The sequence below is a fragment of the Telopea speciosissima genome, chromosome 1, assembly GCF_018873765.1.
Source record: "Telopea speciosissima isolate NSW1024214 ecotype Mountain lineage chromosome 1, Tspe_v1, whole genome shotgun sequence".
Classification (NCBI taxonomy): domain Eukaryota; kingdom Viridiplantae; phylum Streptophyta; class Magnoliopsida; order Proteales; family Proteaceae; genus Telopea; species Telopea speciosissima.
In genome coordinates this window covers 21,849,221-21,921,309 of record NC_057916.1, presented here as the reverse complement: position 1 = coordinate 21,921,309, position 72,089 = coordinate 21,849,221, and the positions used below count along the sequence as shown (strand labels likewise).

General features: G+C 39.0%; 2 protein-coding genes and 1 pseudogene across 3 annotated transcripts in view; all 3 read right to left on the bottom strand.

The window, feature by feature from the left end:
• LOC122648744 (transcription factor DIVARICATA-like) overlaps positions 1-2,138 on the bottom strand; it is a 2,197-nt gene extending 59 nt beyond the window's left edge. The window contains exons 1-2 of one of the 2 annotated variants that reach the window (XM_043841964.1): positions 1,253-2,138; positions 1-645 (exon numbers count right to left, since the gene is read on the bottom strand). The exon at positions 1-645 is cut by the window's left edge and continues 59 nt beyond it. In XM_043841964.1, coding sequence (XP_043697899.1) covers positions 156-645; positions 1,253-1,677 — 915 coding nt within the window. In that variant the 5' untranslated portion in view covers positions 1,678-2,138 and the 3' untranslated portion in view covers positions 1-155. Of the gene's footprint in view, positions 650-1,252 lie in introns of both variants that reach the window. The other variant, XM_043841965.1, reaches the window with a different exon arrangement.
• A 19,979-nt stretch (positions 2,139-22,117) lies between these two features.
• On the bottom strand, positions 22,118-39,654 carry LOC122668264 (triosephosphate isomerase, cytosolic-like). Its single transcript, XM_043864880.1, has 6 exons — positions 39,634-39,654; positions 39,029-39,161; positions 29,212-29,306; positions 27,766-27,844; positions 22,596-22,678; positions 22,118-22,375 (listed from the first exon to the last, which is right to left on the bottom strand). The coding sequence occupies exons 1-6, from the start codon at positions 39,652-39,654 to the stop codon at positions 22,259-22,261; spliced, it is 528 nt and encodes a 175-aa protein (XP_043720815.1). The 3' UTR covers positions 22,118-22,258.
• A 16,631-nt stretch (positions 39,655-56,285) lies between these two features.
• On the bottom strand, positions 56,286-57,968 carry LOC122648711 (annotated as a pseudogene).
• Positions 57,969-72,089: the final 14,121 nt, after the last annotated feature.

Sequence of the window (72,089 nt, the reverse complement as noted above, 5' to 3'; positions counted from 1 at the left end):
GATGCACAATAGAAATCCTATTTACTGAAGATCACTTACTATGAACTACTACTTTGAGTCCCAATATTCACATAAAACCACAAGAGAAACATAGAACACTCCTAAACCAAATGACATTTGACACTTCCTTTAAGAACACCAAAAACAATTCTTCCCTATCCATGAGGCTGGAGTCGTGAGGACTGCATCTGAAACACCATGTTGTGAGATCCACTAAGAGACTCTCTGTGTAGATTTTGCCCCTGTAGCTTAAGCCCATAAGGTGTCATCCCATAAGGAGTATGCATGAACATGTTACCATGCGTTGGGTTGAAAACCATGCCTCCTGCTCCATTGCTGGGTTGGTTCCAATCAAATAGTGTTTTGGGGGTGGTGCTAGCCACATTGTGCTGTTGAGGACGCACACTAGTCTGATCTGTGGATGAATGTCTGCTTTCTGGTGAAGGTGGTCTAGTGTCTGTGATATTAACAGTTGTGATGTCATGTATACTGGATCTTCTCTTATCTTTCCCTCCTGAAACCTGTCTTATAAAGTACTTCTGAGCATGGCTAGCCACTTGAGTTGGGGTCCTTGAGACTACAAAATTCCGGGAAATATTTCTCCAGTCCCCTTTGCCATACTTTTTCAGACCCATGAGGAACAACCTGTGTGACCCAATAATCATGTCACCGAGAGCTTTAAAAACTAGAGAATTACCAAAAAGAAGACACTAGAAGACAACCATTTTAACCACAGAATAACAAACCCCCCTCCCCCTACCTCCCCAAAGAAAGTGCTACCCACTTGGAATGTAAGTGGGCAAATTTTCTCCAACTCCAACAAGCTCAAGTTCTAGTCCAAGAATTTGAAGATGAGGCCAAAAGAAAGAAATTGGTTAACCCTATGAGATTTCACCTCTGGGACAGAACAGCAAATCACTAATTAGTGTTAGGTTGTATCTCTGTTACAGAAAATAAACTTGCCTAACATTGACAGATTTTGACCCTTGCGCAGGACAGAATCACTCAACCACAAAGAGGGCCAAGGGATGCAAAGAATAATCCAACATTAAAAAGTTTTGAGCTTGGGCAAAGAAGGACAAAAATCAGTTTGAACTGGGACTAAAAACTCTATAGAGTAGAACAGAGTAGTCATCTAACACTAAGTGGACTGAGTTCTTGTCCAACCATCTAAAATGTTAATTTCAGCATTAACAGGTTAGAAAAATTCAGAAGATAAATTGAATTCTTAGAGGAAGATGAAAGAGATTACCTATGCTCTTCTTCTGTCCATGGGACTCCCTTCTTCCTTTCCTGATCAGGACGACCTGAAGAAGACCTTCTCCCACCAGGACCATAGTCTTGTTTTAACCCATTAAAACCACTATCATTCACCCACTCCAATGTGAAAGAAGAGGTACGATAACCAGGAATCGGTATCCGACCAGCTTCAATCTCGCAGACATCCTCTTCCAATTCCCTGTACTGCTTCACCACGTCCCCCACAGTCTTCCCTGGGATCATCTCAGCAACTTTATACCATCGATCAGGGGTGTCCTTATCATATACTGCGAGGGCATTCTCAAACATCTTGTTCTCTTCGTGGGTCCATCCGGTGCTCTTGCTCTCTTGAATAAACCAATTTGAGTTTGTAAAATAGGACTGTGGAGAAAAAATTTCCATCCCCCACTTCATCATTTCTAACTACAGAGCATAGCGATGGGAATAAACCAACTTCGCAATTTGTGGGCAACTCTCTCTCTCTCTCTAGCTCTTTCTACTTTGTTCCTCTCTTCTTCAACCTCCCGTGCATTCAAACAGGGGAAGCCATGTATTATGCCAAAGTTGTTGATACAACAGAAGAACAGAGAGAACAGGGGACAGAGAACCCCGAGAGAAAATGCAGAGGGGTGGAGATTTTAAGAGGAGACGAGAGGCATTAAATCAATAGGCATTTGCAGGGAATCCGAATACCTTTTCACATAAGCATAACCTGAAGAATCTAAAAAAGACCCACTTCCCAAATTCGTTAAAAATCTTAAATGTCAAACTAAAAATTAATTAAACCTGTAGGAAAAAAAAAGGATTTTTCTGCTCAAGGATAAACCCAAATAATGCTTCTCAGATCTACAGTCACTCAAACTGAAAAAGAAGGAATTTTGAAAAAGGGATAAAATGAAAGAGAAACAGGGATTCAAGAAGATATTTGAGCAGCAACAGCAGAGGAAGAGAAGGAGAAAGATAGAAATTCTTATTTATGACTTCTACTATCAGCTCCCCAACCAATCTAAATCTAAATAAAAAGGGCAGACGAATAATAAAAAAAAAAAAAAAAAAAAAAGGAGAAGAAATTTAAAAAAAACCCAGATATCAAAAATCGCAAGGGCAAATCCGAAAAGCCAAATAAACTTATAAAAAAAAACCCAATTACAATATTTGTAGAAAACAGAGAGAATCTGACGAATCCCAAGCAGACGTAAATAAAAAAGAAAGAAAAGCGTGAAAGATCAGTTCTTCTTTTTTTCCTTCTCTTCCTTGAGACTCGAGCATCAAAGAAAAAGGAAAGCAAACAATCAACCGCGAAGAAATGAATCAAAATTTTACAGAACTGCTTTCACTCCCAAATGGAGAGCCAGAGACAGAGATAGAAAGAGAGAGCAGAGAAAGAGACCAACACAACACACCAGAGAAAGGGTGAGAGAGAGAATATAGAAATGGGCTGGTCAACGATGTCGAGTTGTGATTGGTGGGTATGGTGTCTACGAGCACTTGCAGAGCTCAAAAGGAAAGCTTCCCTCTTTTTTATATTTAAAAAAAAAAATGGGGTTATATTGTTGCTGAGCCCAACACAAACACAGAGAGAGGTGAGGTTGTGTGTGGGTGCTGCAAGGAGCACGTGCGTAAACGACGCCAATTTCGTTTGTACGGAATCTCCACCGTCGGTTTTCTGACAAATGAGATCGTCTTTTTCTAGTATTGCACTCCGCGTAGCAGGGGGTTGCTATCCTGAACAGGATCATGAAATGTACGGTTCCTCATACTGAACTATTCTACCTTTGTGATACACACCATCTTTTCTCATTTCTATCAAACGGCTGATGAGGCCAATGATGGTCTTCTCTTGGGAATCGGGATAGCTCATCAAATAAAAAAATCATTAAAACCCTCCTCTATCGAATTTAATTTTTTTTTATAAATTATTTGAAAATTTGTCAATGGTGATGAGGATATGACGATGTAGGTGTGAAGCCATGAACCGTCATAGACATGTTTCAAGTGATCCTAATCTGATGGGTGAATCACCAAATTCAAATCGGAATCAATGGCACCCAATTCCCCCCCCCCCCCCCCCCATTCTTGCCGATTCTATGAAGTATGTTTGAATGGGTCTGATTTCATGTTTGAACTTTAAACTTCATTTTTCATTATTGTTTTATGGGAGAGAGGGTTCTCTCCACCCACTACATAAGTACATAATATTGTTTGGGCAAGAGAACGCTATCTGTCGGACCTACACCAGCACTAGAGGGGAATAAGAGCATTTGCAAGAGCATAAGATTGAATGAGATTTTTTAGTCCATTGGGGGTTGAACGATAATTTTGTGTAATCTTGTGTCTAGGTAAAGGAACCAGGCGATCGGATCTCAAATTGCATGACTAATAAGTCTTACATGTTGGTTCGCTTCGCTGCTCCTCTGGAGAAACAGCATCGGGAGCTTGATCGGTGGTTCAAGTATCCTCAGCGACACCTAGTCCACATTTAATTGCTTTCCAAGAAGTTGAGCCTGTTGGTACCATATTTGACCCCCTTGTGGGTCCCCTCTTGCCTCCTTGTGGGGCCATGATGGCCTTTCGGCCCTTGAATTGCACCCCCAAAAAAAAAAAAAAAAAAAGGGTCATGTACCCATGATTCAAAATTTCCTTGCCAAACAACATGAAAAAGATTTTTATTCGTTTATTTTACAATAAAGAGAAAAAACTTCAAAAAAAAAATGTGAGGAATAGTGTAAACCTTAGGCTTGAGAGAGCCTTTTTCCTTTGTCTTAGTTTTTAAGTTATTCAAATAAGGGCACAGATGACCCCCCCCCCCATCACATGAAGTCAAAAAGGCCAACCCCTTATTTATGCCTCGAAGTGAGCTCCCGCACTCTCACATGCACAATTTGCACAATCTGCATGAAAATTATCCTCATAAAATAATAACAAAAGATTTTATGCACGATCGTGAATGATGCACTATTTCGATCCCCCCCCCCCCCCTATTTTACAAATTATCGAGCATGAACATTTCCCCCTAAATTATCAATGAAAATTAATTCTTCTAATAGTAGTTGAAATGACTTACAAATTGTCATTTGACTGAGCATGAAAATTTTCCTCTAAAATAATTAAAATATCAATGAATCTTTCTCTAAATTTCTCAAGTAAAAGATCATATATTTTGAGAAAAGAAAGAAAAAACACTCACTAGTTCTGTGGTTCTTAAGCTTAAACACAGAACCACCTCCTTACCAAATCGAAAAAAACACACACACACAGAATCGTCTATATTTACCATTCAACTCTCATTAGCTCGTGTGCTTGTCCAAACACTTTGATTAACCGTTATTTTCTTTCACTCTTACTAAATTATTGATTCAAAATTTTGAATCTGAATCTTTTTTAATGAAGGCATTGCCTAATGACCATTCATCGATTGGACTGGTTGGGCACACACTAGGACATGTGCCAGCCAACCTAATCGTTGGATCCCTTATTAGGCACTCATTGGACGATCTCTTGATCAGAGAGGATCCAGATCCTCAAAATTTTCAGGTTTAGACTTCAGACCGATTTGACAGGTTACGATCTAATTTTTAATCCAAAATAGATTTCGCATGCTTTGAACCATGATCATACTTTACTCAAAAATAAAAATAAAAATAAAAAACCATGATCATAGTAGGACCAATGGGGTCTCACAGTTCATAAATTGTTTGATTGATGGAGACATAGGGATGGATATGAGAGAGCTCCTCTCTCCTCTCCAAAATGAATTATATATATCAGAGACTGGGGAAAGAAAAAGAACAAAAAAAATGAAAAATAGGGGTTGGGACTTGAGAACCGACAACCTTACGTGGGCCCCATGGAAGAGATTCTTCCTTTCCTAATAATAATAAAGAGTTAAAAGACAAAAGATGAGGTGATGGATGGATCCTGACCATCTGATTGATTGACCATTCATTATTCAAAATTTTTTATTTTTATTTTTTTTAATTTGTTAATGTTCTGGACTTTGTTTGCTATTTGGAGTTTGGACAACCGACCAAAGCCCATAAATAAACAAAACCCCCAGCAGCCCAAACTTCGCGAGAGATTGAAAAATACGTTTTGAATGAAAAAAGTTTAAGTGGTAGGGCCCATTAGAGGGATGGGTCATCCACTCATCCAAACCCAAGTGGACCCCCGACCGAGAGTGATATTTGGTATCATCTTTAGCTGGAAGTGTCACAACTCACAAGTCACAAGGGCATCTAAGTGTCGTGTGGGCCAGAGGCTAGTGGGTTGGCGTTTGATAAAGTTGTACAATATAATTACCCAATTTTTTTTTGTTTTTTGTTATAATATTGTGAGAAGAGGATCGTGATTGGGACTCCATTCACTTTGGGATATTTTAGGAAGAGAAAATACAAAAAATAGGGGTAATTGTGACTATTCATCAAATAGGGGAATTTTATTCGGTTTCCTTGGTACTCCATTTCTCTTAATACTTTTTAGATAAATTTAGGGAGAATGTTTTTTGTGCCGCAACGCAGCCTGTGCCCAGGCACATGGGCAGTCTGTGTAGGGTGATCATTGCGCCCACCCCCATGTGCCTAGGCGTAGGCTGCGCTGCAGCACTAAGAACAGCATCACAATTATTATTTTTACAAAGGTCTAGTATTTTTTTCAAATATTACATGACTATTTTACCATGAAGATATATGATGTGTCCATTATGATGATCGGCACCTTTGCAGCCTGGGGTTGTGTGGCCATTGTGTTGCACGCAAGTCCTAGGTTGCCACCTCAGCACATATGCCCATCCAATGGTTCGACATTGAGCTCTTTTCAAATTTGAATTTTGAGCGACATTTTGAGGAACTCGATGCCCAACCACTGGAAGGGCATCTGTGCTGAGGTGACGACTTGAGAGTTTTGCGTAGCACGATGGCAGCAGAGGATGCAAATCCCCATTATGATCGTTGAATAAAGAGAACAAGTTCTAGATTAATCATATGTCAAATTCAAAGCCTAATTTAATCAAGGGAAAAAGAACATTGTCGGGTCATGTGGATCATGTGTCTAGACTCTAGATACATGAGGAGCATGCGAAATTACCACCCTACATCCGTGAAATAAAAAATCTCATTAATGTTGATATCCATGTGCATGCTCTTATTGGTCTCGTGCTAGTACAAGGGCCACATGACTAAGCGACAATCTCTTGCCCTTTAATCAAATACTTCTTGTATTGGCATGAGTTTTCATGTATATCTATGCATGTGTATTGAACTGTGTAAAAGCAAATGATTTAGATTAACAGTAGGTAAAACTGATTGTTTATATATTATTGGGACAAATGTTTTCTCTGAGGGAATGTATAGATGTATCATGTACACCCAGACACATGGGGCAAAATAACCACTCTATCTCCCAAAAAAAGTGATAATAATCATCCTGTTGATACCATCGTGCACATTCCCATTGGCCCCGTGCAGGCAGGCACAGGGACCATGCATCCCCACATTGAACTCTTGCCATACTAATGTGACATGGATACTTACAACGGTTTTTTCAAAGCTGTGAAGATAAACAAACGCCCTTTCTATTGAGATGACATCTTTACCCTTTATTCTTTATCCTTTATCCTTTATGGTCAAAATTGTTGTTTCATTGACCCCCCTTGGTGCTTGGTGAAATATAACTCTTTCTCCTTTGTATTAAAGTCTCCTCCTTCTTCACTAGCAAAAAACAAAAAAAAAAACAAAAAACTCGTGCTTTAATTTATAAAATCCACTTCAAAGTCCAAACTGCCCTAGCTCGACACCTGTTTAAGGCTTACCTTGGTAATCTAGCCCCTTCTGCCCTCTCCAGTTACTTTTCAGAAAAGAAGGGGACAGAAAATACTCTATATTGTTTTGACGGTTTCGATAGTTTTGAATTTTAAGACCGGAGCTATCAACCACTCAGCCATCTCTCCAAGACAATCTCTATTTTATTTTTATTCTTCCGAATAGAACATGGCGTATGAATGAATACCATCATTATCTCTAGAAACATCCGCCGTATGAATCTATATTTTCATCTATCTGTTTATATAGAATAAATAACTACAGAATCCAGCATACCCGTTTGTGAAATAAATAAAATATACATTTGCTCTCGATTCCATGTCCGAGATGACGGCATCTGCAACCAATGGGCTAAAAATCTCTCTCTCTCCAGTTTTCAGTGAAGGAGCAGAGAAGTGCGTGGTTCTCTCCTCTGTCTCTGATGTGACCAACTGGTCCACTGTTCTTTTGGTCTGTGATTATTTTGTGGTTCCCTCAATTTTGGATCAGCATAAGAGGCAGAGTTGCGAGGACTCCAAGAAGGGTTTCAAAAGGCACTTCCATTGGTATGTCGATAAATGATTGTGTGGACTGACTCTCAGGAGATTACGAATTGACTCACATGTTCGGATGACCATCCCTGGCCATATCAGTTTATTACTTGGCTACATGACATTTCTCATCTTATTGCTACTATTGGGTCTGTAATAATTTTAAAATAACCTAGGTCTTATATTGAACCTGTTGATAGGATTGCTAGATTTGATAGGATTAACTCAGTATCTTCGGACTGCTTGGATGACATTGTAAATATTATGTTTGATCAATAGATGCTTTCTTTTTCACCAAAAAAATAAAAAAATAAACGCGACCTTATGCACTTTCGCCTCACCTTTATGAACCTAATGAAGCGCATGCAATCACGCTCTCCTCTAGCAAATTCTATACACACCATCTCACAGAAAAATATCACCTCAATTTGTCTGCCCATCAATTTCTTCAATTCCCTCTAATCGAGAGTAAGGGTGTCAATTTGGGACCAGAATCGGGAATCGTCCCAATACCATCCCGCTAAAATCCGGTATCGGACCGTCCCATTTACTAATGAGACGATACTGGTATCTGATTTTGGTATCGAATGATAAATGGGACGGGATTCCCAATGGTACCAGTATCGAAATACCAATTAGGTACCGGATGGTACCGAAACTACTAGTACCGTTTAAAAAGAAAAGAGTATATAAGATTTTTTTTTTTTTTTATTTTAAAAAAGGGTATAAAAATTACGACTCAGTAGGGTTTCATTAATTGCCTTTTGAATACGAAGAGGAACAACAGGTCAACAGCCGTAGCTTGAAGTCTCTCCTCACAAAACCTGCTACAGTGCTACTCCCTCGACCAACTACATCTACCAGGTTCTTCCTTTTTGCACAACGGGATTCTTCCATTTTGTAGGACTTCTCTAGATTTTAAAAAATGAGAAGCTTATTACATGTGATCTTAGGGAATTTGAAGAAGTAAAACTATGCTTTCATAATTTAAGTTGCTTTATAAAAAGTAGTAGATAACTTAGATTTCATGACAGTGAAAAAATTCCACAATACTAATAAACCCATCTCATTAGAAACAATTAAACTTCTTCTCCCTTTTTCTACAGTGCCTATAACCGTTTAAGAACCGGTACCGTCTCGTCCCACTAATTATCAGCACTGGGATTTAGGTTTGGTCCCGTTAACTAAATGGGACGGTACTGGGATTGACACTTTTGATACCAATATCGGTACCGGTACCATCCCGTCCCAAATATCGGGAACCGTCCCAATTGACACCCTTACTCGAGAGAGGTGGACCCCACTCCGGGCAGTGTGTTCGGGCAGGAGGTTGGGTGGTCATTTCCACCCCTATTAGATGGAATTGAGGAAATTGAGGTGCAGGCGAATTGAGGGGATAAAGATCCCCCCCTCACCCTGGGACGAGAACTTCTTTTTTACCCCCTCAGGCTCAGCTCAGCGAAGGTACATGGATGGACAAGGGAACTAGGGTCGTTTTGGACATTTTACATCCACACGTGATGACGTGATGTAGCATCCAAACCCTCCTCCATCAATAATAACGAAGACTGAGAGTGAGTAGTTCGGGTCGGTAGTTCCCATTAAATTGCTGCTACGTTTGGATGTCAAGAAAGTAAAAGAAAAGAAATCATATACCAATTCTTACCTATGTTTGAAAATTTTAACACAAAAGAGCTCTTACATATGGCAAAAATCATGGTTAAAGTTGGGTTAAAAATTCAAAAAAAATGAGGGGAGAAGAGCATATCAGTTCAACAATTCAACATTCATAGTAAAAGTTTAATACAGGTGTGCCAAATGGCTTAGTTGATCTGTGAAATTTGGCATATGGTTTATCAAGAAAATTATATGTTCGAAATGAATATGAAAATACGATGAAAAAAAATCAACCAAAACAATAACACAAGAACACGACAATTTAACGTGATTCAGTACAAATGCCTACATTCAATTAATAAAATCAAAAAAAATTTCACTAAGTTAGAAAAATACTTTATACCACTTCCCACTTCAGAACGTTATCTCTTTGCTTGTGTTTAGGGTTTGCCCTTTTTAATAATAATAAATCAATAATTAATATCTAATCTCTGTTTCTTTTATTTGGTTTCGTTTTCACAGGACAAAAAAATATTGGGCTCTTTTCATTGAACCTAAGAGAGATCGATTTAAGTAAAAAAAACGCATATATTAAAGTTGTTAATTATGATTAAGATTTGCCACGTGTAAAACAATATTGAGATCTAGTGCATGTTGGACACATTATTTATTTATTATTTTATTCTAAATTTCTATAATTTTTTGTTTTGAACAAAAAAAAAAAAGGTTATAGAAGTTGGTGTTTTTTGTCGCTTACTCCCAAATTACTCCATCAATATTTAAAATTTTGTTATTAAAACATATATAAAAATATTTGTTTTATAGTTATTAAAAAATAATCACTTAAAAAACTAAGGAAAATTATGATTGGTTGTACCTGTACTCGCAAAATGCCACCTCAGCTAGTGGTTGGTTGTCTATATTTATAAATTAATTTTCTTTTAAAAGCAAAAACCAACACAAAAACCTAACCAATAAAATTCTTTTTAATTCTTGTTTGTCCGTTGGGTGTTAAGACTTAAGAGAGCTTTGTTATCTTATTTAATCTATTAATTAATTGTTCTTAAAGTTATAAAATAATACTTATTTTCTGTGTTTAATTTTTTTTTTAATGATCATGCGATCATTTTCATGTGATTCTGACATAGCCCTTTTCAACTTTTTATTTTAAAATTTTTTTTTTCCCTTTCATTTGTCTTTTCTCTCTTTTAGTGAAAGTGCATTACTGTTTACCCATTACCAAACAAGGTTGATAGGGCCCACCCAAGTGGAGGTGGGATCCTGTCATTGGAAATGATGGTGAATTATATATTAAAAAAAAAATTAATAATTGCGATGGCTATTGCCATTTGGCATTTGGTAATTGGCAGGGAGCTTGTCTTGTTTCTATAATTAGAATGATTCTCGGAAACTTCTTAATAACTAGTCTTAGGGTGTGTATTTTTAGAATAGATTTTGGGTTTAAAAAAAATAAAAATTTAAGCGAGAAAATTAAAAAAGAATTAGATTTTAAAATATGTTCTGGACCCAAAATCTACTCTTCATAAATCTAACTTGTTAATTATATTTTTTTTCTCCCTAAAGTTATGTTGCTATGAATGTTAAATTCTCCTTTGTATCAAATAGAAGGATAAAGGTGCATCTCAATTCTGAGAGACAAAAAAAAAAAAAAAGTGTTATTGTAGTCACCTAGTTTTCTCAATCAAAACAATTCTCATTAGTCAATCTCCATATTTTTTTTTTGTCCAAAAAAATCCCATTGTCAATACTATTCAAATAGTTTTTTACACTTTTCTGTGTCAAACAAATAAGATCTTAAGGAATTTGATTTTTTAAAGTAATTTTCGTAACCACTATAATGGCATGTGAAAAAATCGGAATTATATAAAATTTGAGAGAAATTTCTCTGTGGTGGGAGTATGCACCCTGTGCCCAGACACAATGGGAGGGGGGGGGGGGAATGATCAACCACCCTGCCCCCATACATGGCGGTAATGACTACTATGTTGATACCGCCGCATGTTCTACCATTGATCCTTTCGTATGTGGAGGGGCCATGCTCCCATCAAAAACTCTTGCCCATAAAATTTAATACATAATTAAATGATGATGCAAAAACTAAAACCATAAAATTTGAACCCTTTTAAAATTACCACATAACAATCATTGACAATTAAAAATAAATGCATGAGAAATAATTCCAACATAATACATGTTGGTGCCTTTGCACCTTTCTTCTATGTAATGTGAAATGAAACTTTTATAATAAAAAGAGTTTTTTATTTCAACACTCAAGTTGCACTATAGTCCAAAAGAAAATTCATTCCTTCCCTTTCATAATCAAAGTTGATCTTGCCAAATTGCACAAAAGTCCAAAAGGAAATCCATCTCTTTCATCATTTTTTGGTCTATCTCATTATATCAAACATGGGAAATACTCTTATATCCCCCCCCCCTCAGTAAGAAAATCAGGAAAAAGAAGAAAAAAAAGAGAAAAGGAAGGAAGAATGCAAAAAAAATGAATTTGCCCTGTTTGGAAACCCAAACCAACTAGGTCCAGACCCTAGGGGTGTGACCATTCATTGGAGGCTTTTTAGACTTTACTTAGAGTGCCATAGGCCCACAAGAAAGACAATGTAGACGACAAGATGGCTCAGCAGCTTGTGCACCTCTTTGGGTTGGAATTGGAATATCTTTTAAGTTTTGTTTGATTCTTTTGTTTGGATGGGCTACAAAGGATCAAAATATTATTGGTTAAATTTTTTTTTATAATTTCAACATTTATGATGAAGACATAATCACAAATAATCCCCTTTTTTGAGGAGTGGCTTAAAATTATATTTATATCCTTCAGTAGAAAATAATTAATCAAATATTCTTTAATCTCATTAAAAGTTTCAGTTAATTACCACTTCTTTCTCTTAGAAGAATACAGAACTTGTAAGCAATATTTTTTACAATAATCTGAAATTATCTGGTAGACTTAGTATAATATAGAAAAGAGAATTTGCTGGTGAATATTTTGTTTCTCTTAGGTTTCATAATTAATTATTATAAAATAGATAGTTTTAATTTATCAATTCTTTTGTTTATCAAATGGAAGTAATTATTCAATAATTTTTAGTGGAAGATTGTATAACAATTCAAAATGTATGCAAGAGAGTGGAAGATCAATATTTAGTAGATGTGATTATCATAACCTTTTAAGGGATATACCTCTGGTTGAAACTTCAAAAATCCTATCACTTAATCTAAATTGACCCAAAAGAATATGATTTTCTTAATGAATTTTGAAATACTTAAAAATAATCAAATTGAGGCCCGATCGCATAATATATTTGATATAAATTTATTTTTATCCCATTTGAAGAGTAATATACAAAAAAAATAATAAAAAATGGACCACCATTCCATCTCTATGTTATTCTCATTTTTAATTAATAATTCAAAGATTTGGATACAAATACCTGATTGGGTGTTTTATTTATTATAAATTTTTAATAAAATAATACAAAACATGTTTATTAAGGAAATTTATTAAAAAATATTTTTCTACTCTTTTTTTTATTAAATCCTTCCATAAGATATTCTCATAGTTTCTATGCATCAAATGTGTTTATTGGTAGGTTTGTTTAGGGGCGCTGGTCTCTCGGCCGCAGCGCAACCTGCGCCCAGGCACATGGGGATGGGTGCAATGACCACCCTGCCCCTTGCACAGGCTGCCCATGTGCCTGAGTGTAGGCTGCGCTGCGGCACAAAGAACATTCTCCCTTTTGCTTATTATCACTAGCCCCCTATATATGAAAGCTATTTTTTTTTTTTTTTGGTTAGACAGTGAAATGGTATTCAATACTACCTCTAAAACAATTACATCCACAAACTTTTGCAATCAAAGAAAAGCAAAAGACCACAAACTCAACCATCCAAGCAATTAGTGTTTTTGACTATGAATGATCCCTTTATACTTTATGGAAATGGGTATCTTGTTAATTTTGATGGTGAAAAATATTCTCTCATAAGGGTCAATTCAAACAAGAAGAATGTATTTTAAACCATGGAATCTAGGAGATTCTTTTTTTCTTTCTATTTAACAAAAAGATAAAAAGATTTATTCTACTAGTAGTGGATTGTTTTTTTGGGTGGTCTTAGATATTATTAGAATGAAAGAAAGAGATTTGATTAATGGTGAAATAATCAAAATTTGGAAAACAAAGAATCCAAGTTGGTGAAGGAGCCTTCTTAACCCAAATAAACTGAAACAGTTAGAATCTTTATCTTTATATATAGATCAGTCAGTGGTTATAGAGACAAGAGCTTGTGTAGTTCAGTGGATAGACCAGTCTTTTTGTTCTAATTCAAAAAAAAAGTCATAGGTTCCATCCTTAGCTAGAAACATTTCTTTTTTTAATTCTTTCACTTTTATAAATTACTTTTTCAACAAATGGCATTACTGAAACACTTCCATAAACATCAAATCCAATAGAAAAGAAGGGGAGGGAAAAAAAAAATTAGAACAAATAAAAGATTCTTTTGGTGACTCTTCTCTATTATTCTTTTTTTTTTTTTTAAAAAAAAAAAAAAAAAATCTTTCCTTGAATTGAAGAGATTCTTTTCTTTTAGCATGAACGGTCCTCAAATTGAGAGGATCGTTTTTGTTGGGACTTGAATTGAATATGGTCCATGGCCAGGGGGGATTCCTTCCTTTCTGCCTTTATCTTTTCTTTTTTACTGTAGAGAGAAGATGGTGATTGATAGAATGAGATTGATGAGAGCTTGCTTTGCGGACCAAAAAGGTTGATAGCTTCCACTTTGATCGTATCTTTTCCTAGGATATGCGGAGTCACTAATCAGTCTTCATAGCTTTCTCCCAAAAATTTTGTGTGTCACTGGTTAATTACCATAAGAGTTTTCCACTATCAAATTCAAGCCAATGCAAAACTTTGAATTTTTGGGATTTTAATCTTCTTCAATTCCTAAAAGTGTGAAGTGCGGTAGTGTTGGGTGGAGAGGTGGAGAGGTGGAGATATCGATACTTGGCACCGTTGGATGTTCGAGCTGTCAGGTGTCGACATCTCCATTTGGCTTTGCCGCACTGCACACTTTTAGGGAGTTGGAGAGGATTTTTTTTCCGAATTCTTGATTATCTGATTTATCACAAAAGATCTTCCGAAACAAGATTGCATTTGTTTAATAGGACTCATTTGTTTTTCTCACGTTGTTGAGATGTTGGGATTTTTTTTTTGCAGTTTTTGATAAACAGATGTTGGGAGTTATAGAGGCATAATTCTATACCAGTTATCTGGGACCTTAGATGTGTTATAATATACTCATGGGCTATTTTCACCTAATTTCATGCCTTGGGATTGAAGCCCAAGTGATATTTTGTGGATTATCCCATTTTATTTTTTAATAGATGTATATTATTATGCACATTGGAGAGAGTAGATTCTTGAGCAACAGTAAAGTTGCTCCATTGTGACCTAATGGTTGTGGGTTCGAGTTGGAAAACAATCTTTCCGCGAAAGGGGGAGGGGTAAGACTACATATGCATTATGACACTGCCCAAACTCCGCAATGGCGGGAGCCTCATGCACTAGGACACGTACCCTTTTCATTATAATATGCACATTGGATACTAAGCAGCTATGGCTTTACGTAGTGGAATTGGAAAAGAGGATTGATATATACCAACCAACCAACCTCATCAAGTAGTTGGGATAAGACTTTTTGAGTCAGGTTAAGGGTACAGTAACCCACCCACAACACTATATAAGGAAGTAGTGAGTCATAATATATTGCCAACCCAATAATCAACTACAGAATCAAGCACCAACCATGAAAAAAATGGTGGGTCATTTTGCAAAAGAGAAAGAGAGGAGCTGTGTGCATGTAATGGCATGGGTCAACAAAATTATTGGACTTAAAAACTCTGATTGTGCAAGGAAAGGTTGAGTTAGTTTGAGATATTCCCTCAAAGTAACAAAAAAAGAGTATATACAACTTGAATCTTTCCACCAAAATCTAGAGTGGACTGGGGAAAGAGAGGGTGGGAGGTGATTCATTATGGGGACAATGGGTTTTAACTTTGAAGAGGTGGGCAACTGGGTATGTTTAAATAAAGAGAGCTTTAAACATTGAATCATTGCATCTGAGATCTCTCTTTCCAATTTTTTTGTGAAAAGAAAGATGGTGGACCGACCAGGAATCCAGTTGGTGCACTTGGAAAGAGGTTTTTTAATGATTGAAGTCATTGAACCAACTCTTCCTCTTCTTTTTATCTTCATTATTGTGTACTCATATGCCCATTTTAATTAATTCCAATTCTTCAAGCTTAATTTGTTAGAATGGGATGTTGGAGAGAGAGAGAGAGAGAGAGACAGGGTTTCCTTGGGCCTTGGGGCTTGAGGAGGAGAAAGAAACCTACCTGTTCTTATCTGTATTCAACTATTTAAAACAATGATTTCATTAAAAAGAAAAAGGAAACATTTGAAACAAGGATAATTAAGTAAGTTGGAAGATCCATATATATTGGTTACTGTTTTTCATCTGTTCATCAGCAGGATTTTTAAGCTAGTGACTATGGAAATGAGTGGTGGGTTAACATCAAACAATCAAATTAAGCCCATAACAATAAAGAAATTAAATATAAAAGGGAAATTAATTTTAACGTTCTTCACCAGTTGCCATGTTATAAAGAATCCTATGGGCTGTGGGCTTTGGGCTATTTTCAACTCAATAAGAGTATAGTGTGTATCAAATTACCATTCAAAATCATGAAAAAATTAGAAATTAAAAAATGCCATAGAACTTTAATATGTAATAATGGAGGATATTAGCAAGCTTTAGAGATCCTTTTAATTGATCATATAGCATGCAATGCAATGAGATGGGTGAAGAGAGAGCCCTTTACAATATGAACCCACCCAAATGTCGATCAATCGCTAATTGCCAGGTGGCAAGTTGTAAACTAACAAAGCTCACCCACTTACCTCTGTGAAAGTTATCAACCCCCTACCTCTTTTAAGTTCTCTAAAACTATATATGCTACATTCCATATATATAGGAGCATTGAAACCATTCCCCAATTATTATGATCTTCAAGGCCATGAACCCAGTTGCCTACCCAATACAATGGAATTGGATTTCATCAGCTGTTAATGTATAGGGTATATTAAGGGTAAAATTGAAAATTTAAAAAATATATTAATTTGATTAATGTTATCTTGGTTTAGGTATCTCAAACACAATATGTTAAACGTTAGATACTTTTATTGCAATTTCACAAAATGTTAAGTACCTTAGATGTCATTTACCCAAAAAAAATTTGATTAGTTATTTCATTTAGCTAGCCAATTGCGTGAGCACACAGGATGTAGGTAACATTATTTGATTTAATGCTAAGCTCTACAGCTCAACATATTTAGCCTTTACCACGTCAACCTATTCATGGACCCCCACACTCACCAACTACCTCGTGCCATTACCTTTGTGGGAGTGGAACAATAGTCGGTACCATTTTCCTTGAAAAAGTTTTCGTGGACTGGACATTTGCCAAGGAATCAATGGAGGGTTGCACAAGGGTAAAGTGGTAATTTCAGTCATTAAGATATTGAGACGATTTTGAATGACTAATTTATCTAATTTAATGGATTTATTGATGAGAAATGTATGAACCAACTGGTGGTTCACCTTCGCAGAAGAGTGGAAATAGGTGTCAAATTGTCAAACATGTGACTGACAAAGCCTTCCTGCCAAGGTATCAGCTATAGTGTTGATACACCTTGGAATACAACTAAAGAGTTGATACACCTTCCAATTCCAATAATTATCACCTCCAATTTTCTGCGTGCTCCAATTTCCTCTAATTCCTCACATAGGAGCGGATATGACCACCTTAACCCAGCTTAGACAATGTGTTCAGATAGGGGGTAGGATGGTCATTTCCACGCCTGTGTGAGAAATTGGAGGAATTGAAGCAGGCAGCGAATTGGAAGGTATAACGATTCGTTTCAATCCTTCAATTCTTTCTAATGGTTTTTCATTTTTCCCTTGAATAATATTCAAAGTTTATTGTGCCACTTGGCCGGGACACATTTGGGGTCTATCCTCTCCATAAATTTTAGCCCCATCAAACCCGTCATATGTTTGATGGCTTTGTCAATCATGAATTCTGTTGTGATCGTGTTTTCCTACAAAACTGCTTCTTTAATAGTATTCATTAATTTCCCTAAGGCTGTGTTTGGTTGGATAGAAAAGAAAAGAAAAAAAAAAGAATAAAAAATATATTTTTTTCTTTTCTTGTTGTTTGGTTGACATAGAAAAGAATAGAAAAAAAAAATAAAAAATTCTTGGTGTTCGGATGACAGAGAAAAGAATATAACATATATGTATTTTTCTTTTCTTGTGTTATCTTAATATAAAATAGAGATTACACAGCAAACCCAAGAGCAGTCCTTAAGCATATTAGAGCAAAGTCCAAGCCTTAAAATTGACTCATCTACCAAGAGAGCTATACATTTAATCTTGCTATAAAACAGTTCATAACTACTCCAGTACATACCGGAGATCTCTCGTTTCACTTTCTCTGTTCTCTGTGCAGAGCAGTTGATGAAGCCGCTTGAAGAGCTGGCAAAGAAGGGGATATTTTAACTTCAGCAATCTTAATGAAACTACAAAGAAAAAAGCAATGTAATAAAACTAGGAATTCACGAGGTAGGATCTGCAAGGGTGGAACTCCAAGCGTAAAAAGGCAGAATAGAAATTAGCAGTAGATATGAAAGGGGGCAGAAGCTAAAAACAAAATTTACTAAAAAACACATTAAGAAAAATTAATACAGAAAGGAAGGAGGAAAGAAAACCCCAAGACTAACTAAAGTATTGGGAAACAATATTACTACAGTAGTTCGAACTTGGCCTATAGTTTGTCATTTGGACAAGTCAGAGTTGGTAGGCACACAAAGCCGTCTTTTTCAATTTCTGATTGTATATATTTCACTGCATTGTATTTAGTACTTTACTATATATGACTATATCAACCCCACAAGTCTTCTAAGTAAAGGCTTCACCACCACAACACCCAAGCCCCTTTGGAGATTAGAGAGAGAAAGATTGATTGCTTCCTCCAAAAGGGTTCTTGTCTTTCTAAGAAGAAACACACAAAAATATCAGAGTGTCATCAGAGGAGAAATTGGGAGGGCTCCTTGCTGTGATAAGGCAAACGTGAAGAAGGGACCATGGTCATCTGAAGAAGATTCTAAGCTCAAAGAGTTCATTGAGAAGTATGGGACTGGTGGTAATTGGATTGCTCTTCCACACAAAGCTGGTAGGATTAATACTGAAAAGAGTTGAACCCTTTTCATGAAAATGGATTTTGATTTCTGGGTTTTCTTTCCTTTTTCTTCTTTCTCTTTTAATTCTCCATTCTTTTTGTTCCCTGTTTGTAAACTTGAATGGGTTGGTTCTCTCAGGTCTGAAAAGATGTGGGAAGAGTTGCAGATTGAGATGGCTTAACTATCTAAGGCATGGAGAATTCTCTGCTAATCTGTAGTCTCTTTGCTAGCATTGGAAGCAGGTAACCTTCAATTTCTTTTCTCTGCAAAAATTTCATTTTTAATCCATATTTTTCCTTCTCTTCTGCTCCCATGGCCCAACCATCCAAGAGAGACAGAGAGAGGCAGAGGAAAAAGGGGGGAAAAGCATTACAGTTCTATTTCAGGAAAGCCTGCATAGCCAAATAATCTGACATTTATAGATAATTCTTCAGATTTTTTGAGATGGAACTTATTCTTGTTCTTTTGTGGGTTTTGTGCTAATGGAACTTATTATTACAAACAAGTGCAGGTGGTCAATAATATAAAGAATTACTGGAACACCAAGCTCAAGAAGAAACTCATGGGTTTTGTCCCTCCTACTAATTCCTCTCATCATCAGAGAAAACCTCCTCAGCAATTACAATCCTTCCCATTTCATCATAATCTTAAAACTACTCTGTCATCATCACCATCACTATCTTCTTCATTATCATATAATAAAGGTAATATTGTAATACTTACTACTACAGTATTACTCCAACTGAATCTTTCACAAGCCCTGCAGAACCCATTTCAATTCCAATAACAAATCTTCTGAGCAACACCAACATTTCTCTTACCACTACTCATCCCACTACTGCTTCCTTTCTCCAAGCCCAGGAGAGCTTAGTGAGTCCCATGTACCATTTGTAGGTTTACTTGAGATGATACTGTGTTCAATGCCTAACAATGTGCCATCTAACCTTACCCTCATCCTCCATTCTTTTTTTTATTTGATTTCTTCTTCTTCTAAAACTAACCGAACCCAATCTTCAATCTCTTCTTCTCACCCATCAAAACTGAAACCCATTTATTCCTCTCCATTCTCTCAGCCGAAATCCCTTTCTTCCCCATTGCTATCCATCTTCTTCAGTATACATTTGAGAGGACATGAATCATTCAAGGGTACATCAACTTAATAAATAAGGATGAATAGTTGGTCTAAATGCAGCTTACCAACTGTTCAGTAACAGCTAAGAAAAGTAATTAAAATGGATCAACTTTTGAGAATATTCCAAGCCTTGTTTTAGTTAATCACTGAACTTAAACAGAGTTCCTAAGAATTAAACAACATATTAAAGCAGTTTTCACCAAACATTGAACCCTTTCCTCTCCATTTCCATCTTTACCCACACCTCCATCATTGTTTTCCTTCATTAATTCCCTCCTCTTCCCACCAACCGAACCAGCAACCATGGTAGAAACCACCATCTAACCGTACCCTCATCCTCCATTCTTTTTTTTTTTATTTGCTTTCTTCTTCTTCTCAAACTAACCGAACCCAATCTTCAATCCCTTCTTCATTATACATTTCACCCCCCTGAATCTGAGCTAAAATTCCAGAAACCCATACCCCTATGGGAGAGACAGAGAGAATGAGAGGGAAAATAAACTAAGCAGTAAGCACTCACTAAACAGAGGTCCAAGTATTGACGAAACTTCTAAAGCACTGTTTGAAACTGACCAACAGTTGATTGAAGACAGAGAGATCAGAGAAGCTCAAATGAACTACTACATTGTCAAGACCAGTTAACAGAGGGATCATTTTGAAAGCGAACTCACATTTTTATGTAATATAAGTTTGATCTGGAGGTCCCTACCGTTCCAACGCCTTCGCCTGCAGTTTCTGACAAAAAAGAAGAGACGAATAACTCAGTAGCAAGTGAAGATTTCCAACTTCTATGATTAGAGATGAGAGAGATCCAAGAGAAAGATTAGAAAGATGAGGGAGATCGAGAGAGAGAGAGATGCTTACCGTGGGAGAGATGATGGAGCTCCAGCTCGCTTCGAGGAGGAGTGAAGGACTACTTGACGAAAAGTTCTCTCTCCATTCCTCGAGTCAAGGACGAGAATTGTTTTTAGGGTAGAATAGAAACTTTTGTAATTTTTTTAAAATTTTTTTAAAACAGAATTTTCTTTCTTAAATTAATCAACCAAACAACCAGAAAATTTGAAAGCCAAGAAAATTTAGAGAATCTTCTTTTCTTTTCTTTTCTTGGCTTCCAAACACAGCCTAAGGTGAATGTTATTCAAATGGGAAGTAGTTTTCTGTCCGAGTGTGGCCTACACCAGCACTCCTTTGTGTCTAACTCTCTCATCCTCAAAACAAGGGGGTGTCTTTTCATATGGGGAGGAGAGAGATAGACTCATGGGAGTGCTGGCATAGGCCACACACCCGGAGAGAGAACTTTCTCCTCATTAAAATTTTGAGTAAAAGAATTTGAGGTACATAAAATTATTCAAACAATGGGGGTTACTTGTAATTGGACCAAATTACAGGGGTGGTACATATAATTTGCTCAAGAGTAGAAGTCAAGGTATGTCAAGGTGGGGTCCACTCCCCCTATTAGAGGAATTGGACCAGGCAGCGATTTGGAGGTTATAATTATTTGTATGTCAAGAGGAACCTAACACCCAACAAAATGGTGAAGTCCTCAATTGGTGGAGGCAAAGAAGTCATCTATAAGGTATTTGACCAACACACTTGGCAATTCGAATGGATGATCGTATGTCTCAAACCATCATCAATAGTAGACTTCAACCCTAATCTAATCACTATGGCTTTTTACCGGAAAAATAAAAATCACCTAGGCTTCCCATCAACTGCAAAACCAGGAAAAACATGATCCGTAGCCTCCATATAGAGGTGACCAATGGCATCAATCAAATGGGTACATGGAAATAGATCCAAGTGAAAGAAGACGAAAAACCCACTCATTAGCAAAATCTAGTCCGGAAAGGCGGAAACAACTAGCTAGGAGACTACTGTCTCCAACCTTTGCTGCAAATTAAAACTAGATTTACAAGACTGCCACCAAAATAACATTACAATATTATGGTGGTTTTCCAATTCTAAGAAACTTTGGACTGGCTTACAAGTCACTTTACTCATTTGGGGTTAAAACTTGACCATAGAAATGGGTGTGACATCCTCTATCATGTGCATGGCCTCAAGTCATAATCATAATAGGGTTATTATCTCCCACATTTCATAGCCTCTTCAAGAAAAGTTTCCTTTAACGGTCCACAATTTGTAGCCATTGGATAAACGTTCTTCTGATAGGCCACTTGTCGAGTTTTATTTTCAAGTTCAGCCATTGGATAAACGTTCTCTTGAATCTTATCTTGAACTGGAATTGTAGGGCACTGTAAAGTTTAAGAGCTTAACAGTTGAATTGCCATTGGATCACAAGATTAACCTCCGGTACTTCAATACTAAACAGTTTAAACACAAATATGGCAAAAGCCTGATTCTCATCCATTTTAAAAGGGGGAAAAGGATTTCCTTGTATCCATGCAAAAACAGAGGCCATGCATTCAAAGGTATGAAACAACAGCAAAGTTCAGATTTATTAGTACTCAGATGCTCAGAAACCTGCTGGTTTACATCCAGTTTCAGGCAATATCCATCCTATATGTAAAACTTGTTTCCCTGAAGCACTGTTTAAGTTGCAAAAAACTGGTGCTAATCCAACCAGAAAAAAAACTGCAGCATCAATACCAAAGATACCTGATTCAGTGACTCCAAGCTTAAGCAGGTCTTCTTCACAGTGCCAGACTTGATAATGTCAATGAACTCAGGCTGATCAAATGGTGAAAAGGGAGCCAAAGGGAGAAACATCAGAAATCTATTGCAAATATATACAACAAAACCAGGGGGAAAACTAAATATAAATCGAAGATAAGAACTATAACTGCCGAGGAATAATTTGTACCCCTAAAAGTTATTTTTCTAAGTGTGCATTTCATTTGCTTATTATTATTTTTTTTTTGGTGGGGGGGGGGTGTGGTGGGGAAATGACCTTTACAGAAGCTCCACCAACCAAAAATCCATCAACGTCAGGTAGTGCTGCCAATTCCTTGCAGTTTGCGCCATTTACGGAACCTACATAAATGTACAGGAACAGATGAAGAATACAAAGTGGGGATGGGAAGAAGTTCAATCTACCAAATAGTTCAAAAGATTGAGCCAGGGTCAAGATACCATAACACTACTGTAAAGTGCCGATGGGAGGTGGAATGATAATGGAAAAGACAACTGCATCCCCCTTTACAATTCCAACAAGCGGAGTAAAGGAAAATAATGAAATTTCTGAAGAAAGCAAAAGGCAAGAAGAAACTCTCTTCTTCAATTGAAGAAAGAGCAAACCTCAAACCAATATCAACTTCATGAAAATTTCAATCAATTTGCAACAACATAAAATCTACTTACAACCCTAAAATCAATTTCTGACTAATAATAAGTAGCAAATTGAAGAAGCTACAAAATCATTCAGAAGTGAACGTAACTCAAAATATCCACCAGTCACCACATTCAATAACATGCTGAAAAGGAGACAGGGTCTGGACCTGAGGAAAAGTGAATATTCTAAAATGGCCGCCACCAGGGAACTTGAACTCACTGTTGGATCCGGTGGATGCCATGTCATCTTCCAGTCATGCCAAAACCTGGGCATTTATATGGGCTCACAATTGGGGAAATTTTAATAACTTGCAATGCTGATTCTCAAAGTTGAGGAAATTTCAACCACTCACTCAACTAAAACCACCATTTTAGGAGGGACAAAAAATATCCAAAACCTAACCCAGGAACCTATTTGACATTAATACTCCCTTAATATCCCCTGTGATGTGGATTCATCACCAAATAGGGCTTGTTTGCTTAGGAATAAGTCTAGGGTTGGGTTATACACATGTTGGGCCTTTGATCCCATGGGTTTTCTATATAATAGGGCACTTTTATGAGCCTAAAATATAGGTAATTAGGTTGCATACGGAATTCCTCAATTTTATTTTTATGTAATTACTGGTCATGTGATCACTTAACTAATCATGTGATTTGGTCAAGTGGTCATGTGACTATGTAATTTGGGCTGGATTATGACTCTATAAGTCCAGCCATGTTTTGAGTCTATTTCCTTTGTTGTTTCACTTTTCTAGTCAGTTTAGGTTACCTAATAGGTTAAGGATTGGGTACGCCTTTCCTTTTTATTGTAAAAGTCTACTTTTTGAGTCTTTTATATAAGGTTGTAAGGGGGGGGGGGGGGGAGGTAAGCATTGAACACGAATTTTGATATTAATGAAAGCTTTTGGCTGGTGGGATCGGTGTTGATCCGATTGACACCTTGCGGTGGGAAGCCTGGGTGGTTCGTTGGTGGGATTGGTGTTTGATCCAATCAACACCTTGGTGTTCTTTTGAAGCTTTCTTTCGGTAATTAGATTCAATTTTTATTCAAGTTTCTCCATTCAAACAAGCTGCTGCCAAGGAAATTCTGCAACAGTGAGTTTGAATCATCCCCATCCCCAACAATTCTTCTTATAATTCTCTCACAACCCAAACCCACAATTCCTCCTTTTTGTTTTCAATTTTCCCAAGACCTAAATTCTTCTCAGACCTAACCAGCCATCAAAATCCTCCCATGATCAAATTCTCCCCTCACCCATTGGGAAATTCGATCCAAGTTGCTCCCTCATCTGACCATCATAAACCTAAAAATCCATCTTTTCCTCTTTTCCAAAACCCAAAGACCTAACCCTAAGTTGCTGCCCATTCAAGTTTACACACTTTCATCCATCGAAACATCTCAAGACCTTCACTGATACTCCCCTACCTTGACTTGACATAACCCATACATCAAACCCTAACCCTAATTTCACCAAAAACCCTATTTGATCTAGCTGGTTCACCTGTTCATGACAGATCCTGGTTGATTGGCTCCTAGTTGGTCTCCTACCAATCTAGGACTACATTACCCTGCAACAATAGTAAAAATTGCTTCAGGGTAACACAAGAGAGCGAGAGAGAGAGAGAAATTTCATTCAAATTACTGGTTAACAGTAGAGGCTCTTTGCAAAAAAAAAAGTTAATAGGCAAACAGGCATAGGGATGCTGCAAATCATCCCTTTCCTATAATAGGTCCTGGAGGAAGTGAAGCTAAATTCATTCCTCCTTCTACCTCATGGGTTCCTACAGACAAAATGATTTGGTAGGCCCCTCTATCTCAAATGAGGAGCAAAAGGGGGGAAGGGGGGGGGGGGGGAGTCCAAATCCATGAGATCTTTTAAGCCTTTAACATATTTTCTTCCTGTTTATAACCTGGTTCCATTAATTCTATCCTATTTCAGTTTATGATTACAAGTAGAGGTCCTATATGTGTAAGAAATTGGATTTTAAGTTTAAGTCGAGAATTATAATTCATTAAATACTTTCCTTCCCAAATCAATTTCTAAGCTCTATATATAAGATCGTAATCAGCCCATTTGACAGGCCACATGTATTCAATATGTTTGACGAGTTTTCTATAAATTAAAGTTGACTCCTTGATCATAGGGTGGACTCCCAGCCATAACACTTCATTTTCTTCCTCAATTCTCTTGAAGTTCCACGATTCAAATCTGAAGCTACTATAGTTCTCTTCATCAACATACGAACAGTTCAGATCGAGATTTTCTTTCTGAATTTTATTCTGCGACTCTAATTCTAATTCTCTGTGATTGAGACACTCTGTGATTCTTCTAGTTCTACTGATGTGATACGTTAATTATTTTCAAGTTTGTTCTAATTAATCATTTGAACCTTCTACATTTTGTTTCTCCAGATCTGTTCTCCAGTACAAATTTCATACAATTCTTATTCTTCAAGTTATTGAATCTCTTCCAAACACTAATCTGGTGATCTGATTTGACTTTATTAATCATGTTCCTAGTTTAATTCCATTTGTACTATTCCTCTTCCATCTATGAATGCTTTAGTGCTCTAGTTCAAGTAGGGCTTTCTATTCCTAGTCTTATTTGGATTTGGAAATATGGTTACTGAAAACAAAACTGTTACAACCGCTTATCCCAAAAGTTAGAGCTGTTAAGGGCCACAACAATGTATATCAGCACATAACATAACCCCACCCCCCACCAATCCCACATGCAGGCCCACATACTCACACGGTTTTGCACGTGGCACCAAGGGAGCACAATGCACAACCAACGCGTAGGGGGGCACAACAACAGATAACACAAACCCTTCACACTTACCAGAGATCGAACACTTGACCTTCCACAGCTCTGATACAATTGTAACAAAGCAAAAACAATAATAATAACCAGCAAAGAAGAAGAAAGAAAGGAGAGAAGGACTACCGATTTGGAGAAAAAAGTGTATCCCCAATTGGTAGCAACATAGTGTATTTACAACAACAACAAACTCAGTCCCAACTAAATGGGGTTGGCTACATGGATCCATTCAGAGCAAATTTAGATATTATAAATAGTGTATTAATAACTAGAGAAAATTACTTGGACACCCCCTAGATTATGGTCCTTTTGCTTACTATCCCCAACTTTTCAAACAATTACTTGAACACCCCCTGCATTTTACCAATTCTTTCAAGTAGGTCCTGTCCGTTAGTTTAGTGATGATGTCATCGGCAAATTTTTTGCAATGCCTAAACTACCCTTAAAGGATAGTGAAGTGACCCTTTTACCCTCTTCCTCCTTCTTCCTACAACCCAATTTCAGATTCAAACCCTAATCAATTTCAGATTTAAACCCTAATAAATCTCTTTGATGGCCGATTCAAGTACAAAATAGGATTTCAGATTTAAACCCTAATTAGGCCGATTCCATTGGGGAAGACAAATTTCTGATTGTAGTCTTCCTCTTCTTCTTCTTTCAGCACTTTGAATTCCTCTTTCTTTTAAGAGAACCCACCCGATTGTTTCAATTTGGTGATTCTGTTCTTCATTGATTTTTCTGCAAATCAAAGAAAGGGACTTGGGGATTGGGATTAACCAAGTTGTATTCATCATCTTTCCTGTTTTTTGGGTTGAAAAGTAGTATCTATCATCAAGGAAAGTATATTTATAGAGTAATTGGGTCTGAGATTGGTGGGTTTTAAGATTGTGATTATGTTGAGTTGTTAATATAGATTTATTAATGTATGATGTTGATGATGACCTTCGTACTCTATATTTTTTTTTAATGGATACTGAAGGAAGAGAATAAATTGTTGTTTTGTATCAATTTCAATTGTTATCCAAGCTTCTCTGCTTCCCAGTTATTTATTTAGTTCTTTGCCTTTTGAAAGTAATCCGTGAAGATCAGAGTATGAAAAACTTTTCATTTCTTTTCTGTTCTGTTTTTCTTCTGGGCTCTTAGTACAGAGCAAGAAGGAGAACAGTAGCTTAGTTTCAGAGTAAACAACAAGACTCCTGCAATGGCGGTAACCCGTCACATTCATGCAAAGGGGAAAAAAAGTTAAAAAACCTAAATCTCTCCACTTAAAAGCCATTAATTAGATGCTTTGCTTGCTATAAGAAGAAGAAGGAGGAGAAGAGGGGTTGCAGGAAGAAGAAGAAGAAGAAGAAGAAGGAGGAGGAGGAGGAGAAGGGGGTTAAATCTGTCAATTTCACTATTTTCTATTAATAGGTGATAAGGGTAAAATGGACAGTTCCAATTAAACACTAACAGCAGACTAACACCGTCAGGTTTCAGGGGGTGTCAAGTAATTGTTTGAAAAGTTGGGGATAGTAAGCAAAAGGGCCATAGTCTAGGGAGTGTCCAAGTAATTTTCTCTAATAACTAAAACAAAATAAATTACATTAGTACCCTTGGTTTATGTGCATTAACACAAAAAAAAAAAAAAACAGAAAATATCTATGACTAAAACACCCTTGCAGTACCACTTAACGCTTAAACTATTTAACACGAAAGAAAATACCTTCTATCCGTAAGCACAATCTACGGAACAGAGCTGATATTTCCCTGATATTATTTTTGAACTCTGCATCCTATTTTGAATTTATTACAAAACAACAATCAATAATCTACTTGCCATATTTGAAAGGTGGAATTTACTTGCTACTCTGCACATGATGGATATTTAGCATCATATATCCGAATAGAACTTTTCTGGACATAAAAGCAACATTTTGCTAGCTTGGATGATATGGAGAGAGCGTGCAAATAGAAAACGGGTACCTCCATATATAATCCTGACCGAGTCAGCAACTTCAGCACCAACATTCTGTTGAAGCCATTTCCTCAATTCAAAATGCACCTGTTACATATAAAAAATACATTAATTTGAAAATGTGAAGTCAGAGACATTGTGCCATTGAAGAATCAATCTCTGACACATAAATTTTGCAATTTACAAAATTTAGGTATTATAGCAAACACAAAGGTAAAAAACAGAGAGTTATCCACATTAGTGTAGAATAGGTTGAGCACATACAATGCAGGGTCACAACCATTTGACACGTCCAACACAGGAAACACTCATGGCCAAAATTTTAGTAGACTTAATTATCCAAACTATCACATGTCAACTCATAGATCCTAAAAGCTATGCAAGGCTTGCACCAAGCGGCTCATTGTGCCATGGCTGAATATTTTCTCTCTCTATATATAAAAAATTATCTACCACGGCTCACCAACTGCGCTAGGCAGCTGTTGTTAAGATTCCAAGTTTTTAATAATGTCATAAACCAACTGGGAATCAAAATGGCACCATCCCAAAAAAAAAGGTATACAAAAGAAACGTCATGCTGTGGGATCTCTGCATCCAATTTCTACAATCCCGCTTAAAAGAAAAGGTAGCCAGATTCTGGATTCAAGTGTTCAGACAAAGGATGGTGGCATTTTAAGGATAATGTTCCAGTAATAAAAAGAAGGGATGGACAAAACCAATTAAAGAGCTTCCAGCCTTCCAGGGATTAGACGAGACTGGGATATTATAGGGAAAGGATGAGTCGAAGGCATGTCACTAAATTATGTAACGACTGGTGTTCCACCCGGAGGTTGATATATCAGAGTCTCATGATCACACTTCCATGATCTTGACCTGTAAGAATTAATCTTAAATCTGATCAGGTTGAGGGCAACAGGATGGGTCATTGAAGCCTACCAGCCAACAAAGAGAACATTGATACACTTGTGAATTTAGGGGCAAGTCCAGAGCTTATTCACATTTTCCTATTCTTGAAAAACTAATCTGCCAAGACTCAAATTATCACCCAAACCTGAAACCGCCCCTGGTGTGATCACCTGGCTTTCCCACAAATTTATAGTGTTCTTCATAAAATCCACCTCACACTTTTGTATGCAACAATTCCTTTGTCACAGAAACTCCGTGACTTCAATAACACCATTTCAGTCAAATAAAATCTCAATAGCCTCCTCACCTTTATCATTGATTTCTTCAGTAAATAGACCTTAGTTCATAAAATTCCTTTAAGGCCGTTTCAACTGACTACCAGAACAGCTTCAACAAACCCTATATTTTTCTGCTCGTCAAGAGCATAAACCTTTAAGGCTCTAAACAACAAGAAAGCACATTCCTGCAGGTAGATTGATCTGAACAATGCCACACATTAAACATGCTGACAAACAAAGTGGACTTTGGAAAAAGAAACGATCACTTACTTCCTGAGCCTGGGCAGGACTAGCAGCCTTTCCAGTTCCAATGGCCCAGACAGGCTCATAGGCCAAAACAACATTAGACCAATCAGAAACTCGATCTGTGAAAGAGAAAGAAATTACTATGTCACAAAAAAAATACAGCTAATTCAAGTTATGTTAAGAACTATCATAAAAATTGGTGCAAAAACAACTCAACTTTGGATGGATCATAGTGATCATGATGTCAATGCGAGCCAAGGGCTCAAGGCAATGGTCTCACACATAGGTGCTTGCCTAAGTGATGCCATACGATAAATAACCAATTTATGAAGAGAAGAAGAGAAAAAAGTAAGATACAACAACAACAACAACAACAGGGCCAAAACAAGACCAGAACCCAAGAAGGAGCACAGTAAAGAGAAAACCATAACATACATACACTGTCTCTAGCTACAAGGCCAATAGGCCTCCACCCAAGAAGGAAATAGGTCATTGGATAGGAACCCAAATACATACACTGTCTAGCTACTCCAACCCTAGCCAACACATCTGCAAAATAATTAACAGACCTTGGCCTCCAACAGACAATGAAATTCCCCTGACTAGCAAGTGCTAGCCTTCTATAGATTAGATGACGGTGTCTCCAGGGTCCTTCAAAATCAGATTGGAGCCAATGAATAATAAATCTGAAATTTCCCCTCAACAAGAATATCCATCCAACCATGACCAAGGTTAGCTCCATGGCTTGAATAATAGGCATAATAGAATCCGCAATAAAAATAGGGACTGAGAAAGCAAATAGTACCGCATCGTCATGATTTCCGAATATACCTCCTATACCTGCTGACACTGGATTCGCAAGGGGACTACCATCTGTGCTAAGATTTATGGCATTGAAAGGCAGTGGGATCCAGTAATGATGAACAAGTGCAAGGGGGGAAGATAAAGCAAAAATCATCTCCCAATGAATCAAAAAATAATCTGAAGGGATCCCACCAAAGGTATCAACTGTCAAAGCCCATCTGAGGGTTCTCAATTTGATTGCCTCAGCAATATGATGAAGCGACGAACAAGGCAGTAGAAAGATTCAGATCATAATACTAAAAGATTTATTTCATGATGTGTGTGTCATGGTAAATTAAATTATCTGAAGAAAGAAACTAAAACAAAGTGACACTAAAACAGGGACTCATGAACAATTATCAAAACCCAACCAATTGAGTGAGAATGGTCAGAATTTCAGAATAAGGACAGCTATGTTTAACAATGCTTGCAGCAACAGAAATTTTGTATTCCCTACACAAATCAAAGGAGTGATTAAAAAAGAACAGTATCTGGTCCAGAAAATAGAATGACTAGCAAACTTCAAGCAACCTATCAATCCAGCAAATCGACTAGCTATTTCGAAGTAGAAGTAATTAATATAAGATAATGCAACTTCAAAACCCGCAAATACTTAAATAGGCACATCCTCCTCCTCTTGACACCAGAAATCAAGAGCAGGTACGTTATCTTCTTTGTCCCCTACTTTTCCTTTTTTCTGTTTCGGCTTTTCACCTGGGTCTGGTCTGGTGCTTGGCACATAAGGAGACCAGTTGCCTTGGCCATCAAGAGAAGCCTTCTCACCAAGGCGGTTCACATCCTCTTGAAGAAAGCAGTCAAAGCACCTTAACCAATTGAAGGCCAAGTATTCCCATCTGAAGGTATATCATTCATACAGAAGGTATATCATTCATACATTAGATTATAAACATTCTATGTACATCTGCACATTTGAATAGGTAGTTAGGTAGAATGGTTGATAATTAATAGCACTAGATGATGGGGTTACTTGATGGTAGAGCATGTCTTAATAAAACCATGAAGATTTAAAATATTTTTAAAGATTTAAGAAACAAATAAAGTAAAAGCATCTCCATAGCGATTTATTGCCAATTCAACCATCGGGAGTGTTGTGTGACCGACGTATTCCTTTAAAGCTTAAAGGAAAATTCTATAGGACTGTTGTCATAGTTCGAGAACTCGCGAGATCTCGCCGAGTTTCTCGGTATTTCGAAAAGCCGAGATGAGACCATAGGCGATATTAAAAAGTCCAATATCTCGTCGAGATCTAGGCGAGATATCGGATCTCGGTTTCGGTCCACTTTTTTACCCAGCTAACAGTTTAAAAGCCCACCTAACTCGACAGAACTCGCCATATCTCGGCGAGTTCTATCCAAAACCCCCAAAATCCTCTCTTCTTCCCAACTGGAGTACATTCGCATATGGAAGCATGTGTATAGATACTAGTAGTGAGCATCAGTCGTGGCATTCATCTCAGCCTCATCATGACTATGATTATGGCCAGGAGAGCACCGGTTCTGAATATAGTGCCTATGGTCAGTTTGGCTAGTCAACACATGAGTTTGACAATCAAAGCATTGGGTCTGGTTTTAGGCACATATTCTCAGTCCCATACATGCCTCAATATGACAGTAGCAGTGGATCTCACGCTTTATGGCAACCGTCTCACACCTCATGGCAATAGCTATACCCTAGGATAGGGGACTTCGCATATGCTGATGACAACTCTTATATGAATGTTGTGGAGCACTATATGCAACAGTGCCGATGACAACTCTTATATGAATGTCAGTGCAGCAACATTATGTCATGGGAAGACTATGTGGCACAAGTGGGGACGGAATACGTGATTCAATCTCAGTTTATGTGATGATAGTTGTAACATTGTTAAATAATTTGATGTATCATTTTAACATTTCTAATGCTTATTAAGTTGTTTTACTATTAATTGAATGTTTTGCTAGCTTTCTATTACTAACTTATGTCATTTGTGTAGAGTAGGGAATCTTAGTACGTCGTTGTCTACCAACTTAGGGTCTGATGTAAAAGTCCTATTTGGACTTTGTTTTTGCAAAATCTAATAATGCCATTGTGTTTAAATGGCCTAAAATAGGCTGAATACCAAGTTTCAGACCCAAAATAGGTCTAAAACCCACCGAGTTGAGGCTTCGAGTTGGAAAAAAAAAATGCACCAACTTGCCGAGATCTCGGCGAGATCTTGACTCGACTCAGTTTTTTGAGGGACCGAGATGGCACCGAGACCCGAGTTTTAGTACCTTGACTATTGTACGACCGGCTATGATGTATGGGGTAGAATGCTGGGCAGTTAAGAAGTGTCATATTGATAAGCTTTGTGTAGCAGAGATGAGGATATTAAGATCGATGTGTGGAAAAACAAGGAAGGATAAAGTACGGAATTAACGTATTAGAGCGGACGTGGGAGTCGCCCCGATCAGCGACAAGCTTCGAGAGAGTCGTTTAAGGTGGTATGGTCATATTCAACGGAGGCCTAGGGACGCCCCAGTAAGAAGGAGTGATAGGATCCCAATTGAAGGAGCCAAAAGAGCTAGGGGCAAGCCTAAAATGACCATAGGAGAAGTGGTGAGGAAGGACATGCATAGCCTAAGTCTTGTACCAAGTATGACTTCGGATAGGGCCTACTGGAGGGCAGGGATCCATGTTGCAGACCCCATTTAGCTGAGATTCTCTTGTAGTGCTGGGCTTCTTCCCTCTTACTATCCTTCATCTACCATATTGGATCTGTCATTTGGCATTCCCCATTTTACATTTCTCTCTCTTTATTTATTTATTATTATTTTATTATTTATTTTTTGGGTGCTAGAACTCAGTTTTCCTTGTTGTATTTGGATCCATGTAGCCGACCCCATTAAGTTGGGATAAGACTGAGTTTGTTGTTGTTGTTTGGTGATACCATGGACTGGCCCAAACCCATTGGGTAGCCTAGATGGAGATGAACCGGATCCAAATTTGGTCTTTGGTCTAGTAAGATATTTTAGGATTTTATTTTTTAGGATACTTTGTAATTTTTAATTATTGTTTTAATGGAGTTATAGTTAGAATTAGACTGAGATAGGCTAGCTGGTTTTGGATTCCATTTTATGTTTGAGTTTAATTTAGAGATTGTTTCAACTTTAGAGTCCAGTTAGAAGTCTTTTATTATCTTCTTTAATACATGTTTGTAACCAACTAAGGACAGATTTTTGGAATGGAATATTGAGTTGGAGTTCTCACGTTCGTGGAGTGAGTGGAGGCCATGTAGCCGTTTTCCCTTCTTCCCTATGACTTGATTTTCTTCTCTTTTTCCTTTCTCCCTTCACGTTGATCCAGTCTTCCCCTTCTCCCGTACTTCTTCTCTTTCTTGCTGTTAATCTGATTTCTATTTCTTTCCCTGCTGTTACCTTGCAACTTCACTAAATATTCTGCAACTAGTGATAGTAACAGCACATAGGTGAGTGATCAATGTCCCTCATAGTCAATTCTTTCGGTCTGTTATTCAGGGTGTGAGTCATCCTCCAATAGGCGACTCTATCCCCAAAGTCCCAGCTCCTAAGTTTTCCTCCGTCTGGAGATTGAAACCAAGATTCAGGCCTGAACCTACAGTTACCACCAGGCCTTACTTCAGAGATTGGCTACCTGATTTTGGGTGGTAGATTTGGGTACCTGTTGGGTTGGTTTAATATGTTAACGGGTTAGGAATCCTTCCCTGAAATTCGTTTGAACCCATCCTCTCTACCGCTGGTTTTCTATTCTTAATCATGAGGTTGGAGAAGAGGCTGGTGACAATTTTTTATTTGTCACCAGACCATCCCCTTTCCATAAATATCCCTCCCCTTTATGTCTACTTCATCCCTTATCCTTATTTTGTGTTATTACCTAGTCTGTCCCTGAACCATGAATAATAATCCTGTTATGTCCTCTTATCTTTACCTACCCAGTGAACCCTTCGAAATTCTGGTTATTTACAAGTTTGCTAATTGCCATTCCCTTATATGGCTTGTACTTCAGTTGAATCAGGTGGCCCATAGCAAACCCAAATAGAAATAGGGTTTTGTCTCCACATCATCTGGATTTCCAGCTAAATCATCCAGATAAGAAAGTTCATTGATCAGAAAGTTCATTGACCAAGTTCAATGGGTCAGAATTAAGAACAGATTTCCTGCTGATCAACCAGTCATGGGGACCAGTGAGAGGCCAACTAATTTGAACAGCTGGGTCATTCCGGGTCTCAGAATATGGCTCCTAATGAATTTATAGATGATAAATTTTTTTAACAAATAATGGGTACAAGAATCATATAGCATGCGGTGCCAGGGAATCAAAGAAGAAACTAATCAGAAGCAACATATAGCATGCAGTGCCAGGGAATCAAAGAAGAAACTAATCAGAAGCAACTCTCTCTCTCTCTCTCTCCTATGTGCGGCGCCACCACATAGGTGGTTATATTACAGGAATAAGCTGATTGGCAGGGCTCTGGGACCCTCTAAGACCCACGTAGACCACTCTGACAGTCTGTGTGACAAACGAAATCAGGCCTTACAATATAACCAAAAAACAGATTATAATAATGTATAGGGGTTAAAAGGGAGAAAAAAAAGCTTATTCTTTGTGACATACCTCACATTATATGATCCTTTGTGATATATCTCACATTACAAGACCATATTTACCCATGCCAGCAACATTGTTGAAGATTGAATAGAAGCGTAATCTTTGTAATTTTGCACATTGGCACCAAAGGCCCCAAAAATTTTAACCACCTCATTTTTCTCCTTTTTTCTTTAGTTAGGGTGTTTAATTGTTTATGGTAATTTAACATCCAAGAACGGGGTAGCAACTTGATTGAAGCACTCTATCTTGAATGTATTCATCATGTTATGAGACACTCTAGTTAACACCAAAAATAGGTATAGCAAGTTGATTGAGGCACTCCAACAACAATAAAGCGGGTGTAGCAACTAGAGATTTGCTAATACCTGCCACTAAACGCCAAATTCTTTGGTGCCCCAAAAGATATCCAAGTACTTCGAGATCCCTCTTTACCTCCAGTCTGAATATATTTTCTTTCGGCAGCCACCATCTCTCCATTATGGCTTCAAGTGCAATACACACCCCAGAAATATCTCCATTTGCTTATTCTCAACCATACCCTGGGTGGCTGACAGAAAAATAGTATAAACTTTGAGGATCCACCTCCAGCCAAGTGGGGTACAGTTTCAAAAAGACGTTAAACCCCTATTCCCCTCTAAAATACCAATTGTGCACCTCTATATTCATTTTGGAAGAAACCTTGGTCATTACGCAAAATTACTCACTTTACCATCAACTTAAAATCAACCATACAACAAAACGATGAAGAAACTGGAATTGTGCACCACCTCATGTCACAAACGGTTGTGACATGAATCACACCCCCCCCCCCACCCAAAACACACACACAGAGACAAAAAACCTTTCCCAACAACAGAACACATTTTAAGGTAACAAAGCAGCTGCAAGTTGGAAGTTACAGCATTATACAATAATGCAATGATGCAGCCAGTAGCAGCCACGTCTACTGCCTAGTGCATTAATGCAAAAATATATTCGCAGTAATCAGCATCTGATCTCATACATGGATAAGACAATCTAGCTAACATGAACTCAATAAAAATTCAAGAAGACAACTAGAAAAGAATCACAGAACCAAACAAATACTCATTCAACTCAATAAAGCCCCATCCCAACTCCCTTGAAAGGCCATATTAGCATGGTTCATAGTTGTCAAGGTTTCGCCTAGGCGTCCAGGCGCCTTGGTCTCCTTGGCGGTCTGCCTTGGGTCGCCTAGATGCTGTGACAACTATGGCATGGTTTCACCGAAACTACCAAAATATTTAGGTTTTGCAATAAATCAAAACGAAATGACTATCAGAATTTATAAGCGAAATTTACTGAAATTACCAAGATTTCACCAAAACATTATGGTTTCGGCAGAGGTCAAAATGGAGGCAAAATCCAAATTTCAAACCTTGCATATTAGTCATTAGGATAAATTACACGTCACCCCCTGGTTTTCAAACGAAACTCAGATCACCCCCTGGTTTAGACCCCAATATGACAAATTAGTCCTTATCGTTAGTTTTATACTGTTCAGTGATGATGTCAGCCAGTTAAATAAATTTAAATCCCTAAACAACCCTTGCCTAGTGTAGAGTTACTTTTTTACCCTGGGTAGTTAGGATTCTTTTCAGTGTTTTTTTTTATTAAAACAAGGAATCGGAGAGGGAATATTCCCTCTCCTTCTTCCCCAAATCACTAAACTGGAGAAAACCCATTTAGGGTTTTAACAAACACCACCATGGTCTCTTGCAGTGACCGAACCACAGGTCGGTGGCCTAGCTGAGACACGGCGAACGACCGTCTGGTACTTCTTCTTCCAACAGTTGTTATCTCTGATAATGGCAGCTGCACAAAGACAATCATTTATACAATTCTCTCTGCACCAGTCCTCATTTACCCCTTGAAAATGCTCGTAACCAGCCAAAGGCCAATCAGTGCTGGGAATCTCTTCAAATTGAAACTTAATTTCTTCCCCCAATCCACCCTTCTCACAACTCTCTGCAGTAAAGTTTGATCCGCATCCATTAAATGTGTTATTAGGATCCAAGTAAACGTACCCAGGTGGGCATTCACAGCTTGGCCTCTGTTCCTGATCTAGTTTGCAGTAACTGTTAAACCCACATGCTCCACTTCCAAAATCCGATCGAATTGCCGTGCAAATGTTTGAAGGAATGTATGACGAGACCGACCATGACTGTGGCCAACTCCCATCAGTTATCCTCTTCAGGTAAGTGTATTGCCTGAAAACTCCATTGAAATCAAGCCTGGCGATGTGGTAGAAGTCACTCACTGAACTTGGACTTGCTAAACCCAGGTCTGATAAGGTTCCATTCTTTAGACTTATATAAATATCACCAGATTGATTGAAGACCAACTGTGAACCAATTCCTACTGTGTCACTTGCAAAGTATGAATCATAAGTGCCTTCAGTAGGCCAAGCCATGGGATAAAGCACGAGGTTTCCATCGGCCTGAAAACGAAGCTCAAATCTTCCGACAGAGTAGTTTATCTATCCGTTTTGACCACCAATGAACAATTTTATTTTTAATGTTTCAATGTAATACCCAAATAATGGATTGTTCATTATGCCTAAACTGCACAGCGGTAATGGTAATGGTGGTAATGGTGGTGGCGGTGGCGGTGGCGGTGGTGGTGGTGGTGGTGGCTGGGGCAATGGTGGTTGTAGTGGTGGTGGTGATTCAGGGTATAATTGGAAATATCAAAATTGGTATCCTAAATGTAATTTACAAGCTTTGGGTATCTAAAGTGCATTTTTTACAAACGTTGGGTACCTCAATTGTCATTGTTTATCTTATTTTAGTTGAGGTTAAAATTGTCTTTCCACTTTTTGGTTTGACTTAAGATAACACCGTTACTGTAGAGGGGGACAAATGAGTTTTTTCAAAAACCAGGGGGTGATCTGAGTTTCGTTTGAAAACCAGGGGGTGACGTGTAATTTACCCTAGTAATTAACATAAATGACATCCACATCACTTTTTAGTAGTTTACCCACATGGGATTTTTGGCCTAGCCCTCACTCTTTCGATTCCTCTAATCTGCACCATATCACTTCTTTAAGAACTGAACGAATACTCATTCAACTCAATAAAGCCCCATCCCAACTAAATGGGGCCAGCTAACATGAATCCTTTTTCACCATTCAACTCCCTTGAATGGTCATATTAGCATCGTACATAGTTGTCAAGGTTTCGCCCAGGCGTCCAGGCGCCTTGGTCTCCTAGGCGGTCTGCCTTGGGTCACCTAGACGCCGTGACAACTATGGCATGGTTTCACCGAAACTACCGAAATATTTAGGTTTTGCAATAAATTGAAACGAAATGACTATCAGAATTTATAAGCGAAATTTACCGAAATTACCAAGATTTCACCAAAACATTATGGTTTCAGCAGAAGTCAAAATGGAGGCAAAATCCAAATTTCAAACCTTGCATATTAGTAATTAACATAAATGGCATCCACATCACTTTTTACTAGTTTACACACATGGGATTTTCGGCCTACCCCTCACTCTTTCAATTCCTCTAATCTGCACCATATCACTTCTTTAAGAACTGAATGAATGTACTCAACTATATAAGAACTATAAATTAGCATCTAGCACTTAAAAAAAGAAATAACCAGAAACTGAGATAATTTAATAACTTCAACAAATCAAATCAAATTGGTATGAGACTTCAATCAATGGGTTATTTTAAATGATACACGGGTCTGCAAAGTTAAATATAATTCTGATAACAAAACAGTAGTTTTCTGAGGAATCCTACTGTCATTAGGAAAACTGAAAACAGGAACAGAATTGAATTAATTGACCAATAGAACCAGAAATCAATACAGAGACTCAGAATGGAAACAGAAAATATAGAAGCTATCAATATGCAGATTAAGAGATAAGAACTGGTCTTATCAACAGCAATAGAACTTGAATCTAAAAATAGATTTGAAAATCGATTAAAAGATTCAGAGTTTAAAACAGAACTTCAGAGAGAAATAAATTAGAGTCTATTGAAGCAAATTGAGTTTACTCTAGAATATCATAGCAGCAACACATAAGCTAAACATATCTGAAATTTGAAAGAACAGTATAGCCGCAGGGTAGTTGAGTTGAATTGACCTGACCTGATTCTCAGTTAGCAATATAGGTAGAAGAATAGAAAGAAAAGGATACAGATGACAGACTAAGAATCCACCTAAGCCTCGCCCAAAATCCACCAGGTGACACCACTGAATCCACAGCACCAATCTCAGAGAACTTAGTTTCTGCATCACTAAGCCTAGCCCAAGGAACTTCATCTAAAAACTCAATTAGATTAAGTATTTGTAAAAACAAGTTATTTTATTAAAGGGTTGAGGAGGTACATACCTGCAATTGCTTTTGTTTGTAATGCAACAGCATCCATGGTAGATCCAGATTCCCGCTGCTCAAGAGTCTCTCCAACACAAGCAATCACCTTCAATCCTTCAGCAAGAGCACATGCAACTGTGTCACAAACAGACTGCAATGACATACATAAATAACTGGCATCAATAACCACATATAGGATTGTGGATGATTGTATCTTTGGATTTCTTATATTCTTATGTACAACAGTTCTCACACATGTTTCACACCATGTTGGTGAAGCAGCAGCACTATTAGTTAACAGATATCTTTATCAATTGAAGCTCAAGTGAGCAATTGCCCTCCATGAGTTCAATGAAAATTTCCCCTTTTTTGGTGGAAAAACTGTTGGATTTAGTGGCTATCATGTCATGTGGCTGCATGGAATAACTGGAAGCAACTAATATTGAGGCTAAGGGCATGTAAGCACACCAAGACCACTGGATGAATACATACTCAAAATCCCTACTAACCATGCATCAGCAAGCATTATCTTTGACAAATCTAGAGGGAATCAGTATCTAACACCTGCTCTAGGTTGGGTACCTAAAAAGGCAGGTTGCAGTTTTATCCGCAACACTACTCACCAGTAGATAATAGGTATTCATTCGCCATACTGTAATAGCTTTACCTCATTTGATTCATATAACAAAGCCCTCCTTTTAGAATGACCCAGGATGACCCAAGGAATGCGCAATCTGACAAACATGTCCGCACTGCATCAAAAGGAAATACAAACTTCACATCTTAGCAATGAATGAATTGCAGCTGCATGTTGCATTAGCAACAAATGGACAAAAACATTGATACAATTGAATTAGCAAAGACAAAGAAAAACCAAAAACAAACACAGGAATGATTTCCATCCAGCAACAAATACAATCAAATTTAACCCCCCCCCTCAAACACACGCACACAAAAAGCGGAAGAAAAAACCCAACTACAATCGAAGATTATTCATTAAGTAACAGCACAAAAATAAATAATAAAACATGATCTTGAATAACTTTGATTGTATGACAAATTACTTCAAAAGTTAGTCAAAAGCCCCCATTTAAATATACCCAACTGTATAATAGCACATTGCTTGAAAGGGTAAGAGCTACAGTATCAAACTCTATCCAAGCATCATGGTAACCAAGTATAAGATTTGTATTTTTTTCACTGAAAGAGTGGCTTTTTCACCAGTCATTACATGCTGCTATCTTGCAGCAATGCTTCTCTGACACAACAACAGCTACTCATACTTCAGACTTCAGGGTCAAGAATACCAACACAATCACAATGGGTTGCATAATGTCAATACTCCATCAATCTAATTACACTCAAAACAATGTATCCTATGTGTCTAACTAAACAACAAAAGGTAGGTGAATTAGGTGTGCAAGATGAAAAACTCCAGAGGGGATCAACCTAAGCTCAACAATAACAGGCTTGGGTGGGTAAAACAAAGGTCCTGATAAGTGACAAAAGAACATAGATGAAAGAATCACTCCTTAAAAAAGATTTATCAGAGACCTCTAACAGAAAGGACACACTTGTTTTTCAAACAGCAATCATTAATTAAATGATTAAAGGGTGGTTAAAGACATTGAAATTTGAAAAGAAAGGATTGACTAGTTTTGCAATCATTAAACAATTTTCGCCACGTCCTGTCAATAAAACAGATGTTATAAAAATAAAAGAGAGGGCCACCGTTGGACAAATGTGTTTTTAGTTGAAACTTGCTGTTAAAGACAGCAACAGAGAGGGGGAGGCTGTTTTTTCTAATACTGCACAAGTTTTTCTACTTATTTCCAATCAAAACTTGGTTACCATAGTTGAGCCTTGGTAGCAATCATTACTCTCGTATGTTAGTGTTGCATACAAACAACAGCCAAGAGTATATTGGCCCGACAAAAAGAAAAATATATGAACTGCTGTTAAAACTTTTGTATTCCAACATTGCAAATGATAGGCCATATGATAAATTGCATGCTAACATGAAAACATCCTCATAAAAATTATAACTTTAAAGAACAATTAGGAGTTGAAAATAAGAGAAAACACATGATACACCACACATGCTTAAACAAAAAATAGTAGAACCCAAGTTAAGTTGAAGCAAGCATGGTCCAAAAGGCTCAAGAAATCTAAGGTTAAGGGGAGATAGGATTATAGCAATTACTACTTCAATATCGAATACTCAGTGCAGAATATAGCATGTAACACAAGTATCAAATCCATCTAGAGAAGCTTTTAGAAAAAAAATCCATATTAAAATTGTCTATTATAATAGTCTTTTAAAGTTCATGACATAGAATGAAACATACGTAATCTCACGGGCAAAAGCACCTCCTTTCTTCACCCAACAGTTTGGTGCTGCGACTTGGAAGTCTGGCCTCCATATCATTTTTAGCAAGTTAAGAAACACAAATGGAGAACTGAACACAACCTCTGGAAGAATAAAAAGTTTGAACAATATCAATAAATTGAAGATCCAGAAGAATGAGTATTGAGATCAACATTATTGCTGAATGATTAGTCAAAAATAGTATCAGGTATTAATATTGAACCAAACTAATGAAGCTGACCTACAACATCTTGAGAGGGAACCTCCTCGGCTTCATTCAGCATGGACACAATCTTCCTAACTTTTTCATATTCCTGCGAAGATATTCAATCCAAAGCATAACTAGTTAATACAAAAGATCAATAATACATCAAGAGCATCTCTCAAACTACACTTACGCGATCCCAGATACCGCCGACGATGAACTTTCTGCCCATTTCCAAGAAAACGAAGAAGATGTAGAACGAACGATTCAGTGCCCTCGGTTAAACTAGAGTTAACCCATATATAATTACACCCTGTAACAGATAGTGAACCATTATACTTCACTAGCCAATAATGACGAAAAAAACCTAAGATCATATTTGTTTGTTTTTTTTTGGATAAATTACACGTCACTCCCTGATTTTAAGGGAAACTCACATCATCCCTTGATTTTTTTTAAATACTTAAATCACCCCCTGTATTAGACCCCAATATGACAAATTAGTCTCTATTTTTAGTTTTATGCTGTTAAGTGATGATGTCAGCCAGTTAAATAAATTTAAATCCCTAAACTACACTTGACATCCAAACATAGATTTTGAAAGGTAATATTATAAATTTATAGTACAAGGGTAAAATAGTCTTTTCACACCAATAACTAACAACAAACTAACACTGTTACTGTAGAGGGGGACGGATGAGTATTTTCAAAAACCCAGGGGTGATTTGAGTTTCGTATGAAAACTAGGGAGTGATGTGTAATTTACCTTTTTTTTTTTTATCCATCTTCATTTGAGTGATTAAGAATAATTTCTCTTTCATCACAAAGGTGTCCTATTGGCCACAATGATATTGGTTCATCATTTGAATATTGTACTCTCTGAGTTCTTCCCTTGGTCTTCAACAATCATCATTGAGAGAGAGAGAGAGAGAGTGCTCTAGCAAGATCAGGGGTTGCAAGTTGCAACAGCGATTAATTCCCTAGTCGTTGCTTTGGCTGGGAGGAAACAACTTTGTAATTTGTATTTTGATTGGATTCTTTTTAAAATGTGATCAAATGTCCATTTACATTATTGCCCTTTTTTTACTTAGAATCTTCTGGAATATTCACACTTAATAATGAAATAGATAAATGGGTTAAACCAAACCAGGATCCTCTACAGTACCACTGGGTGTGCGGTGCACATCCTGTGGCACAGCAGAGGCCAAGTGGCATACATGGCCTCTGCTGTGCCACAAGATGTGCACCGCACACCGGCATACTGTAGAGGATTTTTATTGGCACCCATGAAAACTGTCAAAAAAGGAAATCTATATGTTTGGAGGGTAAGTGTGTAAATTATTAGCTAAAGAGCCTATGACTGTGGTTAAGGGTCCATTTCCTATTTCTGACCATGATTTGGAGGTCAAAAAAAATTTTGGATTGTGAGAGAGAGAGAGAGAGATCAACGTGTAGGACTTCTTGGCCCTTTTTCACTCTATGGTTGTCTGATTAGCGTGTCAGACTTCTTGGCCCTTTTCCACTCTATGAGAGAGAGAGAACTCTCTCACCTTAACTCAGGAAAATGATGCTTCTTGTTGTCATCAAAATGGTGAACTTCAAAATTATAATCTTCTTCTGAATGCAATATAGTCTATTCCCAACACTGTTTTCAAGTCAAGGGTAAAAATTATTTTAATTATTCTTTCACTATCAAGAGTTGCAAATGTCTAGCATGTTTTTCGAATTATCATATCAAATTATAGCAATTTACTTCATTAAAAAAATTGTGTTACACTAGAAAAATGGAAAAAAAAACATTATATAACTTAATTTTTTTTATCAAGCTTTATAACAACAATAATTTCCCTTTAGAGAACTCGAATTTATTCAATCTAAATTGCAATTGATTGATACTTATTGAACACACGATGAGCATATAGATTTTAAGCTTCAAGGCCATTAAGTAATAACCATGGCAGATATATATGTGGGTGTAGAAAATTAAAAAATAAATAAGCGAATAGGAATTTTGAGATAAGCTAAAATGCAAACCTGATATGGGGAGTTAACCTTTCTGCCTCAAAACACGAAAGACAGCAAAGGCAAGAAAGGATTCAACCAATCAACGCTGCTGGTCGATAAAACACACCCCTCAATCATCAAAACCCTAGCCCTCACACGTAGCAAGCCTACAATGTGCAAGATAACCCTTGTGTGCCCACTTCCCTTTCTCTTCTGCCAGCGACTTCTTGGCTTTGCTGCCCATGACCTATGGTGGGTTGTCTTTACCGGTCGCAAACATAAATTCCCGCCAGCTTCAAGTCATTTAATGACCAGAGATTAATAAAAATAAAAATCCTGCAAACTAGTTGTAAATTGAGGCATGAAGAAGAAAAATATGATAAATTAAGCATGGAGTAGGGTTCGATGGTTAGGATTTTTTTCTTAAACATCAAACACAAGATCGACTAACCATCCAAAACAATTCTATCATACATATCGATTCTAATCTTGTATGGTATAACTTAACAATTAACAGATAAGAAATTTGACATATTTATATAATCAAGAAAACCTTCTCCGAATACTTGATAAACACAACCTTGATCTCTTTTTGCTCTCTATCTCTTTTGTGCAACTTGATTCTCACCAACTAAATCAACCTAAATAATTAATTAAGCGCATAATTCTGACAGGAAAAATCCAAAATCTTGATTACTTCCTCTTGGAATAGAATAGTACATAAAGATTGTTGCAAATGTAACAGCTGCAATTAGTGCGGGAACAACCATGCATGCATGAATCTGTAGTATCCTTCATCCACGCTTCCCCTTCTTTGCGTAATTCTTTGTGCTCCTTCTTAAACAACTCTCGAGGTTTCAAGCCACTTGAATTTTGCAAATCTCTATATGGTTGTGTTATTGTCTCCACCTCCAATTAATACTTAATAGTAAACAAAAGTTAACAAATACGTCATGGTTTGAAGACAACATATACATATACATGAATTTATAACAATGGACAAGTCATTTTTAATTGACTGAGAATAATTAATCAACAAAGAGTGTTTTCTATAATTTTTTTGCAAGCGTGTCTTCTACAAGTAAGTTTGTGATTTACTTTGTGATTCGATCTTCTCCCTTACTCAAGCACTTTCTAATTTCTAGGCCTTTTTAAGTAAAAAAAAAGTTGGCTAAATTGCAAGCAATCTTGCTTGATATTATTAAATATCAAGTTATAGAACAACATTCTAGCGTATAGAACAACATTCTAGCTCGCTTGCATTAATAAAAGTTTCTCTTGCCCAAAATTTGAATAAACTACTATTAAATTTTTTGAAGGAAAAGCTTAAAATTGAACTGAAACCAAGTTAACAATGATTTAAATTGAATAAGAAAAAAAATTATTTGTTTGAACTTAATTTGGTGATAGACAGGACAAAAGGGTAATAACAAGCTTTAAATGGCAAAAGATTAAACTTGAACTTCTCTAGAAACAGTTTGACTTCCCAGTACCTCTGCAATCTTTAGTGATTCCACCGATAGCAGCGTAGTGAAGGGCTGTGGCATTTTTGGTTCTTTCCCAATCACCACTAAACACAAACAGACACAGTGGAGGTACCTTTGCCTTCATCATATTTTTTCCGTTTCTGTTATGAAAAGAGAGTTTTATTTTTCCTCTAAAATGGTGCTTGGTAAAACTGTTCCAAAACTGTTTTTAGAACATAAAAACTTCTGTTTAGTAAAACTTGTTCTGAAACATTTTTTACCAAAATAATCAATTATTACAGAAATACCATTAATTTACTAACTTGCATAAATTTAACATGTGTTTGCCACAATTAATGACAAATAAAATGTCAATACCATCTCCACTTCAAATATCAAATGCGAAAATATCATACATGTCAGGAACTACTAAGTTGGAAACCTCAATAAACATAAAAATCCATAGTATATTGTTCAATATGTCAATATCATCAGCCTTCACTCTTGTTTAAGTCTAATTTGTTGAACAAATTGTGAACATCTTTCAACGTCTTTGTACGCTCCTCGGACCCTTTAATTGAACCTTCCAGATAACCTTTGATATAATCTAGTGAAAGGGAAGGAAATGTAGATGTCGATGTTTTCGAACATCTAGACAGAGGTGGAGTATGCTGTATAGAACTCTCTTTTTGACAATGTGCTATAAAACAATAGGAACAGAGTTGTTAATACTTTATTATGCTAATCATCAGGTGTCAAAAAAACTCATCAAAATAAATAAATTGCAGAAAAAGTATGGAGCAAATGAATAAACTGTAACTTCACTGAAATTAGAATCTAGAGGTCTTCAAAGCATCAGCACCTTCATGAGAAAGGAGGAGAATTTGACACCAACACCAAAAACCAGAACCCAAAACAGCTTAATTCAACCATATAAAGAGCAAAATAATTTGCAACAAGATTCCAATATATCCACATGTCTATACAGTATACAGATTATTGCAACTCAAATTAGTTGAATCAAGGGAGAATGTTTTCTGTGCCGGTGGCGCAGGCTGCGCCCAGACACATGGGGGTGGGCAAAATAACCACCTTGCCCCCCTAATGGCAGGGCCATGTGTCTAGGTGCAGCCTGTGCTGCGGCAGAGAGAACATCACCCATTGAATCACATTTAATGAAAAGAGGCAAAAAGGAAAAATTTATGGGTTTCCTATCCCTCCATTTGAAATGCCAACAAGTACCACATGGCAGATTACCAATAGGAGTTTGCCAAGTGGCAAAACATAGCTTTGAAAATCTAGGCCTATGAATGAATGTAATATAGTGATCGGAGTACCATAAGTGTGCATAGACATATATACCTAGGGTGCATGGCAATACATGGGAGAATATTTGAATAAATTTTGTTCTGAAAGTTGTCTGATAAACCCAAACCGCACTGACCAATCAGGAGCCGCCATGTGTCCCCGGCCCAAGGAGATGGGCCGTCCCAAGCCTGGCGAAGAACCAGCTCAGACGCGGAACAGGCACGACCACAGGGGCGGCCTCACGGGCACGGACTCAGGCACAGGCACGGACCTCGGGCATAGACTAGGCAGGGGACAGGATCGCCACCAAGATCCAAAGTACAAGTGCTGCAGGTCACTACCACCGCCATCAACAAGACATACACCACCTCAAGGACACTAGGCCACCGCCTACCAGCCACATAGTCCCAGACGGTATCAAGCACCAAGGACCTTATCCAACACGTATAAGTGTCTATCTATTAAAGACATCAACCCTACTGGGACACTACCTCCCGTAGGGAGACAACCAACCAGGGACTCTACCAAGGAAGAACCCTGCTACCTAGGGACTCTATCCACAACAAGGACTACTCGTCATCAACGGGGACTCTCCACACCGCCACACTCCACTACAAATGCGAAGGTATTCTACCCCGTCAACCCATCTTGAATTCTAATCATTCATCTGTTTGTTTAGAGAGATCTTAGACATCGGAGAGTCCTAGGCCGGAACCACACCGGTTCTCCTTTGTCACCTAGGTCCTTTTGCAGGTTACGACACTTGAGGGACCACTGGACGATTTCTTGACGCAGGATGAAGAGTTGCAACTCTACTTGGCCGCCACCCCGGTCACAGTAAGCGTCGTACTACTGAAGGAAGAGGGTAAAATGCAGAAACCCATCTACTATGTCAGCCATGTCCTGATAGAAGCAGAGACCAGGTACATAAGGATCGAGAAGGTGGCTTATGCATTGGTGATCGCGGCAAGGAAACTACGATCATACTTCCAAGCCCACACAGTCGTGGTACTCACAGACCTACCACTGAAGAAGGTACTCCACAAGCCAGACGTCTCCGGACGGTTGATAGCCTGGGCAGTAGAGTTGAGTGAGCATGACATCAGGTTCCAACCACGGACGACCATCAAAGGCCAAGCTCTGGCGGACTTTGTCGCCGAGTACACCCTATTTGAGATCGAGCCAGAAGCAAAAGAGCCAGAGCAGCATGATCGTGGGTCGTGGGAGATGTTCGTGGATAGTTCGAGTAATGCAGCAGGAAGAGGGGCTAGCTTCATACTCACCAGCCCCGAGGGTTTTCGAATTCAGTATGCTCTCCGATTCACCTTCCAGGCATTTAACAATGAAGTAGAATATGAAGCCCTATTAGCTGGACTCCGGGTGGCCAAGGCCATCCAAGTCACTCACCTAGCAATCCGGAGTGATTCCCAGCTTGTAGTAAATCAGGTGAATGGAGAGTATGAGGCAAAAGTCGATCGAATGGCATCATACCTAGCACGTGCTCGAGAAATGATTGGGGAGTTCGAGAAGTTCGAGATGGTTCGGGTTTCCCAGGATCAAGAATGCCACAGCCGATGCCCTATCCAGGCTAGCCAACGACGAGTTCCAAAACTTGGCCTGTGCTGTCTACGTTAAAATACTGCATGAGCCAACGTACCAGGAGAAGCAAGTCAATGAGATTGAAGAGGGTCCAAGCTGGATGGACCCTATACTCAACTACCTACAGAATGACGTCCTACCAGAGGACAAGGTCGAGGCAAGGAAGATAAGGATGAGGGCTGCAAAGTACACCGTCGTGGACGGAGTACTATACAAGAGGGGGGTCACGGCACCACTACTCAGATGCCTAGGACCCAAGGGAGCCAAGTACACCCTGGCAGAGGTCCATGAAGGGATATGCGGAAGCCACATGGGAAGGCAAGCACTAACCTACAAAGTCCTCTGCCAGGGGTTCTACTGGCCACGGATGCAAGAAGAGGCCATACAGTACGCCAAGACCTACAAGCAATGTCAATTGTTCGCCCCGGTACCCCATCTACCCGCCACCAAATTGACATCCATCCTCAATCCCATTCCTTTTGCCATGTGGGGGGTAGACATCTTAGGTGACTTCACAGCAACAACCGAAAACCGCAAATAGTTGGTGGTCGCCATAGACTAATTCACCAAATGGGTCGAGGCTAAGCCATTGGCTAAGATAACAGAGAATGAAATGGAAAAGTTTGTTCGTGACGACATCATCTACAAGTTCGAGGTATAAAGGATCCTGGTCTCAGACAATGGGAAGCAGTTCAACAACCCCAAGTTCAAGGCCTTCTGCCAGCTCTACAACATTGACTATCGGCCTGTCTCGGTAGCTTACCCACAGGCCAATGGTCAGGTGGAGGTGACAAACAGAACATTAGTAGAGGGGGTCAAGAAAATGCTAGAAGGAGCCAAAGGGAAGTGGGTCGAGGAACTACCCAGTGTCCTATGGGCGTACCGAACCACAGTGAGGACACCCACAGGCGAGCCATTCCGCCTAGCATATGACACAGAGGCATTGGCACCAGTAGAGGTCCTCGCCATGTGCCACAGAGTCCTGGACTTCAATGAGCGCACCTACGACGATGGACTCTGAGCAAACTTGGACTTCCTGGATGAGATTCTTGAGAAGGCACTCCTAAGGAACGTAGCATATCAGCAACGAACAGCCAGGTACTACAACGCCAGGGTCAGAGAAAGGCTCTTCCACCAGGGAGACCTAGTCCTAAGGCAGGCTAGTGCATCACAGCCACAGAAGGAAGGAAAGCTATCAGTCAACTGGGAAAGACCTTACATAGTTTTCAAGCAGATACGCCCAGGGACCTACCGCTTGAAAACTCCGGGGGGCAAGAAGATAGATCGCACCTGGAACTCAGAACACCTGAAAAAGTACTACCAGTAGAGTAGCAGTAGCAATAGCCGATTTTCATCCACGGCACAATAGGTTGCATTTTTTTCAAGGATAAGTTGAAATTTTATTTGAAGTTTGAAATAAATATTTGGTTTTGGGTTATATCTGTCTACTTCTACCCGTCAATCAAACACTCTCAAGTACCAAGGTCCACGGACCATCAAGGCGCAAGGCCACCAAGGTCTACAGACCACCAAGGCATAATGCCACCAAGGTCTGCGGATCATCAAGGCGCAAAGCCACCAAGGTCCACGAACCACCTAGGCATAATACCACCAAGGTCTACGGACCACGAAGGCGTAAGACCACCCAGGTCCACGGACCACCAAGGTCCAAGAACCATAAAGGCTCAAAACCGACGAGATTGAATGACTACTAAGGCCAATTGGCCATACCTGCAAACAACGAGGAACAATATGCAAGGAAGGTGAGAATTTAACCACAAATATCAACTGAAAGAAGTCACAATAATTACAACCCAAGTTCAGAATCCAAATGTTTAACATGCAATACACATATATCATCAGGACGCATCCGCCAAGGGAGTCACGTCCTCCTCTGGAGGAGAAGCCATCTCAGCCTCAAGCGGGTGAGCCACACCCTCCTCAGGAAGAGTAACACCATCCTCAGGCAGAGTAACGCCCTCCTCAAGCACCACAGCACTCTCCCCCATAGGAACATCGACGGCCACGGCAGCTACAGAGGCCAACGCCGCGATGCTCGGGAACCGAGAGAAGTCGTAACCTAGAGTCTCAAGAACGTAGGCCGCCAAGTCCTGGATCCCCGCATCATATATCTCCTGGTTATACTCATAGAACAACTTTGTGATCGACGGAGATTTCTGGAACTCTGCCACGGCTCGCTCACCGACCTTGACCAACTCCACCTCATGGCTCCGCCTCATGCTGCGGAGCTCCTCCTCTAAAGCGTGGATCCTAGCTGAACTCTGGGCCTCCAAGGCCACACTCCTGGAAGACACGACCCTAAGCTCCTCGGCCATCCTCCTCTCTCGGGCGACAGCCTCCTCTCGAGCGACCTTGTGCTCCTGGAGGTCCCTCTCCATACCCCGCAGTATCCGACCCTACTGGATCTCCTGAAAAGCGAAGTGCTCGAGGCGAAGCACCACCTAAGTAGTACGGTGCTGGACCTATAGTCAAGGTGATTGTTAGAAAGCCTCCAAAGTACAAGGTACAGAATAGCAACAAAGTATCAAATAACAAGGACTCAGAAGGTACAACTCACCGAAGCCATGTCCTCATAGAGGGACTGTATCAAATCTGGATGGCTCATCCCATGTAGAGCCACGCACTCAGCAGGGAGCCGACCTTTGTCCAGCCACTCCCGCGACACACCACGGCCAGACAGGAAGGCGCCCTCCTGGATGTCCCAGGGAAGGACCAGGGGAGACGGAGCCGACGTATCAGTAAAGGCACCAGAAGAAGAAGAAACCACCCCTTGCCTCTTGCGGAAGGCGGAAGGGAAGGCCTTGACGCAGCAGCGGCAGGACTCGATCGCAAGAGCCTAACCCGTCGGGAGGTCCTCACAGTACCAGGAGGATCGGGACCCCCCTTCCGCTTGGCACCGACGGCCACAGTAGGAGAAAGGGAAGGGACCATAGGAGCGCCAGCATCCCCTGCCCCAGTAGGAGAATCACCTGCGGGAAGGACAACCTAAGCCACGTACCTCTGAGCGTCCCTCCTCCGCAAATTGGCACGAAAGACGCCAATATCCAATCGTAGATCCATTGAACAACAACAACAGACAAGGGGAAAAGACAAAGTCAGTAACAGATAAGCTAAAGAAAAATGCAAGCATGAGTACCGAGTACAACCACAACAGCAAAAAAATCTTACCAGGACTCGGCTTCCAAAGGAACAGGAAGGCCTCCAAGTCCAGCTCATGGACGTTGAAAGGATCACGTCCCAAACACCGCTTGAGGGAGTCGCCCTCGAAGTCACTCAACTCAAGGCCACGGTTCACCCTCTTGAGATCAACCACCTCCCAAGTGGTCCGCAGTGAACATCGGAGGACCGTAGTAAAGAAGAAGCGATCCCTCCAATACTTCACCGAACTGGTAATCCCCTCGAGAAGCTTAAAGTCGGCATAGGGTCCCTTGAGGACGCGACGAGCAAAATGATAGCACCCACCATCCCCCTTCTTTAACATATAGAAGTATGAGAACAGGGAAACGGTGGCGGCACGCCCCATCCAGGCAAAGAATACATAAAAGCCCAAAATAACCCTTCAGGAGTTGGGTAATACCTGCCCAGGGGTAAGGTGCCAGTGGTCTAATACCAACTCGACAAAGCGGAAAACAGGGAAGCGAAGGCCATGGGAGAAGAAAATGCGATAAAGACAGATCATGTCCGCTCAATGAGAGGAGGCACGATCATCGGGCCCAGGGACGCAAAGTACGACCTCGGAAGGAATATGGAAATCCAGGCGAAGCGACGCCAGGTCCGAGGCGGTTATAACACTAGGAATCTGGGCCAACCTACTAACAGTGTCAGCGACAAAAGGCGCTGCCACAGAAGTACTAGGACCCCTGCTAGGGCCCAAGTCATTGAAAGCTCCCTCCTCCTCATCACTAGCAATAACTCTGGGAAAAGGCAATAGAGGGAGAGTATCCACACAAGAAGACGACCCTGAAGAGGGCCCCTCCGAGGACCCAACCACAACAGTAGCGGAGTCGAAATCACTAGACAACATGAACGATGATAAGGAAGGCCACTTACTCAAAGCAATACTCCCCCAACGACGTTGAGCGGCTGACACAGGAAAGTGGAAGGCGAGCTGCAACAACCAACAAGCAAATCCATAAGGAAAGATACCAAAAAATAAAAAACAAAAAAAGTAGAGAGGAAGGCTTTCATACCAAGAGAAAGTGGGCGCGGAGAGGCCGCAGCCACGGGCGCAGACTAAGGCGTAGATCGGGCGCAGCCACAGACGCGGCCTCGGGCAAGCACGACCACGGGCGCGACCTCACGGGCGTGGCCTTAGGCGGGCACTGCCTAACGGGCGTGGCCTCATAGGCGCGGCCTCACGGGCGTGGACTTAGGCAAGCGCGGCCTCAAACGGGCGTGGCCTCACACAAGCATGGGCCGCACGGCCTCAGGCGAGAAACGGATGAATCAAGTAGGCCCAGACCCCAGACGTGAAACAGAAGACGCGACACGAGTGACGGGCACGAGATCGAGGCACGAGTGAAGGGCGTGAAGCACAACGAGCATAAGCACAAAGCTAGACAAGCCACCAAGCCAACCAAAAGCCCAATGGCCAAGAGAGGGAGAGACTAGAAGAAAGCGAGGAGGGGGCAACACTGTTCTCTATGGCCCAAGAACAAACACTTGGGGGGCACAAATAATAGTGAACAAAGTCCAAGGCAAAAGCAAAGAGATCTCAAAAAGCAAAAAGCCAAAAGCAAGAAAGAAGTGAGAGATGAAGAAAAGTGAAAAGTGAAAAATGAAGAGAGAGGAAAGAAGATATATCTACAAAAAAAAAAGGGGAGAAAAAAATGGGAAAAAAGACAAAAAGGTGTACGGGGAAGGGTTTGAACCCACAACCTCTCCCACGTCACCAAAAGATTCGTCAGTACACCCTCCAAGAAGGTATTTACGACAAACCCCTTATTGATACAAAAGTGCAAAGGATACTCTCTTGGACACTCCGATCCAAGAGAGTGGGGGGCAAATGATAAACCCAAAATCGCACTGACCAATTGGGATCTGCCACGTGTCCCTGACCCCAAGGAGATGGGCCGTCCCAAGCCCGACGGAGAACCAGCTCAGACGCGGAATAGGAGCGGCCTCAGGCAAGCATGACCACGGGCACGGGCTCACAGGCGCGGCCTCAGATGGGCGCGACCTCACGACTATGGGCGTGGACTCGGGCACGGGCACGAACACGGACTCAGGCATAGGCACGAACCTCAGGCGTAGACCAGGCCAGGGGGCAGGATCGCCACCAAGATCCAAAGTACAAGTGTTGTAGGTCACAACCACCGTCATCAACAAGACATACACCACCTCAAGGACACTAGGCCACCGTCTACTAGCCACATAGTCCCAGACGGACTCAAGCACCAAAGACCTTATCCAACACATATAAGCGTCTATCTATTAAAGACATCAACCCTAATGGGACACTACTTCCTGTAGGGAGACAACCAACCAAGGGAGAACCCTGCTACCCAGGGACTCTACCAAGGAATAACCTTGCTACCCAGGGACTCTATCCACAACAAGGACTACTCGTCATCAACGGGGACTCTCCACACCGCCACACTCCACTATAAATGCGAAGGTATTCTACCCCATCAACCCATCTTAAATTCTAATCATTCATCTTTATGCTCAGAGAGATCTAACTTAGGCATTGAAAAGTCCTAGGCCGGAACCACACCGGTTCTCCTTTGTCAACCAGGTCCTTTTGCAGGTTACGACACTCGAGGGACCACTAGACGATTTCTTAACGCAACATTGTCGTATGGGCTTCTACAAAAAAAAACGTATGGGCATGGCTAATCCAGATTATGACCTCTCTATCTAACAATCAGAATAGTCACATCATCTGTCTACATGACAATATTTAAAGTGAGCGTGTAGAAAACATTCTTATCATGTGCATGTAAGAACATTTTTCCAAGGAAAATGCAAGGCAAAATCAACAATGCTCCCGATCCAGTAACCGTAATCAATATATATATATGGAGATAAGTTTTAGACTATGTCATATTGAAGGGTTGGCTTACTAGATAATTTTCTTGGGGGAAAAGAGCCTTACCTGACAGTACATGGCACTACGCCCTGACACAAAGGGAGACAAAATGGCCGCCTCACCCCTATTGATGCTCCCTGTGCTTGTGCAGGGACCACGCTACCAGCTAGAGAACCCTTTCCTTTCTTTTTTCTTTTTTTTTTTTTTTTTTTTTGGGGGGGGGGGAGGAGGGGCAGGGGGATAGTAGCATGAATCTATTTATAAGACACTCCAAATTCCATACACTGGTATTAAGTTGCCAAGTGCTATGAACCTTAATAGACTAGAGGGATAGCAAAGCCTGGTTTCCCAATTCAAATTGGTATACATACATGTTAGGACAGCAAGCAACTTACTTTGTTTTGTAGGGCTGGTCGTCTCTGCTTTTGAAGGCAAATTGTGTACTTCATTAGATTGTTCCAGGTGCTTAGCGGCCAAATGATCCCAAGCAGCTTTGGCTGAGTCTATGTCCTTGATAAGGACTACCATTTTCTGTCCGCATGAAATTTGGATTGCATGTAGAGCTTTTGCATTTCTCTGTGCCCAACTACTGAAAGCTGGATCATTGGGACTAAAACTAATACCATATGTTACCTCCACAATGTCCCAAAGGTCTTCACCCAACAAATAGCTTTTCATATACATCTTCCATAATTCATAATTATTTTCTGTAAGAACTTCAGGAACAATAGTCACACTTGAAGCAATCTGCATTTCTGATGATGATCCCATCCTTAATTTGCCCCTATCATATCATATGGAAAGAGTAAATGTGAAGCAGTTCACAGAGGCCGTGAGTGACTAAAGAAAAACTGGAAAATAGGAATAAAAAATAAGACCAAATGTTGCCGCGGGGGATGAGTGACCCCTGAATGGCAGGAATACCCAGCTCATGTGTCTGGGCGCCGACACAGAGAACATCAATCCAATAAATAAATACGAAAAAAGAGGGGAAAATTTTTCTAAACAACATAAACAATGTAGTATTAAATCATAAAAATAGCAAGAAAGAAGGGAAGAAATAATAAGAAAAGGGTTGGATCTGTTTCTATCCACATAATTAATAAATAATCGGACTTCATATGTTCTTGAGCATAACAGGTTTTAAAACACGGAATCAGGGGAGACAGAATCGATCAGTTGTGATTCCCGAATTTGATGCCCAAGAACTTTAGAATCGGTCCTCAGATTCAAAAACATAAAATTTTTTAAGGGTTTTTAGGTGTGAATCAACAGTTTCGGATCGGTTGAAAATCGGGATCAGTTGATTCGGCATCCAATTCTCATGAGGCAAGTATGATGAAAGTAAGGAGAGAAGAACCATTGGGTTCGAGAGGCACGCTCGCCCACGGTACAGAAATGGATCTAAGGAAGCTTCGCTTAAGAACTTACCCTGAATACAGCGAGTGACTGCTGGATGATGTAGAAGTGGACAACGTCGGCAGCTTCTAAAGACAGACAAACGCAGGGGTTGAAGTCGTTGTTGCTGTAACAGAAACACCCTACGCGCGGAACTGGCGGTTGAGATTGAGTTCTCTCTCTGGTTGATGGAAACTATGTATTTATACCTAAATAATATTATGTTACAGCCCACGAAAGTAATAATATTTACAACAAATGCCACTGACCTTAAGGGGTGTAGGTTTGGTGGGCTGGATATTTCAGGGTTGAAATTTACTAGCCCTGGGTTAGGGTCGGGTTGAACCGGGGTTGAGGCTTTGGGCCATGCCCAGCCCTACCCAACCCTGTGTTAAGTTATGTTCTACAATTTATTATTTATATTTTTCAAATTTTATTTAGTATCTAATTATCTATTGATTTACAAACAATGCTAATTATTTATTGAAAAAAAATATTTTCAATTTTAAGACTAGACTAAGTTTTTTAAGTAAAAAAAGAGTCTAATAGTCAATTAAGTATGAAACAAGTCAATACCCAATCACATGTGTCTCATTTTTTTTTATGGGACAACGCAAATGACAAAAAAAGACGGCAAGTAAGGGTCAATCCAACCTTGACAAAAATCAGGATCAATTGACTCACAATTGATTGTTTACTAATAATTCACGAAAAGTAAAGATTAGTGCATGCATCATGGCTGGTTTAGAGTCTGAATAACTTGGTCCAATCTTGGAACAGATATCACAATTTACTATTGTGGAAGTTAACTCCTTTGTTTTTTTTGGGGTAGATAACCCGTTTATTAAGAATATGAATAGAAATGGCAAGCAATATTGAAGCACCAAAGAGAAGGTGGACAACAAAAGTATTCAAAATGACAAGATCCGAGCTATCAAGTCCTCTAGAGACTCAAAGGAAGAACCTCCTCTCCTGACACAAACTTCTGCTTTCTCCTTTAAAGACGCAGCCCTCTCTCTCATCTCCTCCCCTTCTTTCTCAACCATTAGTCTTCTTATGTTTTTCTCAATCTCCCCTCTCTCCAACCTATTCTCCATATGCAACCCCACCCTCCACACATGGCTCACAAACCTCGCATTCACCGTCTGGTCTCCAAAACAAGGCCGACACAGCATTGGTACCCCTTCACATATACTCTCCAACGTCAGTTCCAACCGTTATGGATCCAAAACCCACCCACTGCAGGATGAGCCAACACTTCCTGTTGTGGGGCCCATTTGACAATACAACCCTTTCTACCAATCATTTCTAGGAACCCATCAGGCCACACTGGTTCAACCTCTTCTGAACCACAGATCCAGCCGGACCGAACCACCCACAAGAAGGGGCACTTGCTGTTGGCTAACCCCCAAGCTATCTCCATAAATTCAGCCTCATCCATGCCTGCTAGGCTGCCGTAGCTGACATAGATTACAGACCTAGGTGCTTGTGTATCTAGCCAATTGATGCAGTTGTGGTCTTGGGACAATAAGCTACTGGAAGAAGCTGGGAAGAGTTTATGGAAAGGGCCTATTGTGAACATAGGGATTGGAAATTCTTGTGCAAGTGTTGCCAGTGGCGATTGTTCAAGGTGTTCGAACGTGTTCCCAATGACTCCAGATGATGTCTTGACGTTATTGACCATGTTGTCCAGAAATTGGTACAGCATCTCTACATTATGTGTCTCCATCAGAGGCAGATCCTTCACTCTGAGAGGTGGAAGCTCTGTTACTGGCGTCTCCAATTGAGATTCTGACAGGAAAAAAAAAAAGTTCCGGCTGATCAAGCTTGATAACAACAAGATTATCCCTTCTGAGAACTCGAATTTATTCAATTTAAATTGCAATTGAATGATACTAAAAGGATCTAGATTTTCAGCTTCAAGGCCATTAAGTAATAATAACCAATGGCAGAGATATATTTATGTGGGTATAGAAAATTTTGAAAAATAAATAAGCGAATAGAAATCTTTAGAGAAGCTAAAACGCAGACCTGATGATATGGGGAGGTAACCTTTGTGCCTCAAAACGCGAAAGGCTAGAAAGGATTCAACGCTGCCAGTCGATAACACAAGCCTCGGAAGTTTAAGACTATCTGCGACAGCTTGGGTGAAGGGCATGACAGCATCGGAGATGAGACAAGCAATAGGCTCTGCTTCTGTTGCAGCAGCAGCAGCAGTAGTATCAGATGATAACAACCGAACCAAGCAATCCCGAAATGGAACTCCACAGGTGAGGTTGAGGAGTGGGAGAAGGGAAAATCCATGTGGTATCGAGTCTTGAAGCTCCGATAAGCTGTCGGGTATAGAAATGAAGGTGAAGTTAGGGTAATTGGAGGAGTAATTGGGAGAGTAGTTGAATTGAGTGTGGACGAAGGTGATGGAGAAGCCCTTTGAGTGTAGAATGGAGGCTAGCTGAAGCATAGGGTTTATGTGGCCCTGCAATGGGAATGGGAATAGCACTAATCCAACTCCTCTCCTCTTTTGCTCCATATTTGATTCCATCTTTGAATTGGATCTTTCTTCTTTCTTTTAACAGTCTGTCTCGCCCGTGACCTTTTCTTGGATTCTCAAAACTTCATTCGCTCCATCTCTTGTTCGAAGTCTGCGATTAAAGGGTTTGGATATAAATTGAGCTCCTCTCCCGCACGGGACGATGTCCAGCGCACATCGTTCGGCTGGGGAGACCTCAATCCACACGTCACTGCATCGGGATGTGTGCAACGATGCAGATCGAAGCTCCCCAGCCGCACGATGTGCGCTGGAGAGGAGCCAGATCCCTTAAATATCACTTTGTAATTGGAATCAACTAATATATATTTTTTTTATTCCCAATTGATAAGCGTGGAATTGTAGAGACCCCATGTGTGTCATGTGTACCACTTGGTCTCTATTGTCAGATGTGCATCACCGCCCCACTAGTACTGCTGATACATGCGAGTGGTGATTTTCAACGGAGGAGAGGAGCACTAAGTTTAAGATAGTTTTTTTTTGGAAAAGTGGGATACTACTTTAGAAACCTCTGAGCCATCATGCGCTTTTAGGACCCAGCAATTTGTTAGGAACAAGGTTTTTTTTTTTTTTTTAATAGATAGTTTATGGGGAAAGTTTTCATACACGACTATATAAGCCGTGTATGTGAGAGGGTGGAACTTTCAGGGCATTAATTAATGTGTGAGGCTTTATGACTTTTTCAACTCTTTGTGAGAGAGGACACGATCGTGCATGCTTACATGGTCGTGTATGAAAACTCTCCCCATAGTTTATTAACGCTGATTTGTCAAGAACAAGCAACTTGTTAGATTGAGTAGTTTCAAATTGGAATGGGTTTGGGAGCCATGCTGGGTGTGTGGTCAGTAATCATGGTTTAGGATTCAAGAATTTTCTATCATTTTTAGGAGAAAGGTAGATTCTATAATAGTATAGTCTGATTTTGAAAGTCAGTAAGCGTGAGGTTGTAGAGTCAAGAAAGTGTTAGGCACCCAGTCCATCTAATAAAAACAGTCATCAAACCTGAATATCACTCCCCCCATCAATGAACCCACCCCTATTGGCCACTCCTCATAATACATTTTTCATTGAACTTACCCCTATCTCTGCTAACATTGGAATGCATATATCTGATTTACTGGTCGCAGGAGTTTATGAACCAGATCTTAATTTAGCAAAGTAGACATTTAATATTTTGAGAGATGGCCAGAGAATCCTAACTGATGCAGGTAGCCTCACCACAAAAGATGTTAAGGAAGTGGAGCTTTTTGGCATTTGGCAAGGTTGGAGAAAAGCCAGGGAAGAAAACATCAGCATCAAACAGATTTGGCTATCCAACAAATCTCTTTTTGACATACTAACCTTTTCAACAAACTCACCTATACCTTGGAACCTTATAAATATGTTTTTTGTTTTAGCCGAAGAAACTGAGAACTTCTCTAGTATCAAGTTTCTGATGTACAGGAATAGTATGACTAACCAAAATCAAATGTACCCCGTCCTTTAGTTTTCCTTAATAAACTTTATTTCCATTAAAAAAAAAAAAAAAAAAAAAAAAAAAAAAATCTATTTTATGATGTATTTGTAACTTATCAGTAGAAATGAATCAATTTAGATAGTCTTTTGTAGAAACCCTTAAACCTCGGAATTTGGAGTATCCTACTTTCACTCGATTGACAGAGTTCAACAAGCAATCAATATTCACGATCAAAGGTGTAGTGTTGCTTCTAGTAACAGTCCTAGTGAGCGAACATCTTGGGTTGTAGATGCAATTTCGGTTAAATGGATCGGACGAAATCTAACTTGGCTTCTAAGCTCCAAGCCTATCTTCTACTTCCCATTGTGCTTTTGATTCCACCTCACAATCGACGGATGATTTCTAAATGCTTTGGTAGGTAAGTGTTATGAACTAAACTTTTAATATCAGTGATTGATTTGGAAGGTTCAACAACCAAAAGTGTAGTATTTGTTAGCAACAACATAATGGAGGCAGTCAATCAATATAGATTGATGTGAAATCTTATTTAAATCTAATATTGTACATTTAAAAAAAAACACAAATTACAATTGAGATACCAAATGGTTAATAAAAGGATGTTTGGAGTACCTCAAGTTTTAAAAGTGACATTTGGGGTACCTTGTGAACTTTTTTTGTTCACAAATTAAAAATATTTCTAATTTTACCCCTCCACTTCTCTCCCCCATCTTTAACTCTCGGCACACCCTCTACCCCTGATAATAAATCACACACTGAATTAAATAAATTAGCCATTAAAGTGATGTTATCGTTTTCCTTGTTGAAGAGGACAGAGGATTAACCTAAAAAATGTGGATTGTCACATTATTGATTCAACTTTCAAATAAAAAAACATCATTCTGAATTAGGTAGAATGTCAACTGAGAAAGCAAACATTAGTCATTAAAGTGATGTTATCCTTTTTTTTTTTATAATGCGAAAGTGATGCTATTCTTTTCCTTGCGAAAGGGGACAAAGGATTAAAAAAAAAAAACCCGTATGTTTTTTTTTTTTTTTATGAGAAAAGGGAAAAAAATTATATTACTTAAGGGGTGGCATCGTCGGTTCATTTTTTTTGTTCTTGAGAATGAACCAAACATTAAAGTTATCGAGAAACAAGTGAAAAACAGTTTAAGTTGGAACTTTTCTATTCCAAAAACAAAAAGGAGAAATAAGGGGGGAGTTGCTCTTTAGTGAACACATGGTTAATTCAATGGGTAAAACTGTAATTTTATGTTCGAAATGAAACCCCACCTCCAATGCAACTTCAACCACCACCACCACCACCAAATTTTTAGGTATTCAATAGTGTTTTTTAAAATTTATTAGGGTGTGTTTGGTTGATAATTCTGTTGGTGCAACCACCACCACCAAATTTTGGGTATTCAAATATTTAATAATATTTTTGAAAATTTATTAGGGTGCGTTAGGGTGGATAATTCTGTTGGCGCATGTATTGACTCTAGACATAATTCCATAGAATGACTTTCTGTGGATTCATAATTCTAACAGATTAATTACTTGGATTTTGTGACCTAAATCTTCTTGGAGAACTGATTGGTTACCCAGAGTCTGTCAATTGGATTCACCTTAAATCCACTTGAAAAACTGATTGGTTCCCATGTTTCTGTTAGTTGGGCTATTTTTAACTACTTAGCTATTTGGTTCTCATGTTTCTCACTTACGTGCACAAGACAATTATGTTCAATTCAAGTACAAAGACACCAATCTAAGTGCTACAGTGCCATGGCATTGAATCATAGAAGAGACATGGTTCTTGTCACCTCCTCTTCCCTCCTCCGTGACTTCTTTACTAGTATAAATTACTGTGCATAACAAACGCTTTTTGTTTCTTTTCTAACCCAAAAATAGAAATTACTGTGTTACCAAACGTGTTTTTTTTTTCTTTTACAAATTATGCCCAAAACAGAAATACAAAAGGTTATTTTTGGAATAGAAAATGAGCATGGTTTGGGAAGTGTTTGGTTCGGTTGTTTTGAAGAATTAGATTCTGATTCTGGATCAGGTTCTCTAAAATCATGTTCTTGTGGATTCGTAATTTTGAAATTTAACTGTTTGGTTACCCTGATTCTGTAACATGATTCTTCATGAATAACTGTTTGGTTACCCTGATTCTGTGTCTTGATTCTTTCTGAAAGACTGTTTGGTTACCCTGAGTCTGTCAGGTGGATTCTTCTGAATCTATATGAATAACCGTTTGATTACCCTGAGTCTGTGACTTGGATTTATCTTGAATCTATCTAAATACCTATTTGGTTACCCTATGTCTTTTAGTTAGATTCATCCTAAATCTACCATGTGTATAGTTGATCATGTGAAAAGGATATTGGCCACATTATTAATTCTGAAATAATAAAAAAAAAGACACAAATCTCCATCTCCTAGTGGTGTCAGTTACTGATGGCCAGATGCTAAAATTCAAATTTCTCTGTTGCTCACTTTCTAGCTAATAGAGCTTCAAAATTAAAACATAAAAAAAATATATATGATCCTGTAAATCACTACAAACGCCCCAAATGCCCTATTTAACTAATTGATTTTAATGGCTCAGTCAGTAGTATTCACATGACAATTAAATTCAATTACATAATAAAATCCATTGCATGAAATATCAGTAGCTACACCTCTTGTACCATAAATTCTCCATTGTTTTGTTTTCCAATACCAAAGCAACTTCGATTTTACCCAAAAATTAGAGAAAAAAATAAAAAATAAAAAACCTTACAAATGTCAATGATCCCATGGTTTACCTACCCTGAAAGCACTGCTGCGTTGAATGCTTTACAAATTATTTTGATCCCATGCTGTGAATTAATCATTTTGATCTTAATAAGTTTGAAGAATAAGAATGTTTCTCTTGTATATTGCTATCTCAATAATCGATTACATGAGTATTTAAATACAAATGTTGAGATTCTTTGATTGAATTCGCAACACCTATCCATCTTAATTTTTTAGTTTTATTTCTATAATTAACTGATTGAGAGAGGTCTTTGCTGCAGCAGCAGCAGCAGCAGCAGCAGGTGTTGATTAAAGAAAGAAATATGGATACTGAGACAAAAGAAATTAGAGTTGGAACGGAGGTTGAGGTTTATAGATTTGAGACTTGTGGGTGGCATACAGCAACCATCTCCAAGAAGTTGTGCCAAAACCATATTGAGGTTCTGACTAATAAAATAGAAACTTTAGAGGTAGAGAAGAAAGAGGGACAAGAAGGGGGATATGACGAAGGCTTCTCAAGTCTCAACCTAAGTTTCTCACTAACCCAAGCTTCTCACCACTGTCAATTGTATCTCACAGCACAATGGCATAAAACCAGTTCTCCATTCATCATAAAATTGTGGGTTGAGCTCCAGAGTGCAGTTAGCAATAAATAAAAAATAAGGAAACAAACTAAAAAGAGTCCCATACATAGTGTAGGGGATGTGTGAAGCAAGAAATATAAATATGAGGAAAGATGTCCTAATATCTAATTAGTATCTCTTTAAAACAGAAATTAGAAACTACAAAGTATGCCCCACGATTTTTGGTTTTGGGTGAACCAGCTAACACCCAGCTCACTCGGCTACCCTGATCCAAAAGCCTGTTGAAGAACCATGGGCCTAAGTGTGGACCTGGTTCTTCTTAATCTTATACAAGTATTGTTTGTCTTCTTAACTTCTCAGAAGCAAGGCTATTTTGTATTTATAGAAATGCACAGAAAAAGGAATTTACAAAAACACTAGGACATCTAATGCAGATTTGGGCAAAGATGAAAAGAATCACAGCCAACTAAAAGGCCACTAGAGAACATCATAAAACATATGAGAAAGATCAAACACTTGTTTTTGCATAATTCATCTTTAAACAAAAAACAGAATTAAGGGAGCTACAGAAAAATTCTGCTATTAATCCAAGGAAACAAAACCAAAAACTGACAACCCAGTTCAAGAAAAACTGAAATAAGTAAAAAAAGAAAGAAAGAAAATGACAGAACTAGAGAATTTAGTTAGAATTCGGTATAAAATGAAGAAAATCAAAAACCCCAGCCGCAGGTACTGATTTGAGTTGCAGATCAGCAATAAATTGCCAGCATGAGTGTGGGGCTTATTTGAACTTCAAGGAATGTTCAGCAACTCCAAAACTTGGTCTCAGCAGCCCCTAGTATAATTGCTTTCTTGCGCTTCGCATAACCCTCATCGTGTTCGTCATCGAAATCCATTTATACGTTGATCTACAATTCAAAACCCAACACTTTTAGATCGAGATATAACCTAAATTCCTCACATGAAAACCTCATCTAATAACTCTCCTCGTATCCTACTTTATAACTTAAGCTCCATTAATATGTGTCTAACGCTATATAATTCAATATATAAAAGTCAGGATGCCCCTACACACACTCACACACTCACACTCACCCACCCCTTGCTGCCCCTATACACACTCACACACTCACACTCACCCCCACCCCATGCTGCCCCTATACACACATACTCACACTCACCCACCCCTTGCTGCCCCTACACACACTCAAACACTCACACTCACCCACCCCTTGCTGCCCCCACACACACTGACACACTCACACTCAGCCCCAACCCATACTGCCTCTATACACACACACACTCACACTCACCCCCACCCCATGCTGCCTCTATACACACTCACACTCACCCCCACCCCATGCTGCCCCTATACACACTCACACACTCACACTCACCCACCCCTTGCTGTCCCCACACACACTGACACACTGACACCCTCACACTCACACACCCCTTGCTGCCCCTACATCATTATTGTTTGAAATCCACCGAAGCTTGAAATTAATATGCAGTGATTTGAGTAGCATTTTTAACTTTACTTGCAATTCCTCTACTATCAATAAGCCAAGCCTTGCACAAATTATGTCTTACAAAGGTAAAGTAATCTTCCAACCATATAATATGTCAAATCATAAAAGGGCAAAACTTAATGAATGATAAATGTTCAGCAGCATCAGTGACACATAAGGAGCATCCAAGTTGATCCATCAATATAAGACTCAAATCAATAAACTTCAGAAACTATGAATGACAATACTAGTGCATTCCAGTGCACTACAAGAGATAAGATGAAGAAAAATCAGATTAACAAACTAGAATATGAAATTCATTGTGGTATATATTGACACCATATAGAATGCTTGTCCCAAGAACCCTAAAAAATATAAATGAAGTGCCCCTAATGAAAACTACAGAATTGCTTTAATCAAGCATCAGAATCTCACTCTGTGTCCTGCAACAGAAAAATTCGAGCTTGCATACAATGTTTTCCATATGAGGGAAAGATGTCAATGCATGACTTGGGCTGTTTAGTACTTCTAATTCACTCAATATTATGTGCAACAATGTTTTCTCACCGGAGATATCAGGCCCAATGAGAATAACTATTAATAACTACCACCTTCTACATTCTTAGAAAATCCTTACAGAATTACAGAATAAGCACAAGTTCCAGAAAGACAAGCCTATCATTATAGAACCCAGAAAATGAGTCAAACACTGCAGCCTTCAAATACTACGTTAGCTTTAGATGAGTTCAGGAGCACTAACATCTTTCTGCGCAATACCGTTGTATTCTCTCAAACACAGAGAAATCAATATGAGTATCTCAAGAAAACACAAAGGTGAGACCCATATATATCCAAGAACTCCTCGACGTTTACTACAACGCGGAATATCCACTCTAGAAGATTTCAGATTAGTAAATCCAACACATTTGAACACAACGAATTAGAAATTCTTGCCATTAAATCTTCAGAAACTAAGAGAAAGAGAAGAGCGAGGGAACCCCTGGCTTATTTATCAATGGATCCAACTAACTCTTTAACACATCAAACTAAAACTAATGCCAACCACAAACCCAAAGCAAGAGCAAGAGAGAGAGAGAGAGAGAGAGAGAGAGCAGATAGCAGAGAGAACCATACCTCGGCCACTCGGGAGACTAGGATCGAGCTTCTCGTGCTTCAATCGGTGAATGGAAAACTGAAGATTAGGGCTTCTCGGGAGACTGTCTCTATCTCTGCAAATGCAAACAATAGTAACAGTAAGAACAACTCACAACAGCAACAAAAACGTTAGGGCAATGCAACCCCTTCTCTTCCCTCCGTATTTCCCTCAAACTGAAGTTTAGGGCTGGACTCCTGGACCCACTGCTTCCACCACAGAGGGACAGAGTGAGAGAAGAGCAAGAGCGGTGAAGAGTCAGAGAGAGCAAAGAGTGAAAGAGGGACAGAGCGAAAAAGAGAGAGAAAGCAGAGAGCAGAGAGAACGAGAGAACAAGAGAGAGAGAGAGCAGTGAGAAGTACCTTCCTCCTTCAGCCGTAGGGTTCCTCTTTGTTGGAATATCACGATTTTGGAATTAGGGTAGATTTTAGGGTGAGAATCACCCAAATTTCTAATTTATATACTAGGTACCTCAACAGTATATTTCTCTTTGAAATTCACCTAATGAGGTGAATTCTTGTCTGAGTCAATTTTACGTTGAAATGAAGAATCACTGATTTTCGTAGAATCCAGTTCACATTCAACCAAACGCTATTTTTTAGTAAGAATCATGAGTCCGTAGACTCAAATTCTTAAGACTTAGCGAACCAAACACTTCCTTGGGTTCTCATACGAGAACCATTCTCCTACGTTGTTAAGGGTACAGATGGAGTCCAACGCTTAACAGTGTGCGCGAATTGTTCTCGTACGAGAACCAGATCTTTGCTTTAGAAACATGGCCTAGAAACAAAAGTGTTACCATGCAGGGCCTTAGAGGTGGAGTTACCAGGTAGGGGAGAGTGAACGGGAGGAGAGAAGAGGAAAAACAAAGGGTGGGGATTATGATAGGGATGGGAGGGAAGAGGGCGAGGGAGGGAAAAATTTTTGCTGCTACACTTGTAGCAGGAATGTGACAGCCAAGGAAATGGAATAATTTACCTCCCCTTTGGGTTCATAAATAGTTAAATACCCTACTAGGTTTTTGTATTTTCTAAAATACCCTTTAAGATCCTATTTCCTTGGCTGCCAGCCTTGTAGCAGGAACATTCTTGCTACTAGTGTAGCAGCAAAATTTCGTCCGAGAGGGAGAGGGAAATTATTCAAACATCATAAAGACAATTCCATGGCTGCAACTTCCATCCACAACCAAAAGCTAAGACAATAGCTACAACAGCCGCAAAATACCCTGAATTTCTTCGGCCTGAAAACAATCTTGATGAAGCAATTGGGTTCATCACCGAAACCCACAAAGCTCTACAGAGGACTGAGACAACGGTATTGGGGGAATTGGGTTGCAGAGATCTGACTATCAAAGAACCGTACTCGAGTTTGGCTCGACACTTTCAACACCATTGAGGAGGCGGCTTTGGCCTACAATGAGTCACTTACAAGCTCAGAGGAGAGTTTGTGAGGCTGAACTTTCCCAACCTTTGACATCAAATTAATGTCGAAGGAGAGCTTAAGGCTATTTTTCAAAGCCTAGCTACTTTGCAGAAATAGGGGAAACTAAGTAAGTCTGCATCTTCTTCTAATAAGAAGGCGAACAACGGGCAATTGGAGTCACAAGCAATTTCAATGGTTCCAACTACGCCTCAGTCGATGATAGGTTTGGACAAGTCATCCGAATGAAAAGTGGGTTTTCTGGGAATGAAGGATTGTAAGATTGAGAGTGCACCATTTCCATTGCCATCCTTGACAGAGAATGAAGAGTCTGAATCTGATATCAAGTTCCTAGATTTCAATGAGCCTCCATGGGATGAGTTGGAGTTTATATTTCAGAAGTATCGAGAAGCTATTCTGTCTTGAATTTTAGTGTACTCGCATCGTCCCTCTTTTTTTATTTGGGATCTTGTTACTTAACTCAGTTAGGTGAGTTTAGATCTACTGATTGGTAAAATGAAATGTTGATAAGAATTACATTGTGAGGAATTGAGGATGAGCCAATAGGAAATGGAGGTATCCTTGAAGGAGGTGCCCCTCAAGTGTAATTTAGCCTTAAAAGATCTGAATGAAATAGCAACCTTAGTAACTAGTCATGCACTCATGCTAACTTGTTCTACTTGCTATCAGCTTTGATGGGAAAATATTCAACATCAACACTAGTCAATAAGTTAAAATCTATTTTTAAACTAGAATACAGATCTAAATCATCTATTTCCATTCAAAGTTGGGAAAATGCACAATAATACCCAGAGTACACTTGCATAGAGAATAGACATATACTTGTATGTGTCAATACAAAAAAGGGTATTTGACACGTGACTAATCTAAACAATGTCCTCTTTATCCAACCGTCAGAATCAACATATCATCTGTCAACATGACAGAGACATTATGACATTTGGGGAAGAAAAAAAACAAAACTTTTGTGAGAATAATAATTCACCTTTAAAAAATCACTTTTTAAAAAAATGATAAGTTGAAATCCCATGACCATAACGGTTACTGGCTTCATTTGTTCATCTACAGGGTTTTAATCTATTGACGATCAGCTTACATCAGATAGCCTAAAATAATAAAAATAAGGGCACGAGGTCGCTGTCAGATGCATGGCCTTTGTACAATGGCAGTCAATGAGTACATGTGCAGGGGCATCAACATAGATGAGATTTTTTATTTTACAAGGGGTGGGGGGCTGTAATTTTGAATGTTGCTGTGTCTGGGCAAAGGAGTCACGCAACCAGACAGCACTCTTTTTCCCTTAAAATAAATAAGTAAAAGGGAGATTTTAACGATGGGCATCGGTGGGTCCATGTTATTAAGATTCTTGAGGGTTGTGAGCATAGTTCGAGAACTCGTTTCGTTTCGGTATTTCGGGCTGATCGAAATATCCGAAATATTCGAAATTTCGGATATTTCCGTCGAAATATTGTATTTTTCTGGTATGTTTCGATAGGTCATTTCGGTGGGTTTTAGGCCAAGTTAAGGCCTGAAACTTCATGGAAAACACATTTAAATGTTCAAATTGCAAAAATAGTCACCCAAAATGGTGTTTTGGATGTGCACCATTGATTGGCAACGTACGGTCGAACCCTAATGTATAACTTAGTTAATTACACATTGTACATTAAACAAGTAAATTGACTTGGAACTAAGTTGGAAACATAATGACTCATAAGTTAAGTCATAAATCATAATATTAAGTACATAAGACATCAAGTCAATAACAAGTTAACAAATAACAACTTACGAGTTACGATTTAAGAAGATGATATCAAACATTCCAAATCACAATATGTCAATCACCTTCAAAAACCAAGCAAAAGTGCAAAACCAGAGCTGTTTCTCAGTCTCGGTCGACCGAGACTGATGAAACATGTTCAGTTATATAAAGCAATTTCTCGAGAAACTCGAAATCTCACGAAATTTTGAAAAAATCTTGAGACATCTCGAAATTTCGAGAATTTCAATCGAATTTTTGTATTTTTTTTTATTCGAGGTGGCATTTTGTTTCGAGGAGGTCGAAATTTCCGAAATCTTGATTGAGATTTCACGAGATTTTGAACTATGGTTGTGAGAAATGACATTTTAAACCTAATAAGAATATATATAACATAGGTCAAATTACTGTTAAAAGTTATAAAAAAAATGAGAAGAATGACAGAACTTTAATATGTAACAATGGAGGTTAGTAGCACGTTTACAATTTTCTACAACTTTGAGACCCTTTTAACTCATATATCATGCTCATGCTCATTCTCTGTTAAAAATTAGTCAATGAGATGTCTGAAGAGCCCTTTATAATATGGACCAAACCAAATATCAATTTATTGCTTGCCAAGTGGCAAGTTGTTATCTAGGAAAGCTCACCAACCCCTTAGGTAAAACATTAAAAGTAAAGCCCAAAACCATCAGGAATCAAGATTATGTTTACTTCTGCTGCATGTAAAACCATCCAATTGGTATGTTTTCAGGATTTCAGCTACCTGCTAGCCCTCTTCATCTCCTAAAGCTATTACATTCTGTTGGAATATGTACTCCAGAATACCCCCAGGGTATTCTGGTCCTTTTGGGGTAGTTTTTATGTTATTAAGTGTAAGTCGACTATGTGGGTTTTAGTCCCACATCGCCTATTTTAGTCTATTGTAACTTTCCCCTCTATTATAAACAGAGGGGCTTACCTATCAATTAATACAAGTCATTATTTTCTCTCATTCTCTCTTTTCTAACCCACGATTTTTCCAACATGGTATCAAAGCTAGTCTAATCTAGGTTAGAAAAAGAGAAAAAAAAACCTACTCCTTCTCTTCAAGCGACTTCTCCCTTCTTCTCCCTTTCTCGGCTTCTCCTTCTTCTGTTTTTCTTCTTCTCAACCTTGCAAAGGGGCAGCACTAATGAGGTAAACACAGTATATCAATGATTTAGTTGCTGCCCCCCTCACTTTCTACCTTTTTTATTAAAAAAAATTCTATTCGAAATCTGTTGGAGCCATACCTGCGATTTGGGATTTTTCAGAATTTTTTGGAGATCGACTTCCTATTACTATTGAAGGCTGACCTTCCACCATTGGAGCTCCCTATGCACCCTTCTCCAGCCCCTTTCTACCCTATTCCATTATCCTCATTCCCCGTTTCCTTTTTCTCCAAGCTTTAATTAATTCCAGCCACCATACCCTAATGGATCTCAACTTGTCAGGGTTTTTCAAAACCCTGACTCCAATCGATTTTTGGTGTTTCCTTTTTCAGATGCAGCTGATCTTTTGGGGGTGATTCCCTATTACTACAAGCCCTACTCGGCCTAAGTTTGGACCCTTTCTGATGGCTGGATTTGTTTCTACAACAAAAATTCCTTAACCTGCTAATTTGGTTACCTGCCAAAAACCCTGACGTTCAGGTTTCAGTTTTTGCTAATTTTTGGAGGGCTGATTACTCCGACTTCAAGGACCAATCGACCTCAATATTGCACCTATCCAAGTTTTTTGAAGACCCCTACCCCAATCGATCTCTTCTTTTCAGGGTTTTCCAAAACCCTAATAAAAATCGATTTGGGTTAGAGATGTTTGCTACTGTTCGAGTGCTTTGGAGGTGATTCTAACATTAAAAGAGAACTCTCCTTCATCAGTTCAAGGCTTGAAGAAGGTCCTTTATGTTGGTGTAGTGCTGTAATGTTGCCCTGCTCTACTTATGCGATTTTTTGGAGTCTCTCCCCTTTGAAGATCAAGTCTCACTCTTACTGGAGATTGATTGTTCACCTTGGAGGTTCCATTCTAGCAGCCTTGGTCAGCATCTATTACATGTCTACATCAACAATTACAGCCCCCTTTCCCTAAGTCGATCTCAATTTCAGGGTTTTCTAAAACCCTGACAACAATCGATTTTAGGGTTAGGGTTTTCCTATCAAACTCATATTTTGAGGAAAGTCTTATACATATTAGAGGAGTATTCAACCCATATTTCAGCATCATTCATCAGTTATTTTTGGAAAAAATTCAGGTTCATTCTTGTGGCTCGATCTTTCCAATTATCAACCTATTTTCCTTGTTCTTATGTGGCTGGCTGCTTCAACTACCTATGGACCTGTTGGGTTATTTAATCTATATTTGCTGGTTTTATTGAGCTTTACTACATATAGTGTTGGTTTTATTGATTGGCTTCTGTAAGCATGACTGGTTGACATGTTACTGCTGCCTTTATGTGGACTACTGTTGCCCTATTATTGAGACTGAGTATCCTACTATTGGAGATCGAATTTCTTTCATTATTGAAAACTCGTATCTACTACCCTGGAGATCAGCTTATTTGGGATTACAACAGTGTGTTCCAAGGTTATTGGTTGCAACTACGAACCTATTCAGTTATGTGACGCTTTTCTGGTTCATATCCGGCTCACTTTGAGAGCTTGATCCTAGCATTGTTCACAAATTCAGATCTGATCCAAGTTTTTTGTTGAAGCTTCTTACATCCATTGCTGTCCAAATATCTTCGTCAGTTCTATTTAGCATGTGGGAGTTTATAGTTTGGAATTTTGCACACTAGTACTTCCTTGTGTGAAGATCGATCAAGTTTTTGCAGAATGGTACCTTCTCCTTCTACAAATTAGACCTGTTTTTTTAATTCAGATCTGATCATTGGAGATTGGTGTTTTGGACTTAGTTTGATCGATTGAAAGAAGCTTGTAAATTACTGTGTTGCTTTGTCCATGGTTCATTATCCCACTGCTTCTTTTCACTTCACCACCTCCCAAACCATTCCTTTGGCATATACCCATAACCACCTTGGAAGTTTATGGTATTCTCGAAATTGCCATTTCTTCTCTTTCCATTACCCTTGGCAACTTTTGGAAAATTCTGGAATATTATGTTTTTGCCCTATCTCTTACGTCATCTCTGTTATGTCCACGTGTACTACACGTGAGGGGGGGATTATGTACAGTATACTGCAGCCATTGCAGAAAGCAGAACTTGCAGGAAAACTTGGTGCAAAACATAGAAGATCAGAGTTTTCACCATTGCCAATGGGTATCTACTTTGTTATTGGGGTGAGTTTGCCGTAAGGGGGAGATTGGTATTAAAGTATTGAAGATGTTTGGTGATTGCCTGCCTATATGAGGTTCTACAGTTGGGTTGATTTTTTCCGCTGCTTGATCTTTTCTGCTGCTTATTTATCTG

Excerpts from the sequence above, each read along its gene's own strand:
- LOC122668264 (XM_043864880.1), bottom strand. The coding sequence starts at position 39,654 with ATGAATACCTATTATCTACTG. Across the intron at positions 22,679-27,765 it reads GGTCAGGATTATATATGGAG|GTTCCGTAAATGGCGCAAAC; the intron begins GTACCCGTTTTC and ends ACATTTATGTAG. Across the intron at positions 22,376-22,595 it reads TTGGTGGAGCTTCTGTAAAG|CCTGAGTTCATTGACATTAT; the intron begins GTCATTTCCCCA and ends CCATTTGATCAG.